Source organism: Cupressus sempervirens, chromosome 1, assembly GCF_028749045.1.
Source record: "Cupressus sempervirens isolate cs-2001-9-10 chromosome 1, ASM2874904v1, whole genome shotgun sequence".
Classification (NCBI taxonomy): Eukaryota; Viridiplantae; Streptophyta; class Pinopsida; order Cupressales; family Cupressaceae; genus Cupressus; species Cupressus sempervirens.
In genome coordinates this window covers 104,737,597-104,809,685 of record NC_143118.1, presented here as the reverse complement: position 1 = coordinate 104,809,685, position 72,089 = coordinate 104,737,597, and the positions used below count along the sequence as shown (strand labels likewise).

General features: G+C 33.1%; 2 long non-coding RNA genes across 2 annotated transcripts; both read left to right on the top strand.

Moving 5' to 3' along the window:
• The first annotated feature begins 25,271 nt into the window (after positions 1 to 25,271).
• On the top strand, positions 25,272 to 26,137 carry LOC149576435 (uncharacterized). The gene is made up of 2 exons (XR_016360260.1): positions 25,272 to 25,605; positions 25,762 to 26,137. It is a non-coding gene; the product is annotated as an uncharacterized LOC149576435 (long non-coding RNA).
• Positions 26,138 to 35,538: 9,401 nt separating this feature from the next.
• On the top strand, positions 35,539 to 67,936 carry LOC149576434 (uncharacterized). Its single transcript, XR_016354291.1, has 3 exons — positions 35,539 to 35,911; positions 36,339 to 36,368; positions 67,856 to 67,936. It is a non-coding gene; the product is annotated as an uncharacterized LOC149576434 (long non-coding RNA).
• The last annotated feature ends 4,153 nt before the right edge of the window (positions 67,937 to 72,089 follow it).

Genomic DNA, 72,089 nt, shown 5'->3' with positions numbered 1-72,089 from the left:
CCCATTTTACCAATTTGGCAACTCTTGCTTAATCCAACATTAGATTTCTTCAAATTAGGAAGACCTCTTACTCTTCTAAGTTTGCTAATCTTGACCATATTATCAAAGTTTAAATGACATCATCTTTTGTGCTATAGCCAACTTTCTTCTACTTGAGCAATGAAACATGAGCAACCACCAAGATCAAGATAAAATAGGTTACCTTTTGTTTGCCTACCTGATCCAATTATATTTCCTTGGTTATCTAATAGTCATTCCTTGTCATTCATGAATTCTACCTTGAATCCAATATTGTTTAGCTAGGCCACACTCAACAACTTATGTTTTAGTCCTTCAACCCAATAAGCATTGTCACATACAAGCTCATTGGTTAATGAGATTCAACCTTTTTCTTTGTGCAACAAGGTTCATTATTTCCAAACCTTACACTAGCTCCATCATAGTGCTCAAAATGTTCAAACTTAGTTTTGTCTCCAGTCATATGGTGAGAACCTGCACCATTTATGGTCCATGTGTCATTCTTACTAACATGAGAGACAAGTGCCATCTTTTACAGCAATATATACTATTTCATCTTTACTGTTATCAGAATCTTTATCCATAGAACAAGTTTTCTTAGTTTTATCTTTGTAGGATTTGTGACCTTTGAATTCCTTCTTTCCTTTGTGGCTTTTCTTTTCTTCCTTTTTGTTGGTGTAAATAATTATTTACTATTTACACTTACTTAAGTTTACTTAGGTTAATGCATATTGAATTGAATACATCCATATTCTGATCATACTCTTTTTGGTCTATAGTTGTGCTTGTGTTTGAGTTCTTAGTTCTTGGGTGAATTTTTCCCTAAGGAAAATTCTTACATGGTATTAGAGCTATACCATATTCTTACATGGTATCAGAGCTCTACCAAATTCTTACATGGTATCAAAGCTCTTAAAAAATCTCTCTTCACAATGCCATTCGAGACCATCTTCTTGCTTTAGCACCTCGGCTTGAATCTAAAGTATTGTAGAAATTGGGAGTGTCTAGAGCCAGATCTGACCTCACCATTGCATCTAGAATGCTGATTCGGTGAAAATTGGTTATAAAGTTTCCTACCCTAAGCCAAAGTCGATTGTGAGGCAAATTTTTTTGTAAACCGGCACTCGAAGGACTAATTTGCAAAATTGGTATGATCATTTCAGATCTATACATTTAATTTCTAGATTTGCATTTGTTTCATCTATATCTTTGCTATTTTTTTTTCAAATTTGCATTATTTTTTGAAATTTTTTTGACCATTGGGCCATAGGTGAGAATTTTTGCATCACATTCAGAAGGTCAAAAAACCCCCAACTCAGATTTTGTTTAATCCAATTCGAACATCTATGGAAAAATCTAAAGCCATTTGATTTTTAGAGGCATGACAACAGTGATTCAGAAAAAATAATAGTAGCAACGATTTTCAAATAGCAATATCTCCCTCATTCTGACTCCTTTTTGCAAGCAATTTTTTTTATTTTGGGGTAGAATTTCATGATCTACACATTGGTGCAGGTGGTTTGAGATCTTTATTCCTTAATTTTTTTGCAACTCGCAAATCCTAATTTTTTTTACTTAAAATGCTTAGTATGGGATCATTTGGACTCCAAATCAAGTTCCATCTTTTTTGAAAGTGCATTTTTTTTTGTCTACTTTCCATATTTGTAATCATATTATATGTTCTATGGACAAAAATACTGCTTTCAAAAATAGGCCCTAAATTGGCAAGTGGCTACCAAGTGCCTAAATCATTCATTGGGGGTAGGGGGGGATGGGAGGGGGGTTCCTTGATTGTTTGGGGGTTCATTGATTGATATCATGGAGTCTTGTCAGATTTTTTAGTCTAGTATTAGACCATAGTTGAGAACAAGGAACTATCACAAATGGAGTGCTTTGATACTTGATCATCTAAGAGACCATCAAGAATTGCTTCCTTATCTCTATTCATTGCCACCACATTTTAATTGGATATATCTTTTCCAACTTTGCTGCTTTTTGTATAACAGTATGGGTAAGGAATCTTTTGCTCCTCTTAGAATGGCAAGAATGACAAGTTTTCCTCATGATCTTTGGATGGCTCTTTGGGAAGCATATGGAGATCCATGTGTTCCTCCATTTCTAGAGGAAATTCTACATCCAATCACTCCAGTTATGGTACCATCAACTTCAAATGAGATCACACCTCCAGATGCTCCTATTGCTCCTACTAATCTTGTTCTAGCCATAGATACTTCATATTCAGTGCAGTAGGACCCATTATGTCTTCCTACTTTACATTCATACAATGACTTCCTTCTCACCCTTGCATGCCTATTTTTGGAGTCTCACATTGAAGATGTAGGAGACACTATTGATGATATTCATCTTCTCTTTGAGGTGAATAATTCATCCATTGCTGCAGTGATAGATTCATGTACTCTAGCATAGTAGGGTACACTTTGTTTTCCAGTTCCAACCTCAGGTGGTGACTCCTTGACTGCCACTTTAGGTTTGTTCATGAAGTCACACACAATAGATTTGGAGGACTTATTTGATGATATTTAGCTTCTCTTTGCTAAGGATGATCCTTCTACAATTTTTGTGAGGGCCCACTCTTACCCTCATGTCCATTCTCTATATTATCAATCTTTATAGGTTGGTGTGATTGTGGATACTTATGTACAACAATTATCGAAGGTCTCTTTGTCATTTTAATAGACTATTGTTCTTTGAGACAAGATCTACATGGATCCTTGCTTAATGTCCGCATGTTCTTTTCCATAGTCTTGGAGGGAGCAACCATAGACATTGACTTAGGGACATTTGCATAGGATTTAGAGATACCTTACATCATCAAGATTCTTTCTACACAAAGGGGTAGCATCTCAGTAGTAACTCTGCTATTATTTCTTCCAAAGGGGAGGAACATCATTCAACAGTCATTGATCAACTTCTACATTGGAGCATTTCTCACTGGTTGGCACCTTAAATTTGGGGGGGGGGGAGTACCTTGTATCCTTCTTCTTCACCTTTATGGGGGGGACTTTTTCCTCTTAGGGGTTTTTTTCCTTCTCTAATTTATCTCTTGTATATACTTGATGCATGTCATAGTAAGGGGGTCTTAATTACTCCATCCGTCCATGCATCTTGCTTTTCATCTCTCTTTTTGGGGGAGGATTTTTCCCACAAGGTTTTCCCTCTTTCTCCACTTTATGAGAGATTACATTTCATTACTTAAATGGGTACCTAACATGGCCTCATAGTCAGGACCCATTCTGCATTTCATCCTAGTTTTCGTGAGCTTAATTGCATTCCCCTAAGTTTCAATTAAGGGGGGGGTGTTGGTGTAAATAATTATTTACTATTTACACTTACTTAGGTTAATGCATATTGAATCGAATACATTGATATTCTGTCATATTCTTTCTAGTCTACAATTGTGCTTGTGTTTGAGTTCTTAGTTCTTGGGTGAATTTTTCCCTCAGGAAAATTCTTACACTTGTCTTATTTTTTTGGACACCTAGCAGTAATATGAAAAATTTCTTCACAAGAAAAACATATTAGAGGGATTTTACTTTTGAAGTTTCCTCTGCTCCTAGAATATTTCTTTGTAAGTAGAGCTTCAACAATTTCAAGATCACTATCAAAATTTTCTTTAGATTCTTCCTTACTTTTTGATTGATTATCTTTTATTTTCTTGCCTTTTTCTTTGAGTGAAAGTTTAGCTTCAAATGCCGACTCAATATTCTTGGAAGCAAGAAAATAGTTGTCAAAGTTGTCTAGTTCAAAAGCTATCAATCTTCCTGCTAGAGCATCCAAACTTAACTTTTTATTTGGATCACATCTCTTTTCTTGAATAGTAGACACTCTAATTGCATATATAGGAAGAAAAGTTCTAAGAACTTTACTTACAATAGTTTCTTTTTTTATTTCTCCTCCAGATACTCTGATTGCACTAACACTAGCCTTGATCCTTTCCACGTATTTTGCAACATTTTCATCTTCTCTCATCCACATTTGATCAAACTGTCCTCTAAGGATATATGCTTTGGCTCTTCTTAAATTTTCATCACCTCCATGGATTTATTTCAACTTGTTCCACATATCAAAAGTAGTTTTATAGTCTTTGATCTCATCAAATGTAGCATAACTGAGAGCTAATGCAATGTCAATCAACATGATGTTATGGTTCTTCTGAATAATATCATGAACTGATAATGTTCTAGTGGGAGTTTTATATTCTTCATCAAGATATTTGCATCCTAAATCACTGATGGTAGCTACATGAAGCCTCATAAGTCCTTTCCATGCTGCAAAGTTGTCTCTGTTCATCTTTGTAATCTCTCTCTTATAAGACACCTTGATCTTTAGCTTAAGTCCTTGAAACCTTCTCTGCAAGCACCAAAGTCTCTAATACCAATTGTTGAAAATATAAGAGGAGTAACTAAGAGTGGGGGCTGAATTAGTTACCACTAAAATAAATCCCAAATCCCTTAGATGTCAACTATAAAATTTAGACTTGATAAAAACTTATCACTGTTGATATTTGGTAAACACACTAAAATTGTTGTAACTTGGTACATGCATAGTGTGAATTACTTTAGTAAATCTTAAGATGTTATTAGAAATTACTTGCATGCATGAAAGAAATAACATGAACACATGACACACTAGAATATAACATGGAAACCCAATTTGGGAAAAACCACCAATGTAATTAGTTACTATTTTTCACTCTTTTGAAGTGAGCCTTGTTAGGAGCCAACCATGTTAAAGGTTACAAAACACACTATTAGGTGTGACATTGTTAGAGGATTTAATAACCCTATTAGGAGTGGCCTTGCAAAAGGTCTTAAGACAATTCAATGGAATTTCCACCTTGTTAGAGCATTTACAAATGGTTGTTAAACCAACTATGTTAAGAGATTTTAGATCACTGCTACAATGGTTCATACTTGATCCTTCTTGATTGAATGATTCTTTTTTGCTCCACAAGGATATCTGCTTATCCTTCAAGTTTTCTTCCTCTCTTATCTTTTTCAATTCATTCAACTTACATCTTACACAACCCCCCCCCCCCCCCGCCCCCCCTCTCTCAAAGTTATATCAGTGGACTATAAATTCTAATAAAACCCTTTTAAGGGTTACAATGCACATAATTAAATATAACCTAGTTAAAGGATTTCAATCACCCTATTAGGAGTGAGCCTTATGTTGGTTAACAATCTATCCCTCTTGCTAAGTTGTCTTTACCTTGACTCTAGATGCCCAAAATGTGAGGATACAAAAGGATGTCACCAAAAAATGGGTCAGTGTATGTTATATCACTGCCCTCTAAATTATAGGGTACAACTCCCTTATATGAAAGTTATGCAATGAATTTTGTTTTTAATAGATCATTGGGATGAGGTATGCTCTTAACCTAAGAGTATAAGAGGATAAATCATGATTCTCATAACTAAAAACACCCTAGGTAGAAAGAGACTTGAGCAACCTATAACACCCAGTAGAGTGGATATCATAACCTACATTGAAGTCCTTCTAAAACTACTACTCTAATCTAAATGTAGAATAGTTCTTTTGAAATGTAATCTAGGGAGAGAGTAGAGATGCAAATGTAATATGAAATGGAATCTTCCTTATCTGATAACCCTTTACCCAAATAGAATCTAACAAAAAACTAATAGTTCCAAATGCATTTGTCCTACAATCCCATAGAAACTATTCTAAGATGCAAGGTTTTCTCAGTTGAAGAAGACAATGAAAGGAACCCATGCATGTTATTCCTAAATGGAATTAGGGTATCCCATTACCTAACTAAAAACATCATACAAATCCTTCATTCCATCTAACTCTTCGATTCTCACTCAACATCTGGAAATCCAGGGGGAAAAGTTGGATAGAATTGTTGAAGCTTTCTATTAACTTAGAAAATTGCATATCTAGTCCTCCTTTTAGGTTTCTTGGTAAATTACATTAATAGGGTACTTGAATCACTTAGAAATCCAATAAACATAGATTAAAATTCAATACATTAGAGAAAGAAAGAAAAAATGGTTAGAAACCCTCAAAATGGTTCATATTCCTCTCTGATCTATAATAGTCGCCTTGGCACCAAATCCATGAAATTTGTATCCCAATGGTCACAATACTTTTGAATTCTGGTTGTTGATTGTAAACCAATGATTGCAAATAAAACATAACAATTCCCTTTATGAATTTCTTCATGGGTCCACCTGTGTATACATGTCAAATCATCATTGTGTTGGTATGATTATTTTTCTTGGTTCCTTTGGAAGTGACATAATGACAAGCATTGATCTTCTCAAGATCTGACAGTTGTAGAAAAGATCTCATCTCTCTTGTTTCGTTTGTAGTGTGGGTCCACCTTCTAGCTATGTACATCGGGGCTAATAGGTGGAACTATTTAATTGCCTGGAGAATCTGACAACTAAAGAATGTGATGGGCCCGTTGAGACACATATTTCTCTATTGCTATGTCACCATAATTAATAATTGAGAAACTTTTCATGGTGACATAATGAAAGCCATAGATCAGTCTTGAGATCAATGATCCTCATTGTATTTCTTAATTATTGTGTATGAGTGAAAGCAGGTCCCACATCAATTGGGTCCTATGGACACATGTTACCTTGTCACTATCTTGCTATGACTATTTCTCATGTAACTTTGGAAAGTGACATAATGACAATCGTGGATCTGCTTTTGTTCTAATGGTTAGAAAGATACATCTCTAAGGTTCATTATAATTCCATCTTAAAATACTATTTGTCAATTTGGTCTTCATTTGATGATTTGGACTTAATCTCGTAGCCATTTGACTTGTCAACTTTGCAACATAGACACATGGATTAAATATAAGCCATCAATTAGATATCAAAAATATTAATTCCACCTTTGGCTAGGTTCTTTCACCATTTTTAAGGGTTTATTTACTTCTCTTGCATTTGATCCAATTTCTCTTATTTTCATGACATTATTATTATCTACATATCATCTTTTAGCCTCAGTCCTAGTATTCTTTGTTGCCATTTTCTTTGAATATGCCTGTGATCTCTCCATTCTACATGTATTATACCTCCAATGGAACACTTGATCATAGAATTAAGGTTTCTTATGAATAGAATTGACTCTCTCTCTCTCTCTCTCTCTCTCTCTCTCTCTCTCTCTCTCTCTCTCTCTCTCTCTCTCTCTCTCTCTCTCTCTCTCTCTCTCTCTCTCTCGCTCTCTCTCTCTCTCTCTCTCTCTCTCTCTCTCTCTCACACACACACACACACACACACACACACACACACACATCTATGGTATGCATAAATTACCCTCCCAAATCCTAGTCACCTAGCCTTATTGAATCCATTACATTATTCTTGTATTCCCACATAGGAAACTTAGAGAGAAATATGAGAGAGGAAATCCTAATAGAAACCTAGACCAAATACACACACAAAACATTGACACAACCTTAATCCTAGAAGTTTGAAAAATATAGGAGAGTGAAATCATTACAATAGATGGCTCTAACTGGGGAACTAGGCATTTTGGTGCCTAGGTAGGAACCTAGAAATCTATGGTTTCACAAAAAGCTTGGCCAAAAAAAATACACACAACAACAGACTACCTACTTCCTTTATTATAAAAAATACCAAATAGAAAAGATTAGTTCCTAGTCCATTGGGTTATAGAGTCTAAATTATCACAGGGAGATGCTATGTATTTGGGTAGTGGGGAAACATGGTAGCCAAAACAAAGGGAAAGAAACCACACAAAAATAAGGAAAGGAAAGAAGAATGATTAAACTAAACACACACCTAACCTAACATATTTATAGAGGCGAGATGAATCTCACCTTATGAAACCAACAACAAAAGATACTCAAGTGAATCCACTTACTAATTGACTGAAGTAGGACCCCTTCCTCCACAATTGAATTTTCTCTTTAAGTAGGATTCCTACTTGTAATAGTAGTAAGATCATGACAAATCCACATAATTCTTTGATTATATACACTAGTTGGCTATATATGCATTCAGGTCCAAACAATTGTGCCTGGTCATAGATTACGTTTTCCTCCTCAAGTCCTCTTATGGTCTCCTTTTGATAATCTTCTAGGAGAAGAAGATGGTCAAACACCTCCTTATTAGGAGTAAGATGATTAGCACTTGAGCCTTTAGTTACACCCTCACATAACTAAGCTTCATCAACCAGTGTAGAGAACAACTTATCCTACACAAGTTTTGTTATTGGATGGGTATCAACTTCATTGCATTCAAGAATCAAATCTCCCTCAACTATGTAGTAATATCCATTCTCCCTATCATCTAATGCATCTTTATTATCTTCAAGACTAAAAATAGAAATAATAAACACAAGAGAAAGGGGAGAGATCTCAACCATTAATGGCCCTTCTTCAACTTGATTTGGATTTTTACTTGGGCCATCAAGTGATTATTTTTCTTTTAGGCATGACAAGGATGAACAGACAATCTCCTCTTTCTCACTATCAGAAAAAGTTGTATCTACCAATGGAATTTATTCTTCTACAAACTGATAGTTGATCTTAGGACTCTTTTCTTCATTCACATCTTTATCAAGGATAAGATTCTTATCAGTGGATTTGTAAAGTTCCTCCTCGAGCTAATATAACCATTCTTTTGGCTGAACTTCATTGCTTCTTTCTTCAACTGGAGTTAGAGTTTTATCTATTGGAAAATAACAAGCGGAATGCTCTAGTGTAGGTAGATGATCATCAAAAGATTCTTCTTTAGAGGAATCTGATGGAGTTTTTTCAACTTGATATATAACATTAGGAATAGCCTCTTTTCTACCAAAGACTGCAATAATACGAGAACTAGAATCAGGTTACATCACCATGGGGGATTCATGATTAGGTGTAGATGCTATCTTCAACTTTAGCTCCTTTTTCTTGTCCTTTTGTTGATCCTTGAACTTGAGGAATTGGTTGCAAAGGTGGCCCCATATCTTCCTTGCTCTAGGGCCATCTCCTCTATTAAGGCTCTCTACAAGATTCAACAAGATCTTCTGAAAGACCTTGTCCTTAGTTGTATGGATTTCTTCAAGAGTAGGAATGAGCCTCAACCTCAGTTTCTTCAACCTCAACTCCTCTCTTTGCACGTCTTTCAGCTTGTAGAATTTGGAGCATACACATTTCCGTAGGGATGCAGAAACATGATCATCTTCAATGTTGATATTATTTTGGATGGCATGAGAGATGATTTCTTTACATAGAAGCAAAAGCTCTTGTAGCAACTTGTTAGTAATCTCATTGAGTTTCTGGAGAGTAGCCTTAGGTCTTGGCCTTCTCCCAATCTTTGAATTTGGCATGGCCATTGAGTTACACTAGACCTTCTTAGTCTAAAGGAAACAAGTCCTTCATATAGAGTCAGTAGTCTTCATCTTAGGGAAGATACCTTTAGATTTTTGAGAGTGAGGACCAAGCACTAGTCTTTGATTCAAATTCCCCAGTAGAGTCACCAAAAATAGTTGGTTAACAATTTTTCTCACTTGCTAACTTGGCTTTACCTTGACTCTAGATGCCTAGAATGTGAGGAAATAAAAGAATGTCACCAAAAAATGGGTTAGTGTATGTGTTATATCACTTCCCTCTAAATTATAAGGAAAAACTCCCTTATATGCAAGATATGCAATGATTTGTGTTTTTAATATACCATTGGGATGGGCATATGCTATTAACCTAAGAGTAGAAGAGGATAAGCTAGGATGCTCATAACTATAAACACCCCAGGTAGAAATATATTTTGGCAACATATAACACCCAGTGGAATGGATATCACAAGCTACCTTGAAGTCCTTCTAAAACAACTCCTACTCTAATCTAAATGCAGATTAGTCCTACTAAAATGTAATCTAGGCAGAGATAAGAGATACACATGTAAGATGAAATGGAATCCACCTTAACTGGTAACCCTTTACCAAAATGGAATATGACAAGGAATTAACAGCTCCAAATAGATCTATCCTACAATTTGATAGAAACCCTTCTAATATACAAGGTTAGCCCAACCGAAGGAGAAAATGAAAGGAACCTAGGCATGCTATTCCTAGATGGAATCAAAACATCACATTACCTAACTACAAACATCATACAAATCCTTCATTCTATCTAACTCTTTCATTCTCACTCAATATCTGGAAATGTAGGGAGAAAAGTTGGACAGAATTATCGATGCCTTCTATTAACTTAGAAAATTACATATATAGGCCCCCTTTTAGGGTTCTTGGCTAGTTACATTAACAGGGTACTTGAATCACTCGAAAATCTAGTATTCATCAATTACAATTCAATATATTAGAGAAAGAAAGTAGAAATGTTTAGAAACCCTCAAAATGGTTCATATTCTTCTCTGGTCTATAATAGTTGCCTTGGTGCTAAATCCATAAAATTTGTATCCTAGCAGTCTCAACAAGTTTGAATTCTTGTTGTCCATCATAAACAAATGATTGTGATTAAAACCTAGCAATTTTCTTTATGACTTTCTCTGTGGGTCCACCTGTATATATGTGTTAAATCATCATTATGTCACTATGATTATTTTTCATGCATCTTTTGGAAGTCACATAATGAAAAGCGTTGATCTTCTCAAGATTTAACAGTTGCAAAGAAGATCTCTACTCTCTTATTTGGTTTGCAATGTGGGTCTACCTTCTAGCTAAGTGCATCATGGAAAATAGGTGGCACTATTTCATTACCTAGATAATCTAATGATTATAGAATGTGATGGGCCCATCAAGATACATGTTGCTCTATCACTATGTCACCATAATTAAAAATTGAGAAACTTCACATGGAGACATAATGATAGTCCTAGGCTTTTCTTGAGATCAATGATCCTCATTATATTTCTTAGTTATTTCCCATGACTCAAAGAAGGTCCCACCTTAATTGGGTACCATGGGAAGGTTTTATCTTTTCATTATTTTTCCATGACTATTCCTCGTGTAACTTTGGAAAGAGACATAATGTCAATTGTGGATCTTCTTTTGTTCTGACAATTAGAAAGATACATCTCTAAGGTCAATTGTAATTCCATTTTAAAATACTATCTGGTGATCTAGTCTTCATCTGATGATTTGGACTTAATATTTGAGGCATTTGACTTTTCAACTTTGCAATGTAGATACATGAATTAAATATAAGCCATTGATTTGATTTCAAAAAGAGGCCTACCACCTTTGATTGAGTTCTCTCACCATTTCTAAGGGTTTATCTTCTTCTCTTGCATTTGATTTGATTTCTCTAGTTTCCATGATGTTTGTGATATGCATATCATCTTTTAGCCTTGATCCTTATATTCTTTGCTACCATTTTCTTTGTATATGCTTATGATCTTTGCATTCTACCTATATTATGCCTCTAATTGAACACTTGATCATATAGTTAAGTTTTCTTATGAATGGAATTAATTCTCTCTCTAATCTAGGGTATGCAAAACCTTACCCTCCCAAATGATAGTCACCTAGCCTTATTTAATCCATTACATTGTTCTTGTATTTCCACCTAGGAAACTCAAAGAGAAAGATGAAAGAGGAAATCCTAATGGCAACCTAGACTAGACACAAACACAAAACATTAACACAACCCTAATCCAAGAAGTTTGAAAAATATAGGAGATTGAAATCATGGGAACACCTTTTTAGAGGCATTTAGAACATTTCATTAGAATGTCACCCTATTAAAGGATTTAGTAATGATTTTTAGGTCAACTTTAGTCCAAAGGATTTATCCACATTGATACAATTGTTAGAGAGTAACATTAGGACTTGATTTGATAACAAAAAAAACTCACTTACAAATTATAGATCAATTATTCAGTCCTCCATTCTTCTTGGAATTTATCATCTTTGTCTCTTATAGCTTGTTCAAGAAATCATCCTCTTGAGATTTCTTTCTTTGTATGCCTATTGCAAACTCTTTCATTCAACCACCATATGAGGAAACACCCTAGAATTCTTGTCTTTCCTAGGTTCTCTCACATGATCTTGATTGCTTCTAGCTTGCTATCTCCTTATATAGAGAATTTAGGTCTTTTTCTACTTAATCATAATTTTCCATTCTAGATTTAGGTTAGATTCATTGAATCTTTCCATTTTATTCCCTTTTAGAAACTTCCTTTACAATCCTCTTTGAATTTTTCTCAATATAGAGAATTTAGGTCTTTTTCTACTTAATCATAATTGTCCATTCTAGGGTTAGGTCAGATTCATTGAATCTTTCCATTTTATCCCCTTTTAGAAACTTCCTTTACAATCCTCTTTGAATTTTTCTCAAAATGGTTTATCTTGAATTTTGTGCCACCATCTCATCATAGTTATCTTCAACATGCTTCACACAATTCAAGAAATTAACTTTGTCGGCTCATATTCATCAAATCTTTGATCAAACACATTTTACTATCACTCAACAATAATACTCTATTTGCTCAAAAAATATTGTCTTCTAATTCTTGAAGAACACTAGGTTTCTCAGCATACACTAAGTCTTTACTTGTGCTCATCACTTTCTTCACTCTGCACCAACTAGATTTCTCTTTGCTCCCCACATACTGAACTTTCTACTTGGCTTCCACTAACTTTATGCTCGGCCTACACTAACTTTTCTTGGATTCCACTATTTTCTTGAGTAGGCTTGGCAAACACATTTCTTCTCTTAGTTTTCTTCTAGTATTATCTCAAGTATTCTTTCATTATAGCCTTAAGTAGATAAACAATACACTATATCATCAATGTCTTGTTTGGTCATAGTGCTCCTTTTATACACCATATAACTCAATCTTTGTTTAGGTTCTCTTGTTATCCTTTCTTTTCAAACCTCTTTATCATTTAATCAAATGATAGCATTTAGACTAGAGTAAGAAATTTTCTCACCAACAAGTAGCAGATTTGACATCATTGACAAAATAATGATTGTTCCATGATAGGTTTCATCAATCTTCTTCACTACAACAATCTTCGTTCAACAAAATTTCTTACAATAAATGTACTAATTTCTTTCACAATATTATCAAAATTTATACAAAAAAACCTTCCATTCCAAAACCAACCATTATGAACTTTATTAACCACACATGTCATCTCTGTAAGGTTTCGCTGAAAAACATTATGTTTGAATCTTATAGCAGTGCCAATCATCTTACCTTTATAATCCTTGATAATGCACATCTTTTCTATGAACTGTAACTCGTGTCCTTATCAACCAACTATCCAAAACTCAAAAGGTTATGTTTTAATCCATCAAAAAAAAAAAAAATCATCTTTGTTAGCTTTCCCATCAAGAGTAATAGATCTCATTCCCTTGATATAAAAACCCACATTCTTACAAACTCTAATAACTCCTCCATCATGGCTATTGAACTTAAAAAAATTATTCATAACACCATTCATATGATATGAACAAGCATTGTCTATGATCCAATCAACTTTCTTCTCAACATATGAATCTAGGGCTTTCTCTTTTTTGACTTCTTGTTTAGGACTTTCTTCTTTTATAGTTACAAATCCTAACTCATCATCACTCTCACTCTTTTCCATAGATTTATCATCATCATTTGCATACAAAAATTCTCTAGGCCTTCTAGAATTTAATTTTTTTCTCATATTCTTTACTCTCTTAGGAAATTTAGAAGAAAAATGATCAAACTCATTACAAGTCAAATATTTAAACATTTTCTTTGCATCTAGTTCTCTCTTCACAAGCAAGGAAATTCCTTCTTCAATTTTTTGTCTTCCTTAGATCTTGATCTATTGCTACTAGCATAATCTGAACTCATACTTACACTCCTTGATAAGAATGGGTTCTCATTTTGTATGCTAAAAATAATTATAGTCTAGGAAACTCAATATTCTATTCTATACATAATTCTAATAACACACCAAAGAACTACATCTTTTGAATATCAAAATTAACTCCATCAAACTTAGTAGTTTCTATTCTAAAATGACCCACCATTGATATCCTTAAGTTGTTAAACTTTTAATTCAAGCACCTAATGCTCCGATACTAATTGTTAGAAAGTAAAATCTCCTAAGATAACTAAGAGGGGTGAAGGAGGGCAAGGGTGAGTCAATTATCTAATCAATACAACTTTTATCAACGTTATTAAAATTCAAACATGTGATCATTATAAACAACAACCATAAGAAAATACACATACACAATAACACCATACATGCTAACTAGGGAAGCCCTTGATTAGAGGGAAAATCTTAGTGGGGATGGTACCTACAAAATGATGTACTAATATAAATATTCCTCGTAAGACGATAGACTCTATTAGGAGCCAATGAAATATGTTTAGTACATATTAGTTGCTAATAGGAGACTCTGAATCCCTGTGAAGATATTCTAACCCTATTAGGAGTTGTGAAAACCTTGTAAGGAATTGTAGAAAAGGTAGAAGGAACCACTGTTCAAATACCTTTAGTGGAAAGACAACCAAGCTCGCTATCCAACTGGTCTTTATATTATTCCTTTTAGAATAATATAAATGCATCTAATCTCAACAACTCAATACTTTCTTTATTGTCTTACTATACTTTTACCATACTAAAACACTTTGCAGATCTCAATACCAGATGTGCAAACTTACATCAAGATTATTCCTTTGATCATTTAATCATATTTACCAATCTTCAAAAATATAATACAATTCTCTTACATCCATTTACAATTCATAACAAGGAAAATATATTTCCTTTAAATATCAATTCCTCATAATAATTCATTGAGTCAGCCTTGATGCTTTCTCAAGTAATCATAATAGGACTTCATTAAGGTAACACACCACAATACATCTTTTTCATAATCATAAAATACTGCAGTCTCATACTCTTCACAACCTTTCATAAATGTGACCTCAAACTTTATGCACTCATTGACATCATCATTAATCTATCTTGTGTCTCTATCTAACTTCACTCAATTAGATTCTATTTATGTTAGGAGATATAATCCAATTACAAAAAACCATTTCTCAAGAACTCTTTTTGCAAATTGTCTTTGCAAAAACATAAATAATTAATACCAGTCTTCAAATTTCTACACACACTCTTAGCCATGTCATCAAGACACATTGTTAAACATGTCCAAAACTATGATTGGCCTCATCTTTAGTACTCCATCTACCACACAACATCATCTTCTTCCTTCTTTCCACCATATAGCTTCTTATAGATTCATCTTCCATCATGTTAGCATCTTGAAATGCACATATCCAATTTTGCATTCGTACTCTTTTTGTATGTGTATCACCTTAAAAAATAGGTTTTAATGCTTTCCAAATCTTATGAGACATTTGTAGTAATTTTACCTGATTGTATTCATTCTCTAGAAGAGTGTATAGTAAAGCTTCTCTATCTCTCATGTTGCACATAAATAGATCTCTCTTTTCTTCACTACATTCATTAAGTTTATCTTCTTTGACAATTGTGTTTTTACTTTTTGTCCAGAGCCAATAACCTAGACCCATACACAAAAAATGAGTCTTCATCTTCTCCTTCCAACTATCATAGTTTTCACCATCAAATCTAGGACTATCCTTTCTAAAAAGATTTTCCATCGATCTTGCAAAGTTGTTAAGCTTATCCTTCAAGGACCAAAAGCTCTAATATTAACTGATAGAATATATAGTCCACCAATATAATTGAGAGGGGAGGTGAATTAGTTATACAAATAATATCACAATTTATATCAACCTTATTAAACTTTAACCATATGAGCAATAAAATCAAAAAATGCAACAATATACTCATGCACAATAACACTAGATACATGTTAACTAGGGAAACCCTTGACCAGAGGGAAACCCCTAGTGGGGATGGTACCCACAATATGATGTATTAATATAAATATTCCTTGTTAGAGGATGGACCCTATTAGTAGTCTATAGCTACATTTAGTACATATTAGTCCCTGTTAGGAGACTTTGAATCCCTATTAGGAGATTCCAACCCTGTTAGGAGTTGTGGATGCTAGCTGGATCCACTACCTAAATAGCTTCAAGGGAAAGATCAATGAACCCATTGTCCAAATGATATCTATATTATTCCTTTCAGAATAATAGAAATGAATTGCACTTCCTTCCTCTGTCCTATCAACCAAACTTCTTCTCCTTCTAATCTTGTAACCAGATCACAAAACTCACATCTAATAATCCCTTGGATCACTTACTCTCATTTAGTAAACACTCTCCTCCTTTTTTCACTTTGCACTCAATAAAATACTTGATACACTATTACAAAAAAAGAAAACATCTTTCATTTATACCCTATCTTCAAAATAATTCCTTGAGTTGGCCTTAAGGCTTTCCAATAATTACATTAAGATAACTAATTGATTATGATTAAAATAACACTATCAACTCACAGTATATACAAACCTTCACACATGTGACTTTAGGAACTACACACTTGCTGACATCACCATCAAACTATCCTCTACCATTGGCTAATTGCACATCACTAGATTATATTGCTGTCAAAAAATATAATGCAAAGATCAAAAATGGATTCTCAGGTATATTGTCTCTGTAAATTAGGTACAACTTCCATACATATTTGACTTACATGTTTCATATTGAACCTCATCATCATGACACTATATAGAACATATCCATGAACACAGGCATCACCAGACACTCAAAACCTTATCCATACAACTAAGATCTATGTATGCTACTCTGTTAGTCTTCACAAACTTACTGCTATATTGACATCAATGACAAACATAGTCATGAATGCAACATGTCAATACTCTTCAATTCTTAGAATACTCCCCTATTGTAGTATCATTAGCATTCATGCTAACACATAGTTTATGTTGAGCATAAGCCTTCAAATAATACATGCCAAGTAATATGATAGCTAGTGTCAAGCAAACATAGTGTGTTGAGTCACTCAATTGTCAAGAAAATAGGAGGAGTCAAGCTTGAATAATGCGTGTCAAGTGATTTATGTTTCGAGCAAGAGTTAGTGCCAAGCCATTCAGAAGCTGGGTATTAGTATAAAGAGCATAGAAGGTTGAGCATCAGACTCGATTGATATTGAGTTACCAATCTTTAACATGGATTTTTTTATGGCACAAACTTCTATGTAAACTATTTTTGGCCGACGTGAACATGAATTTTTGATATTAAGAAGTAAAGATCCACTCATATTACGAATCCCTATGCCAATACATATAGCCAATCAGATAAAGGGATGAATTAGGCAATAATTTTTTATATTAAGAAATAAGGATCCACTCATATTATGAATCCCTATGCCAATATATGTAGTTAATTAGATAAAAGGAAGAATTAGGTGACAATAAGGATCAACCATAGTCGTTGATTATGACTTAGCCTATCTCCATAATGCCTACTTAAAGAGGTAAACCCTAAGAGGGAATTATCATGATGTAAAGAGGAGTATTAGATGCAGAAGGAGAGGAATTATAATAGCAGAAAGATAATTTCATGGTGGAAATGATGGCTAAGTTAAGGAACTACAATGTAGAATCAATTTGAGAAGAACATAGACAAGTAGTGAAAGGATAGAGAAGATAGATCCAATCAGGAGGATCAAGAGATAACTAGTAAAGATGAGATCTAACATCAAGTATTAAGGTGCTAATTGAAGGATCTGGTGTTGAATCATTTTGATAGGTGATACATAGTAAATCTCTTAATAGAGTAGTCCTAATAGACTTTTGTAAATCTCCTAACATAGTGCTTACTTGGTTGCGAGTTTATATCCTTTAGTCAAGGTGAGACCTAACAATCGTGTAAGCCTTTAACATGGTAGACCTTTCATAGGGTAGATCATAGATTATGATCAAAACTATGTAGTCATAATTGACCACACTTTACAACTATAGTAGTGAAGATTTTTAGGTGTCATCCCCACCCCAATTTTACCTTCTCATTGGAGGGTTTTGGGGTAACCAAAATATTACATGTTATGTGTTGATTTGCATTATGCTTTGGATGTGATGCATGGTTACTTATTTCAGCTTACATGTTGAGTTATGAGATGGATGAATGGTTAATTTATTTCATGGTAAAAGTTTTAAGTGTTGATTCACCCCTACCCCTCTCACAACTTACTTTCCCATCATTATTTCAAATAGATCGTAACTCTCTACAAGTTATAGGTACAATCCTTAGATATGTGACCCTATAACTAAATCAACTTAGTGTTCTACACAATCCAATCTTCACAAAGATGAACCTCAAGCTCTGATACCACCTGGTGCAAGGAGAGAGGGAGAGCTAGGGCAAAAAAGACACCCAACTATCCAACCACCTCATTGAGTAAATATAATAGAAGAAAAACATAGAGAACAACATCAAGGAGAGAGAGAACAAATACTTTTATTGATTTATCAAATGTTCAACATACATGCCTAGCTGTAAGGCCTTCTGGGTTATAGCTAGATACAAAATATATATCACTAATTTCTATATTCAACTTCAAACACTCAACATCTTCTCTAACTTCTCTATCATCTATGTTCTCCCTAAAACTAAACCAAATACCTCTACTTATAATTGTCAAAATGACTTACAAAAGATTTTAGTGTATTAAATCAAAGAAAGGATGACCTCAAAATGGTCAACACTCATCCCTAGACAAGATCCTATAATTAAATTCATGATCTAAATTAAATATGAGAGTCAGCTCCAACTAAGGACCAAAAACATAGACAACTTGGTCAAAGAAGGACCCAAGCATCAACAAAATAGGTTTATTCGGTGAACAAAGAAATGCTCAGTCAACATAGGAACAAATTGGTTCACATTAAAGGAACTCAATCACCAGAGGAACAACTTAGTTCACACTGAAGATCTTGACTAAAATGAATAAAAGTGGAGGATAAAAGGAAACCCAAGTTTCTCCTACACCATCTTGTGACAAACTTGAATTATTTGCAAGTCAAATCACAACCTACCACCTTGCATGACCAACTAGGAATAAAACATAACTCTAGGAACACAAATCTCCAATACACACAAACTCTCTATGATAATACCTCAAAAAGCTCATCCTTCTATCTTTGCATTCCTCAATCCATCTGCAAGTCCTCTATAATTGTAATTCAAAAGCACGATCTACCACCTCACAACCAATATATCTAGGACTCCAAAAAGAATAATCCACCACAAGATCAAGGTTCTTTAAGATCAACTTCTCCCACCTCAAGATCCTGGTGCAAATTGCCTCTAATTTGATGATTTTTCTAGACACTTAGGAATAATTTTTTTCTCTAATACCAGCTGATGCAATGAGAATCTAAGGGTATCCCTACTAGCGGTAATCTAGATCCCTGCAAATAACCACACAGTGGAAACACAACAAAAGAAGGAGAAGGAGAAGGATAAAAGGAAGGAAGGAGAAGGGGAGGAGGAGGAGGAGGAAGATGAATAAGAAAAGAGTAATATGAAGAGGAAGAAGAAGAAGGTGAAGGTGAGGAAGAGTAAGTAGAAGTTGAAGAGGAAGAGGAAGGAGGAGAGGAAGAGGAAGAGGACGAGGAGAAGAATAAGAGGAGGGAGGAGGGAGGAGGAAGAGGAGGAGGAAGAGACTTTTCACACTTATGCAAAAGGAAACTATAGAAAGTACTAGAATTATAATGGGAATTTTAAATAAATAAAATATATCAACTATGATTTCATCGTTTTGTGTAAATAAATGGAATATATCAACTATGATTTCATCCTTTTGTGTCTTTAGGATTCTTTATCTTGATTTTTTTTTTTGTTCTTTTCTTGACATTGGCATTTCCATTCTTTTTATTGTTAAGTAGATTATGATTTAAGATTATTTATATATAGTTATCTTTGTATTTTTTTGTCTATGTCTTATGCTTAAATAGTTAAATTATAGTGGTCTGACCCTCCTATTTATGATCTAAATATTTTCCTTGATATTTAATTTTCTAAAGTATCCCATGCATTTTAAAGTGTTCCAAAATCTTGGCATTTTACCTTATTCAAGCAAGTGATGCTTTGCTTCTCTCTTCTCTTCTACAATATGAAGAGTCAACTTCTAAAATCTTAGAGGTTGCTCAACAAGAATGCATAGGTCCCATATCTTTTAATCTTCCCATGAGGTTGTTCACCTAGGAACAATTATTGGAATCCAAAGGTACATGAACATATGAATCAAGATGAGAAAGCCTTAAACACATGCCCTCTAAAAAATCTCCAAACATGAAGTTAGTCTTGAGGTTTTGCCTCAGAAAACCAACTTATTAATGTCATCAGCTCTCATTGTCATCACCTCTCATTATTTTGACCACAAATTTGTAATTCCTCATTTAACACTAGAAAAACTTATCTACATAGTCTTGCACATCTTTAATATCATTAGTTTGACCATCTAAATTTACCATCTGCTTTCTTGAAAACATCAAATTGGTTAGCTAGAGAAATCAACAAGCATAGGTCCTATCAAGTTGTCCATAAAAAACATGATTATGATGAAGGTAATCCTAACCAAGAGGTAGAGATAACGTAGACATTCCTAACACATCTTTGAAACTTTAGAAATAATTCACATACTATTAGACATATTTTATGCTAAAAAAATAAAGGAAATTGTAGATACACAAAGCAATATATCAATAGTCAACCCAAACTACATCTTCTAGATGAACACTCCCCATGTGTATCCACACACACCAAGGTAGGACTCCAAAATAAATAATTATCTTGTGCATCTCTTGGGGTTCAATTATGTACAATCATAGTTACCTTTAGAGAGAAAATTATTGTTGAATAATGTTATCAATGCACTTGTTGAGGTATTTTTGCCCATATAAGTCAATGTTCATTTTCAATTGCTTAAAATAGTGAAGTATTTTCCTATGTATTAAAAAGTAGAACACATATTGAAAAATATTTTTTATGAATAATTTAATAAATCTAAAGAACTCTATAGCTTTTAAGAGCAAACTACAATTGTGAAAATGTTGTTTGGACATTTAATTTCATTCAATTTCAACATTGTAATGCTATTTTTTGTTTTTTTTTGTTTTGATGAATAGACCTTTCATATTAATTAAATATTAAAGATACATATCCACAAAAAAAAGGGGTCAGGGGATACAAGATCACCCCGCGAGTTCACTCAGCACACTGTTGGAAAAGACAACTATTCATTTCACTACCATTTGGTTGTTATTTCAAGTCTTATTTGTTCCTCTAATACTCTTAATGCTTCTCCTCAATCATTAGAGGATGACACATTAAGATCTATTAGTAGTTTAAATAATGGTTGCATTCATCTTGATCTCATGGAGGTTGTTGTTTATATGCATTTTTTCATGGCTTATGTAGTATATGCATTTTTTGTTGTTTAATCTTATCATTGCTGCCTATACTGCCTTGTACCAATATAAAAACTATGTATAAGCTATTTCAACTCACATATATAAGATATTTATTATTTATTTGTCTTGTATTAGTTATTTTTTTAGCTTAGATATATCCAAAAATATGTAATTCTATTTCCTTGCAACAATCAAATATTTCATTACTTAACTAATATATACAATCTATTCAAACAAAAGAATAATCACTAAAGCAATCCAAAATCTTGATGTGCATGTACATTAATTTCAATCATATTTTTGATATGAAATCTATCCCACTTTAAACAATTCTAAATAAAATAAACATAAATTTTTTTTAAAAAAAAAGGGTTAATGATAGCAAACTCTCAAAAATAATTTAAATTTTATAGAAAAATATTTCAACTTTATATATTAAAATATACCAAACTTAATAGAGAATTTGTACTCATTGATGAAATTAAATGACTCCCACAAACACATATACTTTTAAAGCTCTTTAATAAAAAAAAAATATAATTTTTATATTGAACAAAGCTATAAAATCACAACAAAACAAGTGTCACATAGTGGCTTAGTGCTTGCCTTTAATAGTATTCATTTTAATTATATATGTAAATTTAGTATATTATATAAGTAGAATAATATTTTTTCACAAGATCACTAATTAATAAAAATTGAATTGAATAACACTCAACTAAGAATTAGACTAAATATTTAAAATCTTTAAAAAGAAAATTTCAATGTGTTTGTTTATAATTCAAGAAAAACTTTTATAATGGTTAAAAGTATGAAAATCAAATTATTTATTATATTATTATAGTGTATAAATTTTTATCTTGAAATTGATATACAATAATTAAAGTTTTAAAATATAAATTTAATGTACATAGATTACAAATGTGTTAAAATATGAACAATTAGAGATAAATTCAAATATTTTTGAACTTACAAATCTCCATATAAGACTCTAATTCATTCGTCCAATCAAAAGTTAAAAAATTATTATATATAAATTATACAGTTCAAAAAATTGACATGTATATTTCACAAACATAATATTTATAAAAAATATCAAATGAAATAAATTTTAATTGGTAGAGTAGTAATTTATTTAATGACTAGTTAACGTGAGTGATCCAAAAATGGCATAATAGTACTAATACTAATAATAAACAAAAGAATAACAATCATGATAAAAGATTACACCAAAACAAGAAAAACAAAAAAACATATCTTCCTAAAAATCACATGATCAAAATATAGCTATGTTTTCATAAGCTGAAAAAAAAACACTTAAACCTTTTGACCAAATCAAATTTAATTGTTCTTAATCTATACTCGGAATGCTAAAAATGAAAAAAACAATCCCATATTGAATACATGACTAATTCCATGCGAAGAAATTTTCCTCTATCTATAAAGGAAAAAACCAGTAGGCTAAATTTGTTTAAGCGGGTAACGTGGTCTCTAAGAGAGGAGGATAACGGTTCCGAGAGAAGGTTCGTTGTAATAGAGTATCTTTTAATCGGAATTACTTGACATTTACTTTTGTCGGCTAAACATAGGTTGCCACTCAGAATATTCTAGAAAATAAGGTTAACTTGTTCTCGAAATTGGATTTTCATATATCTCAGTTTTGTTAAATATTTTTTCCTCCCACATTAATACCTACTCATTGCCTTCATTTGCAACTTTCTATGCTATAATGCATGGGGACTAAAGAAGCGTCCATTTCAAGCACTTGATGTTGTGTTCAAACACTATCTAGGACTTTATTTTTATTATTTTATAACGGAAGAAAATTATTACATAAGGGAAAAAAAAAGGATTTCATTAGTCTTAAATAAGGCACAAGCACACAAAACATCTATTTCATATATCTTGGTACTAAAATTCTTTTTTTGTATATTGCAGTAGAGTTAATTTGGTTTAATCTTTATAATAAATACAAAAAATAAAATAAAAAATTATTATATCTATTTGTAATTTTCAAGGGATCTCACTTTTGTATACTACAATAGAATTAATTTGGTTTAATATTCATCGTAAGTATCTAATGTAAAAAATATAATGAAAATAACCATAGCTAACAAGGCTAGCCCAAAAAGATGTAAATATAAAAGTACAAATAAATTAAAATTAATAAATAATAAATTTTGGTTAACATATTTAATATTAAATGTGAAGGAAGATATGGTTATGACATCAAAACTAAGAACATCTTTTCTTTGGTTTTATTGAAATATATAATCAAATAACTCTTGAGGAAAAAAAAGATGTACTTTGACCAACAATAAGAACCAATTGTGGACACTCAAGATCTAATCACAAGTATATCTTTGTTTTGACTACTCCAAAATGTACAAAGTCAAGTTTTTCACCTATCAACTTGATCTACTTTCTTTAATGTTTCACCAACTCATCTCTATTACTTCCACACTCTCTAATATATAGACGCATGCTATTCAACAATTCTATTTGAGGATTATTGTGAGGAGAAGGAATTCTACTTGATCAACCCTTAAATTAAAATAACTTGGAAAATAATCATAGATAACTTATGCTTAGATGTTCTTGTGTTCCTAGAATTCTCATCTAGATGTATATTCTTTCTACAAAACCAATTAAATTATTGTAATGCAAATGATATGTTATAAAGATAAACAATAAAAACCAATCCCATTTCAAACATTTCAATCCTTTTCAAATGTATCAATGATTAAATTGTTCAAAAGTCATGATGGATCTCAATCTCATTGAGTATGTTATTCTATTAGTGATAGTTAGTCATTTAGTATGTTGGTAGGTGCACAATTTTTTCAAAACTTTCTTTAAATAACAAGTGTTGTTAGGAAACTTACAATAAATAATAATTTCCTCATGTATCAAACATGTAGCAACACTAGTCATACTTACTATATTTAGTAAGTTATCTTCAATTAGGACTCTACAAATGCTACTCGAAGACATGTTTTCAAGAACATTTTGGAGATTGTCATAACTATGAAAAATCCCGAGAAATAATATAGGAAACATATTTCCTCGTAATTTTTCTCTTTGTATAATTTTGTCAAGTTTTACCATAGAAATATATGTGTTATGTATTGTTATTGATATGAGTGATTTTTTGAACTTATAATTTTATAACAATAACAAAACCTTATTAATAAATTTTCCCTTCATATGCCAAAAAATTAAGTGGTATGAGGCCTCCAAGAACCAACTCTTATTAAGTGTAAGACCACATCATCATAAGAAATGAATTTGAGACCATATCTTACAAGAATTTGATAAAACGACCTTGACCCCAAAGAAATTTACCCCTTTACTCCTTTATTAAATAACTAACAGTTTTATATATATATATATATATATATATATATATATATATATATATATATATATATATATATATATATATATATATATATATATAAAATTCACCATTCAAAATAGAACAATCTAAAGCTCATTACAAAGTCAATATCTTCTTAAAAGAATACCATGTATATTTTTATTTAAAAGTCAATCTTTACCTAACACCATCCTTTCAATCAATTCAAGAAAAGCCCAACAAACATTGGAAAAAAGAGTTATACGTCCCTTCAACAAGCTGGTTCCAACAAATATGTATCTATATTTCGCTTTTAAATTCTATACATTATTACTTTCTATTAAAACAAATGGTGCCAACCACGTTGTCTTGGCATGATTCCCACTGTTCGTTTGGTGGGACAGCAGCTGTTGCTTTCTTTGACCTTTTAAACTACGCGTTTGGCAGCCTTAATGGATGACCACAAGCAGACATGTGGACTATTCGCAACCATAATTGCAATGCAAGAAACCCTAGAAAAACTAGTTTTAAAATGGATGTGACAACTTCCTAGCTTAGAATTATTCCAATGTTGACCGAGCAAAAACCATGCCAATCTGATCGCATTATGAAAACGCTTCACCACAAACAACATTTGCAGAGCATTTGGAGTGAATTCCCTTCAAAATCAGAGAGAAGATTTGTTGATTTTGGTGAAGTGAAGAGAAAATTGTAGGGCAAAATGTGTCCAATGAGAATACTTCTGATTTTCTTCTCCGCAATTCTGGCTGGCTTCTTGGCATGGAAGACAATGTCATCATCTAAAGATGCAGAAGAATTTCAAGATGAAGACAAGGCAAAGGAAGAAATCTCCATTATCACATATGGTGGATTCAATATGAAAATGGTATGCATGTTTTTTCTTAATCTTCTTACTCTATTTGTTCGTTGATTCTTATTTTATTGATTTACTCATGATGGCTTTGCATCTTTGTTCTAAATCTTCTCACTCTATTTGTTCATTGATTCTTATTTACTGATTTGCTCGTGGCTTGTCATGCAGGCCCGTGAGAAAGTTGGAAGCCTCTGTTGGATAATGTTGGATATGGCAAGTGGAAAGTATCTATGGAGAAATCTGGTGGACAAGAGAAAGAGCCCAACATGACTCAAAACTACTTTGTAACATGGGTGACTTTTAGATCCTCGTAGAGGGAGACAATATTGCACTTTGGTAGAGCGTTTCTCATCTATGAAGTCATACTAACTATCCAAACATGGGCCATGATATTTCATTTTGATGATATGGGCAGCTCTATTCCTTTTGTACTTTTTTCATAGAATGATTGTATCTTGTAATAATTTTGATGTATGGACGTAAGGTATTGGTAGGCGTTTGTAATGAAGTTTAAACGGTTGCACGCCTTTTTAACATTTTTTTATATGCTTTCTCTCAAAATTTGAGATTGTTTAAAAATGAGGTGCAACTTCGAAACAAAATGTACAAAATAATCTTGAAAGCACTTCTTCTGTGATTACCGGTCTTGTGGCAAATTATGATTGCTTCTGCAATTCCTAATTAGATTTGATTGTGATAGAAGCACTAAAATCTGATTGAATAAAGTCTTATTAAGAATTATTGATTCCTATGCTAAAAGTGTTAAATAGTCAAAGTTGATTTACTTTTTTAAAGCCTAATTTTTTGCTTAGTGTATGATGTTTAAGGCTGACCACTTTATAGGCTGAAAGTGTTAAATAATTGAAGTTGACTTATTTTTCCAAGCTTAATTTTTCCATTAGTGTGTGATGTTTAAGAAGAGTAATCATCGATATGTTATCAAAGGTAAGGATGCATGTGTTAACTTTTTAGCCATTTCCTTCACTAATCTCCACATGACTAAAATCTAAATTTTCATACATGTGTTTGTAAAATTCTTGCAAATAGAAATGATAATTTTTGACACCATTGTTAGTGGCCTATAAGCCTGGAATAAGATTTTCTTTGTGTATTCCCTTCTTCCTCAATTTGTCGAGATATATTATGATATTCACTAGAGGTTTGTTGCTCCTTAAACAAGAGGATTTACTTACTCACATACTACCAACTCGCACAAAACATACCAACATAGTACCGCCAACTCGCGTGATATCCCCATTCCCACTAGTTGTTTACATATGAAGAACCATCCACATCAAGCAACTTTGCATTATTTATTGCATTGCATTCACGACACACATGTGATAATTATTTGTACTTTATTCATTTCCCACAATGCTCCTACTCACATTGCATTAATACTATCATTCACCACCCACATATGATAATACTTTCACTTTATTCATCTCGAAATATTCATAGCACCGCAGTTCCTTCTAAAACACTTCCTTCTAAAACACTAGTTATTGCATTGCATTCACGACACACATGTGATAATTATTTGTACTTTATTCATTTCCCACAATGCTCCTACTCACATTGCATTAATACTATCATTCACCACCCACATATGATAATACTTTCACTTTATTCATCTCGAAATATTCATAGCACCGCAGTTCCTTCTAAAACACTTCCTTCTAAAACACTAGCTCCATCTTCATAATCATTTCCATAATCGCCTATCGAGGAGTGGATGCCTCAAAAGTAAAACCATAACAAATTTGGGATGTTCAAAATAAAAGAAAATTGCAAAACAATATTACATGTTAAAGAGCATTTTTTCCATGTACAAAAACATTTTAACTATCTAAACAGGGGCCATAATATTTCATTTTGATGATAAGGGTAGCTATATTAGTTTTCTAATTTAGTCAAAGAACGATTCTATCTTGTAAGAATTTTAGTCTAAGCGGGTAAGATGTTAGTGGGTGATTTTAATGGAAGTTTACAAGGATACAAGCCTTTTTCCTTTAGTATCTTTTGACCTTTTTTTATAATGCTTTCTTTCAAAATTTGTGATGGTTTAAAAATAAGGAGATGTAAATTTGAAATAATATTTATAAAATATTTGTTAAATCACTTCTTTTAAATTAGAAGTCTTGAAGAAAATTATGATTGCTTGTAAAATTACTTAATTTTATTGTTACTAAAGAACTAAAATGTTTAAACTATAGTAAAAGAGACTCTTCTTTAGAATTATTAATGTCAGTCATAATGTTCTTAGTCCTAACCATCAAGGTGCTACCAAATGTTGGGATGTACTTATTGAATTTTTAGCCATTTTCTTCACTTAAGTCTACATGGATGATTCTCATACATGCATTTGCAATGATTTGGGAAATAGAGTTGAAAAAATATGGCACTATTTTTGGTGGCCTAAAGGCCTCTAGGAAAATTTTATTTAAGGTGTATTCCCTTCCTTGACTTACCTAGGAATTTCATGATTTATTTGAGACGTTTGTTTCTCCTTAAACTAGATGAGACACTTAGTCATATACTACTAACTAGCACAAAAAGTATCAGCATAGTACCACCTAGCATAAATAATGCCAACTCACCTGCTATCTATGTATTCACTAGTTGTTTGCATATGAGAAATCATCCATATCAAGTCACACTTTGCATTGAAATTGTATTTTATTCACCACCCACATATAGTAATTAATTATTACTATATTCATATCCCATAATGGTCATACACCCATTGTATTAGTACCAACATTCACCACCCACACATGATAATACTTTCACTTTATTCATCTAAAATCTTAATAACACCACAAAATCTTTCTAAAATACTAGCTACCATCTTCATAACTCACCTATCACATCATCTATTAAGGAGTAACTAACCAAGAGGCAAACCCAAAATGAAATTTTTAATTTTAAAGGAAAAAAGTTTGGCAAATTTTCCAACCTAGCTAGATTAAAACCCTTGCTTGAGTACCCCTATGTCTCACCATCTTGAACATTCTTAATGAATAAATCCTACCGTAATCCATGAAACTCCTTATGAAGACCTATCTCTATAGAAAATCTCTTCAAATCAGTACTAGAACATTCATCATTATTCTTGATCATCAACTGCATTCGCTTTTATTTTGATAGAATTTAGAAGAATAATTATAATTCCTTTCTATCACCTTTTCCTATAAAATCATTTTTTAAGAAATATATTTGTTAATATTGAATAATTTAAATTATAAATGACCAAAAGTGAATCACCATTAAAACCAGTTTACATCAACACTCTTGTCAAATCTTGTATCAAACTATGGACTAGAGTCAAGATAATCATGTTATTTATTTCCATACCTAGTCAATTCAAAAGATTAAAAGATATTTCCCTTCATAATAGAAAAAAATTCCCTCTTAGTTTCCACAAGTTCAATTTAGTTACCTTATGAGTGTTTAATGTAGTTGATGCAAAAAATAAATTAACCTTGTATTTCTAGTTTCATTTGGATATATTTTATATGTGTTCATTATTTCATCTTATATTGATTTTTTATTCTTGTGGGAGACTTAATCCCATTTCCTCGCTTAATGAATTTCATCTTTCTTCATTTTTAATCCCTATATAAAGTGCTAGGCCTAAAAATTTGAGGTAGCAGGGTTTGTACATATGTCATGTATTAGTAGTTAGTGTTGTCATTGGTGTCGATCTTCTATTTGTTGGCAATTAGAAGATCATTGGCAATATTATAAAATCCACTTGTTTTATCTTAATATATTTTTATCACATGCATGCATCATGCGATCTAAAATCTTTTAATAATTTTAATATCTTTTCCACTTTTAAATTTATTTTCAAAATTTAATTGATAAAATATTTACTAACTTAAATAATAATATTATTTAGCATTTATTTAAAAATGAACTCTAAATATGTCGTTATTAAATTAAATAAGTATTATCACGTTCCAAATTTAAACTTATAACTTTTATCTTCAAATTTAATTATTTTTATTTAATTAATTTCTCAATTAATTAAATAAAAATAAATATTAAAATATCATATTAATTTTCCATTTAATTACATAATTAATTAAATCTTTTAATTAGACTTAATTAATAGAAAATACACCAAGAAAGAGTTCGGCAATAATAGCAGAATGCAAACTAGGGTAGGCACTACATCCACCCCCCCAGAATTAGGCTTACTCCTGGAAGCCTACATGAATGATAATACTGAAGGAGGCCTTTATATAGAGGTTCTCCTAGTGTATATGGACATCCTCATATGCTTCTACAAGCACTCCTAGTAGTTGGGGGTCGGTTCGGTTCTTGGAGGAGCTGCAAATGTTGGAGGGGAAAAAGAGGGATCGGCTGAAGGTAGATTTAGAATATCTCATTGCTCTAGGGATACACTCAGTCGGTGCACAAGCCATTCATAACTTAACGCCCCACCAAGGGATCCAAAAGAATTAACCTAAATTTTTACTAAGTTTGCCAAATAATTTTTTTCTTTTTAAACATGAAAGTTAAACCACTCACAACATACACATAGTAGCGGAAGCAATAACAACATTCAACTAAAAGTATAAATAAACATACATAACATGTTACATTCCTTAAGGATCCCTTAACATTAAATCACGTTTAAATTAACTAATATTGATTCCATCTAATACCAAATCCATATGAAAGAATAATGAAAAGTCCAATGTCCATAATATACATTTGTTCCAAATGCCTCTTGGCAATTAAATTTGGAATGCTCAATCATCCACAGTACATGTCACAGGGTATGAAAAACTAAAAAGAATATACATATGTAAAAATAAAGATACATCATCCTCATCGAATCCATGATACTAGTGCAATAAAGTAAATGAAACCATTAACATACATGATACATCCATCCATCAATAAAGATATAACAACCATCGTAAAAGATAACCATCCATCACAAACACAATTATCTAAGTACGCGATTCCTCCCAACCGTTAATAGTTAGACCATTGTGGGCCCTAGCCATCCCTCTACGTGTAAAATCCCAAGTCACCAAAGAGATCATCGACATTACCATAGTAGGGATGTCACTCCTAAAACATACTACATCATATGCAAAAAGGAATATAACATGCTACAACATATACATAATAAATCTAACCATGCAAAATAAAGCATAGGATGATTCTATAAGTAAATAGCATCATCTATCACATGCTAATCATCAAATTAAAGAATCGTGTTAGCAAATAACATCCAACCTAATGATCCAAGAATAGAAGGAAGGTAAAGAAAACCAACAAAGAATGCACTGGAGGAGATAGGCTCAAGTCAAAATCCACATGTCAAGAGTACATCAACCAAAAATCACCAATCATCATCAATGAAAGTGAATAACCACAATAAAGACATCCAACAATAAGTACCCCACCAGAGGTACACACAAACTCTATAGAGGAGACTCAGGCTACATTCTAGGGAGTGTCATCACATGGCTGCTTGAGTTACCCTAGACTAGTCTCTCAATAGACCCCAGACCCTCAAGCGATGAGTTACCCTAGACTGGTTACTCTGAACCCCGGACCCTCAACGTGGCACATGTGGAACTAAAAAGCCCTCTCATGAAGACAAGGCAATCATCCCATTCCCATCCTTAGTCTATACAAGCACTTAAGGCATGGGTGGGTCAAATATCTCTAAATTATCTTTTTAGTGTGTTTCCCCAAAACTATTAATTACTAGATTATCACTTATTGCATAACTTGCAATAGGTTACCCTAGTACTGACCACTTTGGGCCCCGGACCCCTACTGCAAGCCGCTCCCAAAGACATGTACCTAGACAACCTCTTTTAAGAACATAAAACACAGTTGTGTCCCATACCACAACATTCACAATAATCAAACTCAGTTATTTAATAGGCAACTTGAAAATAAGTTGGTACTTCCACCCAAGTACACATAAATGCTCCACAAAGTAAACCTCATAAATATAATATCCAATTTGAATCATAGGACATATCATGAAATCCAGCCACATAAATAGTATAAAGGATATCTCACAAAACCTCAAGTGTATACCCTAGTTTGGCCAAGTTTCATGAAAATCACAAATCAAAGAGCCATATGAAATCATCTCAGTTCTAAACAAATGACTAGAAAACATCAAGAGATAATCCACAATATTCACATCAGCTCTCCACGATTAACTAAAATGCAACAAAAGACAATCATAATACTCACAATAGTTCTTTACATGCAACTGAAAGGCATTAAATGATAATCTATAATATTCATTGGTTCTCCACGAGCAACCAAAAACTATCTCAGAATAATACTGATCGAAGACTCCAAAATGGTCAAGTCAAACATGTCACAACATGACATCATCAAGATAAAAAAACAAACACTTTAGTCCCATCAAGGTGATCGAAAAGTAATCCAAGTACAACTAATTGATGACTCAAAAATGGTTAAGTCATGTATCTCAAATACATACACCTTAGCTTCACACAAGAAGACTAGAAAGCAATAACAATCAGTAAATACAAACATCTCATAGAGCACACCATCACATTACCATGGTTGGGTTTAGAAAGATCGAGATCAAATAACATCAACATGCCATCGCAAACACATAACCCCCGAGCCTTTGGTAACATCCTAATACTGGTCAACAATCCAGTCTACCCCAAAATCCCAAAACAAAAACAATATACATACCACAATGTAAGTTTCATGTTTGTGTTTAGCTCTGAACACACAATGTCAATTTATAGTAAAGTTCCAATTTTCACTTTAGTGTGAGCTTTCAAATTTAAAGAGGTACATCTTACTCGATATGGTTTAACTCATTCCATTGCTCAAATATAATACAAAATTACCCCATTCAATTTCTAAAGATAATCAAGATGCAAATACATGGTTATGCCAAGTAAGAGGTTTCAATTTTCATTTCAAAGTATATTCTAGGTAAAAGTATTCTTCATTCACCCCAATAATTAAACTCATCCGGATATTCAAATAACAAACATCATAGAGGAACAAACACATGTTTTAGTTTTCTTTTGCAATCACATGGTTAAGCCAAACATGAGGTTTTCATATTTTATTTCAAGTATATTTCAAGTGTATAAGATTCTCTGTTTAATCTCTAAGTCAACCCATTTATCTTTTCAAATAAAACATAAAATTATCCCTCCATTATTTTAAACAATTGTCTAAAATAGTCAAAAGATAATTATTTACATATTTAAATCATTAAACTAATTCCCATTGACTTTTAATAAAATCATTGCATTATTTTTCTAAAATCAATGTTACTAATAATTAAATGAAACTCCCTTAATTCCAAGAGCATCTCCCATTATTCAAATCTCTAGAATAATACTTATCTTCTTTTAAATAGTTAATTTGCAAATTCCTTAAAACACTCCAAGGCAATCATTTATTTAAAATAATCTTCATTGATTTCAAGTAAAATCAATCTCATTAATAATTCAATTATTTAATTCCACAAAACATTTATTAATATCTCTTTTCTATTACTTTGCCCTCATTTAAAAATCTATTTATTTAAATTGACTAATAATTAATTACACTTCTTCTACTATTAACTAATCTTAATTAAATTAAATTAAATTAGATTAGTTAATAAATCATATAAAACTAATGCATAATAATAAGATTCTATTTTAATTCAAACCCAAACCCGAATCAATTTCCAAATCTTGATTCTACTAGGGGAGATTGCAACAATATTTTTAATTCCTATAACTGGATGAAACAATATGCATGCCCAAATTCCAAATTACAAAATTAAAGATTCATTCATAGAGAATTATTCAGACACACATAATAGACACGATGAAGATAGGAAGAGAAAGAGCATAGTAAAATATGTGAAATAATCATGAGTGCCTACCTGGACATTGATGCTAATTCACTATGTCTTAGAAAATTGTAGAGAAGCTCCTCCTCTTAGAACCTTGTCCTTTCTAAAAATTCCTTCCTTCTCCAACATTCACAATTCCTCCAGGAACCAAAACCTCCCCCCCCAAGTGACTAGGAGTGCTTGTAGAAGCATATGAGGATGTAGAAGCATACTAGGAGATCCTCTATATAAAGGCCTCTAAGATGCATCTAGAATATTTTTAGAAAGAACTAGGAGATAAGCATGACAACTAAGAACATATCTTCCACAATAAGAAGATAAACATGATGAGGTGTTTAGAATGTTATAGACACCATGTGCTCAAATAATATGCTAACTCCTAAGTGTAGACAACACGTGCATAATTAGAGTGCAGACTCTTGTGTTGTCTACATGACAACTCTCGAGAGTTTGCATACTCCTATGTGAATAAATATTAAAATAATGCACATAAATTTATTTAATAATCACTTTACTCTTTTTAATTTAATTTATTAATTCTAAATTTCATGCACTTATCATGTGGTCATGAAATTTAAAAGTTCAATTTCTTTTCCACCTTAAACTTTATTTTTGAAACTTAAATAAAATATTTATTAACTTAAATAATAATATTATTTAGCATTTATTTAAAAATAAACTCTAAATATATTATTATTAAATTAAATAAATATTATCACATTCCATCTTTAAACTTATAACTTTTATCTCCAAATTTAATTCTTTTATTTAATTAATTTCTCAATTAATTAAATAAAATAAAATATTAAATTATCTTATTAATTTTCCATTAAATTAAATTATTAATTAATTTTTTTAATTAGACTTAATTAATAGAAAATACACCAAGAAAGAGTTCGGCAACAAATAGAAAAATGCAACCTAGGGCAAGCACTACAACAATTAGGAGATCATTGGCAATATGTCTTGTGTTGCTATTGCTGATGTCAAAGAATGTGATCATGATGTTAATCTTCCACTTTCTGTTATTGTTAATATCCATTTTTGAATGTGGAGAGCTTATTGAAGGTGGGATATGATGATGTCTTGGTAAGCTATTGAATATAGGATGTAGAAGTTTGTATGGATAGTTAATAGTCGGTGATATTCTTTTTTTTTTTATGGATGGTCATCTACTTGGTGTCCATGTTTTTACTCATGTGTGTTGAGATGATAGTAAATATGTTATGTTTGGCAATGTGACTTTGGTGTGATATGACATCATCTCTTCAACAATATTTCTATATATGTAGGTTGTTGACGTGTTGTGAGGTTGAATGTAAACTCTAATTAGTGTTGATAATGATATATTGTAGATCAAAGAAGGAGATGAGAGGTGGACAAGAGATTCATGATTGGTAGCACAACTTATTGATTGTTAGAAGAGATGATATCATGATGATGCAACAATAACAATAGAAAAACTTCATTAGTCAATTGACCCTTCATATGCTAGTGAGTTGAATAGTTCTATATGAGGCCACAAGAACCAAGTCTTGTTGAAGACAAAGTCACATTATCATAAGGGATGAGCTTGAGATCGTGAATTAAGATAATTCAATAAGATAGATATCCCCAATTACTTAACTCTTAGCCAAAAATATTTCAACCTTAAGACTTGTACTTCATTTTAAAACACCTAAAAGTCATTTATTTCTAGTATAGAATAGCCATTTCAAATAAAACAAATTCTAACTTCATTACAATGTCAAATTTTATTTATTTTATTTTAAAGTCAATTTCAACCTAATAACATACTTTCAATCAATAAAATAAAAGCGCACCAAGCATTGAAGAAGAGTGTTCTAGTTCTCTACAACAAGCCAGTTATCAAATTTTTATATATATTTCACTTTCAAATCCTATACATTATTACTTTCTAAAAAGGGTCCCATCGCGTTATTTTTGAATGATTCCCACTGTCGTTTGGTGTGGCACACGCCTATTTTCTTTGACCTTTTAAGCTATGCGTTTGTCGGCCTTAATGGATAACCATAAGCAGACGGGTGGGCTATTCGCAACCATAATTGCAATGCAAGAAACCCTAGAAAAACTAGTTTTAAAATGAATATGACAACTTCCTTGCTCGGAATTATTGCAGTGGCAATTATCTCATTGCTTCACCACAAACAACATTTCCAGAGCAATTGGAGTGAATTTCCTTCTAAATCAGAGGAAAAATTTGTTGATTTCGGTGAAGTGAAGATAAAATGGTAGGGAAAAATGTGTCCAATGAGAATACTTCTGATTTTCTTCTCCGCAGTTCTTGCTGGCTTCTTGGCATAGAAGACAATGACATCATCTAAAGATGCAGAAGAATTTCAAGATGAAGACAAGACAAAGGAAGAAATCTCCCCTATCAAATATGGTGGATTCAATATGAAAATGGTATGCATCTTTTTTCTTAATCTTCTCACTCTATTTGCTCGTTGATTCTTATTTATTGTTGATTTAGTCGTGGCTTTTCATGGAGTATCTTGCAAGAATTTTGATGTATGGGTGGGTAAGGTGTTAGAGGGTGTTTGTAATGGAAGTTTAAACAACTGCAAGACTTATGTCTTTAGTGTCTTTGTGACATTTTTTTTAATATGCTTTCTCTCAAATTTTGTGATGATTGAAAAACAAGAAGATGCAAATTTCCAGCAATGTAAAAAATAATCTTGAAAGCACTTCTTTTGTTATTAGCTTGAGTCTTTTGGCAAATTATGTTTTCTTCTGCAATTCCTAGATTTGACTATGATAGAAGTATTAAAGCTTTTCAATTTGAGTAAATAATGTCTTATTTAGAAAAAAAAAAAAATCACTTTTGATGCAGGTAAGCTTAACTATCAAGGTGTTACCAAAGGTAAGGAGGCAGTACAAATTTGAAAAAATGTATAAAATAATTTTGAAATCACTTCTTATACATGATAAGTAGTCTTGAAACAAATTATGATTTCTTTTTCAATTCGTAAATTTTAGTGTGATAGATGTACTAAAGTGTTGAAATCTAAGTAAATAAATTCTCAATCAAGATTAGTAATTTCACCCTTTATGCACTTAGGGATAACCATCAAGATGTTACCAAAGATAAGAATGTACTTGTTGACTTTTTAGAAATTTGCTTTATTAAAGTTCATAAAGCTAATATCTAATTTCTCATAAAAGAACTTTTTAAATTAAACTGTTGGTAGATAGAGCTGATAAATACCAACATAGTACTGCCTAGCATAAAAATACAAACAACTCACCTCCTAGCCCGCCTTCGACATGGGATGGGTTGAACTAAATTTCATTGGCTCTTCTACTAGAAACCTTGGTCGTGCTAGGGAGGGTGGTCTCATAAGCAATTCTAGAAGTGGAGTGTTGATCATTTATGTTGTCAACATGGGAGTCCAGACGACCTATATGGAAGAGATTTTCTCTTTTTTGGAGGGTAATGTTAGCGTTAAAATATATAGTCCACCAATATAACTGAGAGAAGGGGGGAGCAACGGTGAATTAGTTATCAAACTTATAAATCCTTAACCATATGAGCAATATAATCAACAACCATAACAAGATACTCATACACAATAACACCAGATATGTTAACTAGGGAAACCTTTGATCAAAGGGCAAACATGGTGGGGATGATATCCACAAGATGATGTACTAATATAAATATTCCTTGTTAGAGGATGGACCTTGTTAGGAGTCTATGAAATACATTTAGTACATATCAGTCCATGTTAGGAGACTTTGAATCCCTGTAAGGAGATTCCAACCTTATTAGGAGTTGTGGAAGGTAGATGGACCCACTGTCCAAACAGTTTTTGGGGCAAGACCAATGAACCCACTATCCAAATGATCTTTGTCTTGTTCCTTGTAGACTAATAAAAATGAATTGTACTTTTCCTTCTTTTTCTATCTTGTCAACAAGGATTCTTCTCCTTCTGATCTTGTTACACACACTTTACCACAAGTAAAATATCCTTCCTTTATATCTTCTCCTTAAATAAATTCCTTGAGTTGGTCTTGAGGCTTTCCCAATAAATTATAATAGGACCACATTAAGATAATTTTTTATTTTGCAATCACATAATGTTGTCAACTCATAGTCTTTACAACTCCTCACACGTGTGACTCTAGACCTTGCATGCTTGTTGCCATCATCATTATACTTTCCTCTATCACTATATAATTTCACACATCACTATTCTATGTTTGTTAGGATCTATACAATCCAATCATTAAAAAATGCTTATCAAGTTCCTTGTCTCTGTAATGTTTTCTATAAAACAAACCCATCTTCTGTATGTCTGCGACTTACTTTATACACACTTAGCCTTGACATCAAGACACAATATTGAACATTTCCTTAACCACGCTTCACTTGAACATCAAACCTCTATTTGTATGACCTTGATCTTTGTCTTCTACTCTCATAGTCTTCTCAGAAACCATAGTATGTTGTCATCAATGACAAACACGATCATGTTACTTTCTCTCCAACGCTTTAGGATACTCCCCCAAGGAATAACAATCAAAATTTATTGAAGGTGTATGAGCAAACCAAAATTTAGAAGGAGTCTTATTCATACCTTTTTTCATATGTACTTTGTTCATAGTGTATACTACTATACTGATTGCCTCTCTTCAAACTGATATGTTTCTCCTTTCTGCTATCACATTCTTCTTAGGGGTCTTGGGTGATGATAATTGTCTCTTAATATAATTTTCTTCACAAAACATGTTGAACTCTTTGGAAGTAAACTCTCCACCTCTATCTAATCTTAAACATTTAATCTTAACACCAAATTCATTCTCAACTCTATTCTTAAATATCTTAAATTTTTCAAATGCTTCACATTTTTCTATAAAAAATGCTACCCAAATCATTTTAGTGCAATCATCAACAAAAAATCATAAAGTACCTTTGTACATAGAATCCTCTTGTTCTGGTAGGGCCACTCAAATATATATAAAAAATCTATAGCTTCTCTGTAGTAGTAAACTTATTGCTGGGAAATGATATCCTATTATGCTTAGCCATGATGCACTCTTTGTAAAGAATATTAGTAGACTCCATTATCTTAGGCAAATCCCTAACTGAAAATGTACTACTTGCCTTCACAATTATCAAAGTTTATATGACAGAACCTTCTATGTCATAACCAACTATTATCCACTTTTACAACAAAACATGTCATCTTAGTAGGATTTAATTGAAACATGTTACCTCTAGATCTTGAACCTATTCCAAATAGCTTACCATCCTTATTTTTGATGATGCAAGTCTTCTCCATAAACTGCAATTGATAAACTTTATCAACCAACTGTCCAACACTCAACAAGTTATTCTTTAAACCATAAAAAAAGTAAACATCATTAGTGTTAGCCTTTCCATCAAGAGTAATAGATCCTATCCCTATGATGTGATGGGACACATTGTTACCAACTCCAACGATACCTCCATCATGATTTATGAATTCAAAAAACTTGTTCATATCACCAATCATATGATATGAACAACCACTATCTATAATCCACTCAGAATTTTTTTCATTTTGGGAAACTATAGCCTTTTCTTCTCTAATGTCTTTATCAAGATCCTCTTCCATTATGGCTACAAATCCTAACTCATCATCACTTTCTCTTTGAGCTCTTTCTTCAGATTCATCATCTTCATTAGGATACAAACAATCTCTAGGGCTTCTAGGCTTAAAATTTCTTTTATACTTTTTCTCTTTTTTAGGATATTTAGATGCATAATGACCAAATTCATTACAAGTCCAAAATATAAAGATTTTCTTAGCATCTCGATCTCTTCTTCGAGAAGGTTTATACCTTCTTCAATCTTTTTGTCTTCTTCAAATTTGGTTCTACTGTTGTTAGTGAAATCTCCACGGGTGCTTGCACTTCTAGATAAGCATGGACAAACACTTAAGGGACTAAAAGTTGTCTCCACTCTTGAAAATTGTCCAGATTGTCTCAAACTTCCTTCTGTTGCTTCCAATCTTCCAAGAAAAGTTTTCCTAGTAAACTTTTTCATATAGGGTATCAATTGTTCAATCATTTGTGCTACTTTCTAGAATGGTGGTGTCAAAGTTTTTTAAATCTTCCATACAATCTCATCTTCTTCCTTGGATCCACCATATGCTTTTCTTCCTACAACAATTTCAGATATCCTACCAACATAGCTTCTCATAGATTCATCTTCCAACATTTTATCATCTTGAAACAAGCATATCCAATCCTGTAATCTTACTATTTTTGTATGCTTATCTCCCTCAAAAGTAGATTCCAATGCTTTCCAAATCTTGTGAGATGTTTCTAATGGTTTTATCTGATTGTATTCATTCTTAGGAAGAGATTTCAATAGAGCTTCTCTAGCTCACATATTGTACATAAACAAATCTCTCTCTCTCTCTCTCTCTCTCTCTCTCTCTCTCTCTCTCTCTCTCTCTCTCTCTCTCTCTCTCTCTCTCTCTCTCTCTTTGCTTCACTATGTTCTTCAAGATTACGCTCTTCCACAATCTTTTTGTTGTCCATCAAAATCCAATATCTTGGATCCATACATAGAAGATGAGTCTTCATCTTTTGTTTCAACTTTTCATAGTTAACCCCATCAAATTTAGAACTATCTTTTCTGAAGTGACTCGCCATTGATCTCCCAAAGTTGTTAAACTTTCTTTTCAAGGACCTGAAGCTCTGATACCAATTGTTAGAATATATAGTCCACCAATATAACTAGGCTGGGGAGTGGGGAGGGAGGTGGGGTGGGCATGGGTGTGAATCAGTTATACAACTATTACAACAACTATCAACCTTATAAATCCCTAACCATATGATCAATATTATCAACAACAATAATAAGATACCCATACACAATAACACTAGATATGTTAACTAGGGAAAACCTTGATCAGACAGAAAACCTAGTGGGGATGATACCCACAAGATGATGTACTAATATAAATATTCCTTGTTAGAAGATGGACTCTATTAGGAGTCTATGAAATATATTTAGTACATATCAGTCCCTATTAGGAGACTTTAAATCCCTATAAGGAGATTCCAATCATGTTAGGAGTTGTGGAAGATAGATGGACCCACTATCCAAACAACTTCAAGGGAAAGACCAATGAACCCATTGTCCAAATGATCTATAATAGAAATGAAGTATACTTTTCCTTCTTCTTTTGTCTTGTCAACATGACTTCTTTGATCCTTTTAATCTCGATACTAGATCACCAACTTCACATCCAATAATCCCTTGGATCACTTACTTGTATTTACCAAATACTCTATTCTTGTTCACACTCCTTATTTGCAATTCACATCCAACACATGCATGCTTTACCAAAAGGAAAATATCCTTCCTTTATATCTTGTCATCAAAAAAATTCCTTGAGTTAGCCTTGGGGCTTTCCCAATTAATTATAATAGGACCACATTAAGATAATTAATTATTTAGCAATCACATAACATTATTGGCTCACCGTCTTTACAACTTCTTACATGTGTAATGCTAGACCTTGTGCACTCACTGACATCATTGCTAGATTATCCTCTATCGTTATATAACTTCACACATCACTATTCTATCTCTATTAGTCTAGATGCAAGACAATCATAATAAAATGCTTATTAGGTACTCTATCTTTGTATTGCTCTCTATAAATCAAACACATATCTCGTATGTCTTTGACTTACTTTACGTGCACTTAGCCTTGACATCAAGACAACGTAGAACATGTCCTTAATCATGCTTCACCTAAACATCAAACCTCTATCTGTACGACCTCGATCTCTACCTACTACTCTTTGAGACTTCATGGAAACCATACTATATTGTCATAAATGAAAAACATAATCGTGAATGCAACATGTCAATCATGTTACATGCTTTCCAATGCTTTAGGATACTCCCCCAAGGAATACCATAAGCATTCATGCTAAAAGTTAGCTCATTCAAAGGGTTATAATAAAATTGTAGTTAAAGATGATGCTCTAATGTTATTAACTTTCTAGGATGGTAGGGAAGCCATGTTATCAACAAAATGTTGAGTCTTCTAGACATGATGGATGAAGTATTTTTTCAACACATATTAAGTGAAGGTAATAAAGTTGTAGACAATTTGGTGGCACAAGGCAAGTACATTTTTTTTTTTAAAGATCTGGGAAGATTTTGAATCTATCCCTATGGAGGCTCATGTGGAGATCTCTTAGGATTTCCTACAATGAATAATGATGGTGAAGTAATGAATTTTATATTAATGGGTATAAATAATTCAAATGTGAGTTGGAATTGGGTCATAATTCTATTTTTCTTTCTTTTATAGATGTTTCTTCTTTGAGTCTCTACAGGTGGCTTTTCTTTTACATAGAATGTTTGTGTGTGCATTGCTATGTTATTTTTATTTTTAATTGGATTTTTTTTTGGGGTTTGAAGGCTGGCATGAGTTGGTAGAGAAGATACATTATAAATAAAATGTTGAGCCTACTTGAAATGATAGATGAAGAGATTTTCCAATAAATATTACATAAAGGTAATAAATTGATGGATAGGTTAGCGGCACAAGTCAAATACATTAAAAAAAAAAATTTGAAATATTTTTAATCGATCCTTGTAGAGGCTCATGCCATAATCTCTTAGGATTTTCCACAATGAACATTCATGTTGAAGTAATAAATGTCATTAACAAGTTTAATTGATTTAAACATGAGTGGGGAGTATTAGGATGAATGTTGATGGTATTCCTATGGGGAAGTATATTAACATTTTTGGAGAAATAATTTAGAGTTTATGTGATGCATTCATGACTATGTTTTTCATTGATGTCAACATACCTATTATTCTATGAAGACTGGTAGAGTTACATAAGTAGAAGCATTTGGCATGGTTCAAGGATTAAAGATCAGCTTATGCTCACTTAAGGTTATGTTCTATGGTATGTCTAGATGCTACAGTTCAGAGAGCATATGAAAATATGAAGATTGCACAAAGTTATGAGGATTTTAGTGAAGGCATCTTTCTAACAATATTTCTGGAGAGCAAGTATTGATTCTATCTCATCAGAGAAATGGAATTGTCTCTAGTAGAATAAGAGAAAGGTTGAAGACATGTTCAAGATGCCTTGGTTAAGAGGGCATAATCAAAAGATCATAGAATGGAAAGTTATGAATACTGTGACTCGATAGTTTTCTTGTAATCTTGGATAAAGTGTAAAATTATAATGTAACATATATTGTAATATCTTAAGATGGTCCTATATTATTATTTTTAATTGGGAAAGCCTCAAGGCCAACTCAATAACTATTTTTAGGACTTGATATAAAGGAAAGATGTTTTCCTTGGATATAAGAGTGTAGTATGCAGTCAAGTCTTTATAATGTGTGTTGTGCAAGCTTGATATGTGAACTTGTGAAGATCAAAGAATATATTAGTGTGGTTGATGCATGATTCAAGCTTAAAAGGAACTAATTTGGAAAGATAAATTATTGGTTAAACAACTTTATTATTTTATACTTATAGAATTTAGAAGGAATAATACTAAGGCTATTTAGACAGTGGGTTCAATTATCCTCCTATCAACTTCTAACAATGTTGGAATCACCTAACAAGGATTCAAAGTCTCCTAAAAGGGACTCATATGCACTAATTTTATTTCATTGACTCTTAAAATTGTCTATCCTCTCACAAGGAACTTTTATATTAATACATAATTTTGTGGGTACCATACCACTTGGGGTTTTCCCTCTAATCAAGGGCTTCCCTAGATAATATATCTGGTATTGTTGTGTATGGTTGTCTTTCTATGGTTGTTACATCTAATGTTTACATGTTTTAGAATAAATAAAGATATTAATTTTTATTTTAGGTGTATAACTAACTCATCCCTCCCTAGTTATCCTAGTGGACTTTACTTTTTGATAGGGAGTTGGGTCATCTTTCCATTTTCCTTCATTTTCTAGAGGTTTCTTTTCTAGGTCTCTACAAGTGGCTTCTCCTTTGCAAATAAAATTTGTACATGCTTTCTCTATTATTTTTTGTAAATGTTGGGTTTCTAGTCTTAGGTATAGGATTTACAAGGGTGGGGTTTGGCTCAAGCTACAAATATGGGAGGGGAGATGAACCAAATTGAACCAGAGGGTATGTGCAGGATCATGGTGTACCAAACTATGGCCTAAGTGGCAGTGAAAAACCAGAAAATCAGGGTTATGTAAACTTGACACATAATTTTAGAGTGGTTCTAGACTTTATATCAAAAAGTTGTAAGAATATAATCTGTAGGAAATTGAATCTAGTTTCTAAAATTCAAGGCCTTATCTAGAGAAAACATTATTTGATTGGTCAAAAGTTTGGATTTTAATGCAGTACTACAAAAATTTTAGGGAGAAAATAAAAAGTAGGTGTACGTCTGACCACCTTAATCATAATCAAATGATAATATTTTTAAATATAATTTTAGATATAAAAATTAAACTCATGTCTGGATGTGACGCATATTTTTGGGAATTTTTATTCTAAATAAATAATTAATTATGAATTTTCTACTATACTATTTTTAGAATTAAAAAACTCCCGTGTCTAACCACCTTAACTAGTTCAAAAAAAATCAAAATTAAGTTTTTTGTTTTTTTTTCTCATACTAGACGAAGCATAGAATGTGACGCATCTCTTGGATTTTACAAATCTTATACGGTTTGAAAGTTATAGTATTTTTCAACCAGTATGTCAATCAGCACTTTGTAACTAACTCCATTAGAAAATAAGTAATAATTACTTACTGAACTCATAATTTGACAAACCTTACATTTATGAAAAGCTATGAACATTCTTAAGAAACCCTTTTAATTACATCAAATTTTGGTTAAAAAAAAGTCCTCAGCTACATGCTTGAAGTAAAAAACACATAAAAACATGCGAAAAACACATTTTCGGGATGTTTTAAAGATGACCATATAAGGTTGGTATCGAAAGATATAGTAGGAATTATAAAGGTATTAATTTTTTCATTTAGTATCAGGATGGGTGGTAAAAAAGTTGGAATAGATTTTGAAATTCTTTGAGGCATTTCAGAACTACATATTTTTCAGATCGCCACTTTTTGGCACACCATGATCCTGCACATACCCCTGATAAGTGTGATGAATTTAAGAATAATAGTAGGGTTTGGTAGATCATTTTAGATGATCACATGGTGAATTACTTTGAGGGTATGAAACAATTCAACCTAGAGATTCCTTAGAAATTTATTGAATCTTGGCATAATAGAAAAGTTACTAGTGCTAGTGTTTCATTTGTGGTTAGGTTGGAAACCATTGTGGTTATTATCGAGATGACCATGGAGGGGACTAAAATCCCTCGAAAGCCAAAGCTTCTTACAGAGAGGACTTTTGGATATTCGTGGACCATGGAGAAAGAATTTTGAAGCTTTAAAGAGGGTTTAATAATGATCATCTCCCAAGTGAATGGAAAATCATGTCAAAGATTCTCATCTACTTCAAGGTATGTGTAGGATCATAGTGGGCCAAACTATGGCCTTAAGTGGCAATAAAAAATAGGACATCAATGTTGGTTTACTTGATGTGAAATTTTGAACTAGTTATGAACCTTATCTCAAAAAATGTAACAATATAGAATCTATAGTAAATTGAATATAGTTTCTAAAATACTTTCCTTTTCTAATAAAAAAAATATTATTTAAATGGTCAAAATTTAGAATTTCAATGCAGAAGTACAAAAAAATAGAAAAAAAAGGAGTAGGTGTATGTCTAACCACCTTTGTCACAATCAAATGATAATATTTTTTAATTAAGATTCTAAATATAAGAATTACAATCATACCCGAATGTGATGCATATGGTTTTGTAGTTGTATTCCAAGGAAATAATTAATTTTGAATTTTTCACTACAACATTTTTTGGGATAAAAAAGCTCTCGTGTCTGATCACCTTAACTCATTCAAAACTACGCAAAATTTAATTAAGTTTTTGTTTTCCTCATAGTAGGAAAAGCATAAAATGTGATGCATCTTTTGGATTTTGAGAAGGCTATACCATTTTAAAGTTATAATTTTTTCAATCAGTGCGTAAATCAACACTTTATAAGTAACTCCATTAGAAAAAAAGTTATAATTAGTTACTAAACACACACTTTGATAGGAATTATATTGATGGGAAGATGATATTTTCCTTAAGAAACCCTTTTCATTTCATCAAATTCAGATGAAAAGTGAATTTTTTTCATAACACTACTTTTTGGCCCATCGTGATCATACACGTACCCTTCATGACCCTTGACAGAAGGTACATCATTTTTATTCTCACCTCTTCCCTATGTCAAATCATTTCAAAAGGAATGTTAAGTTTTTTTTAACTTTTTGGATAGTTTCCACTCTAATGTTTTTTATTGAAAAATCCAAATTCAAAGGTGGATCCCCTCTTCAAAGGATCTTGATTTTTTGGCTCTATGAGTTTCACCACATTCTCAACCCTGAGGTTGGGTCTTACCCTACCTTTTCTATTGAACTTAATAACTTCGTGTTCACCCCTTTTTCCATTTTTGTCTAAACCCCTACCAATTCCTCAAAATGTTTCCACAATTTATGGCACAAGGCCGTTTATCCCTTCTCAAAAGGCCAAATTTAAAAATGCTTCTCCATAAGAGGAGACTATAGAGGTTTTGGATGACTCAACTTTGGCTTCTCCTTGGTCTACTGAATCTTCTTGGAGACTTGATAATTGTACACTGAACCCTAATCCTAACATTACCTCAACCACCTTCTTCTCACCCTCCCCTAAAACTCAACTCAACTACTTAAAAGACCCTTAAATCTCTAGGTCTTCCTCCACTACCCTGCTTTCTATGTTTGAACACTGTATCTACCCAGAGAAACTTGCTAACAAAGATGATGAATTGTGCATCAACCACAATAAACTCATATATGTTTCTTAGTGGCTCCTCTTCCACCTTCAAATTGATTGAAGGAAGATCAATAAGCTAGAATCCCTGACCAAGGCTAATCTAGTAACATTCTAAAAGAAATGTATTGCAAATTTTGTGGTGTTTTAGCCATTAGTCTAAATAGATTGAATCCTTGTAAATATCTAAACAATAAATCCAAAACAATGTTGGAAAGAGGGCTACTTGAAATCAACTTGAAAATGAACACACTTTGAAAAAAATTCCTTGTACACAAATATTTCTAAGTACATGCTGTAATCACCTAAAAATGGTCATCTAGACTATTAGCCCCCTTCTCAGCATTTTGGCTAAATTAATTTAATCATTTACCTAGACCAAATTGCTAATAATCAATTTATTTGATTATAACCTATAGTTTGACTATGCTATCCTAAGTTCATTATTTGATTAAAAGAACATGTCCCCTTTTAATTAAATAAAAGACCCCATTCTTCTAACCCACTTAAAGTGCACACATAAAGTCTTTTTTCTATTTTGCAATTAAAAGAAAAGGCTTTGTGACTTTTGTCTTATATGACAAGTCAACTTATATTCTATTGGTTGATTTGTGTGTGCACATGGATCACTCCTCTTTTCAAATTCCACCGTTGATCATCCACCATCTTCATCTTGATCTCTACCGTCCATACATCTTTAAAAGGGAGAGAGCTTTCCCCCTCAATCCATCCATATTTTTGAATATTGTTATGCTGCAGGTTTTCTAACAGGTTTCTTTGGAGCTTTGTGGAGAACTTCTATTTCTTGTCTACATTCTCTCATCCATGGCATCATGGAATTTTAGCTTAGCTTAGCTTTCATTTTTACATGTAGCTTAATCTCACATAGCTTAATAATGGTATTGTAACACTCTCATACATGTTTTAGCATAGCTGCATTTTGTATTATCATTCTAGTTTAATCTTTAGTTGCATTGCATTCTTGAGGAACTCCTTGGGACATTTGCATTCTTGCATCTTGTCTTTGGAATCTCCCATTGCATGGTTTACTAGCAAGAAGAGTATCTCTAAGGCTCATCTGAGAGCCCTTGAACTTGAAATACACTCTCTTGCACTCCGTGGATAGGGAGCTCTAAGCCGGCATTCAAGCATTCCAAACTCATGGAATCATTTGGATAGAAGGGTTTAGAGTGTGACACTTTCGAGTGTACACATGCAATACTTCTCTTTGGGAAAGTTATTGTTTATACTTTTCTAACATTATCTTTATAAGATACACAAGGCATAATGAAAGGTTACACCTTAACTATCATATCTTCTTTATGTAGTGGAGTATTTTTATTTTATATTTTCACAATAATTTTAATCAATATATTTCACATTACTTCTTTCCCTTACCAAGTTATGATTTTCATAAGCTTGTTAGCTAATCTTTCGTGCATCATCCCAAGTGGTATATATCTTTCTCGGAGAGCTCAATATTTAATGATTATCATACATCAATATTACCTTTTTCTCTACTCATAAATCATCTCAAACTATTTTAATCCCCCATGAACTTCATTTTGTACTAGTTCACAATGGTTCATATCAGTTCACCTTCTTCTTTCTTGATGAATCACACACTTGCATATTTTTTCACTAAAGGGAATATGCATGATTGATCAACCACAAAAGATTCTCAAAATAAAGTGAACTAGGTTGAACCCAATTGAACTTTACAAAACTTGGTTCAAAGTGGTTCACTTAGACATGAGGTGTTTTACCTTTCCCCTTCATTTGACTCCAGTTGTAAATCATTGTGGTTTCATTTGACTCCTTTGGTGGGGTCCACCTCTAAATTGATCTAAGAGCTTCCTTGAACCTCTCCAAACTCTTTTAAACCTATATGAATTGAGTTCAAAGTGGTTCAAAGAAGTTCATAATTGTTCATAGGCACAATATAATTTAGTTTTTTTAAGATAAAAATGCTTATGTACATGGTGTAAAGACATACATATATTGGATGTGACCAACCCAAAAAATCTACATGAAATTTGAAAAGGATTAAACATATTTCATTTGAGAACCTAAAAGATGAATTTTCATAGATAAACTAAAAATTCTCAAAATGAGAAACATGACAACTCTAAAAATAAAGACTAATAGTTTTTCACTTTGAGGGTGCTCCTGCACCATGATGCTATTAATTATCATGGGAGATGAGTTATTATGAACCAATATTCATAGAACATAGTTCTATCTCAAAAAAAAAATGGTTGAATCCTAATAGAAATATGACAATTTGACTTTGTGGAAAACATTTTTTACTTATCAATTGATAAACTTGTTGAGCAGTTGTTTTGCACGGTGTGAATGGTAGATATTCTAGTGAATATCTCTCTTGAAAAGATAAATTTAATCAACTCCAAGGTTTCAAATAGTTTTTATTCAACCACCTAGGTAGCTCAGTTGAAGATAAATGTGAATGTTCAAAAGGAGGCCTTTATTGGCAATTTAATCAACAAAACTTCTGAAAGATTACAATCCACAAACCAATGATTTTTTTTGTATTTACTAATTTTTATGATGAATAAAATTTTATAATAGTGCAATGATATGAATACCTATTCTAACCACATGTTCAAAAGAAAATAACAGAAATATGGTAAAAATAAATTAAAGGAAATTACTAAAAATGAAATTTCTAATAGACATTAGTCAAAGTAACAATGCTTTTACAACTTAAATTTTTGAAAGCTTAGAGTAAGAAAATAATAAAATTAGGAGAAACACATCCTTAACTCCACCAATGAAATCATCAAAGAAAAAATTGAAAAATGTAGAATGTTTCACAATTCATCAAATCATATAGCCACGAAAAAAGTGCACTTATATAAGATAAATTGCTATGCAAGAACATGAAGGTGATGCTTTCTCTAATTTGTCATAATAGAGGAATTTTTTAGGAAATAAAAAATACTAGAACTAATTGATAACACAAGAATTAACATACAATAAAACCATTGGCTCCATCGCTATTCATGAACATAAATTTGAAAAGGAAACACACATTCCAACAAGAAACATTACACATTATTGCCAAACTTTTAGTCTATACCTTTTAAGGTTCTAGCTTGGTGAGATTTTAATGAAAAATGTGTTTGAATCCTTGTCTATATAGCTCCTAGGTGGCTCTCTTCTCATTATACATGCTTAAGGCTTCCCTTTTCTTTTCTTTTTTCTGGGTTTTCCCTACTCAGCCTCCCCCTAAACCTAAATGTAGGATTCTTGCCAATTCATTGCATCATGGTCTTAGGTGATCTAGGTTTGGGCGGGTTTCTATTTGAGCATCTTCCTGGTGAGAAGAAAGTCATGGTTTTCTTCTTCAACAAGTTCCTATCGCTAGCCAGTGTACCTTCTAGATTTTGACCCTTTCTATTGGATTTATGCCGCTTGCATGCTTCATCAAAGTAGATCCTAAAGATTAGAGTAATGATGGAATCTATAGTTATAGTATCACTTGGTTTATGGTGAGATGATGAAAAGAGCATGAATTCAAGGCTATGGAACTCCTAGCTCAAAGATCTGAACTCAAAATGCCATACTTTGAAATAGAGTTCTCTATTTCTGTATGCTCCAATTTTGGAAGAAAAAGTCTTCAGATGTATTTCTCAAGTAGAGGAAAGCATAAAGTTGTTGGCCTTAGAATGGTTTTGACATTTGAGTGTCAACACACTTAACCACTTTTTACATTGAAGTCGAGTACACTATCTATGCCGAGTCATAGTGTGTGCCGAGCCAGAACTCCAACAGGTGTCGAGTGACTTCAAGTGCTAAGCATTATATAAGTGCCGAGTGATATATAGGTGCCGAGTCATAGTTGATGCCGAGCAAGTCAGAATGCTTCATATGTTGAGTAAGCTAGATTCATACATGTGTTGAGCAAGACAAGATGCAATAGGTGTTGAGAAAACCAGGAGATTATATGTGCCAAGCACTTGTAGTTTAGTATTGCTGAGTAACACATAATCAACATATGAGTTTGTGCCCTCACAAAATTAGATGTAAACCATTTTTTTAGCCAACATAGAAGGATTTCAAAGGATGATAAGGATAAGATCGAATCTTTTGCATTTCCTATGCAATCAACATGCAACTAATTACAAAAATGGAGAAGGCATGCAACTAATGAGAAAAATGCAAGGAATGAGCAGGAATTCAAGATTCAATATGGATCGTAGATCCATACCTAACCCTAAGTCTTCAAAATATTTAAAAGGAGGATGAAAACCCATTGTGTATGTGGAAGAGAATAGTGTATGGGTAAACTATAGTGAAATTTAGAGTGAAGTGTGAAAGACTTAGAGGAACAGAGAAACAATTATATATCTAGTTGATCAGAAAAAAGCAAGGGATACAAACAGACATTAGATCAAGCAAGGATCACATCAGAGTGAGCATATCAAGTGCTTAAAATCAACAATTAAAGATTTCATATTATCAGATTCATTGTTCTAATACTTTCTTGCCATTGTATTAGATGTTGGAAATCCTATATTGATAGGTTAGCTTAACAGCTAGGAGGGAGAACCTTTGGAGAAGGTGATTGAAAATCCTATTGAATTAGGTGGGTTTAACATCCTATTGAAAATCTTTTAACAGGGTGACACTTCATGTAAAGTGTTTGTGAATCCTCTAACTAGGTCACTATTGACACAGTGTAAAGCCTTTAATAGGACAAACCTTTCATAGGGAAAACCATTAGAAGTGGTCAAACAATTATTGTTGTAGTGATTTTGTGGGTATCATCCCCAGCCCAATTTTACCATCTTATTCCTAGAGGGTTTCTGGGTTACCAAATCTAGTGTTATGTGTGTTGATGCATGTGTGTATTTTATGTTCATTTAATATGTTTACATGCATGCAAATTTCTTTCAATTATTTTCTTTAAAAGATTTGAAAAGGTTAAAAGTGTGTTACTTTTGATTCACACCCCCCCCCCCCCCCCCCCCTCAGAAGTACTCTTCCCATTTTGAACTTTCCAACAATTGGTATCAAAGTAATGTTCTCACAAGGAGAAGCCTAACAACTTAGAGAAAAGGTCTGAGGATGGAAGTCTTCAAACTTGGGAAGATCATAGACAATTAGGTGATTGATGCGCATCTCGCTCTACATAAATTGGAGGAAGCCAAAGAAGAATTGAGAAAGTCCTTGAAAAGAAGGAAGGATATAGCCATAGCTGAAAATGACATACACTACAAGGATATTGATAACACACAAGTATTTTCCAATGGAGATTCCAAGGAATTTGATGTAGCAATAGCTAAATTGATGGAGAAAAATAGAGCACAAGCTGGAGAAATCAGATTACTCAAGCTTGAACAAGAGTCACAAGCCATAATGCTTTGTGAAGTGACTGAAAAAAAGAAGAGAGCCATTGAGGATAAGGTCACGACAAGAGAAATCTTACCAATAGACTAGAGGAAAAGACAATTGAGTTTGAAAGAATCTCAATCATGTAGCTGGACACCTTAAGTCAGATGATGAATGCTCATCATGAACTAAACATGAAGGACATTGAGATCGCTACATTGAAGATACATAATGATCAACAACAAAATGAATTAAAAATAGAGAAGGAGCCAATGAGGCTATGAAGTATTTTGAGCAATTACTGAGATTACCAAGGGCTAGCAATGATACTTCAGGACTTGTTTACACTAGCACTGAGCAAGGAGAATCATACAAGACTACAGAAGAAAGGAGTTACAAAGGTAAGAATACTAAACCTACTTGTAATTTATGTGGGAAAAAGGGACATACCTCTAATGTGTGTAGTAGGAAGAATGATCATTAGCATGATAAGCCTAAAAGTGCAAGCTTTTGTCACAAGTGCAAAAAGAAAGGACATCAAGCATATGAATGTAGAACCAAGACCATGAGAACACCAAGATTTGAAGGTCACTACTACAACTAAAAGAGATATGGACATAGAGCATTTGAATGTAGATCAAAGCCTATGTGGACACCTAATCATCCTGTAAAGGGAAACAACCATGGTCATCACCACAACTAGGATTACAACACTAGATATAGCTATCACTATTGTCAAGAATATGGACACATTCCTAAAAATTGCATAAGGACACATTTTAGAGGGAATTACAAAAGATGGTTAATTCAAACCACATGTTTTAGTTGCTCAAAAATTGGTCATATCAGCAAGAATTGCCCAACAAAGTCAAAAGCACCCAAGAGAAAAATCAACAAAGGAAAAGAGAAGGTTGATGTTGAACAAATAAGAAGGAAAATGAACAAAAATTGGAAGAAGAAAGATGAATGCAGCACATCAAATGGAGAGATCACTTCACCCAAGAGGTTAGGTGATCACATCTCATCCAACTAAGCAAGAATAGGTGTATGTGACTGACATACAAAGTTATATCATACATCAGTTCCAAAACAAAGAAGTACTACAAGGAAGAAATTTGCATGAGCAAAGATGCCATGTCAAAATTTGAAGTTTTTGCCAATACTGTCGAATTTTCCTTAGATGTTGAGTAAAGCTCCAATGGATGTTGAGTTTCTAATAATGATCAAGTTGATAGTTGAAGCTGAGTGAAGTTGAAATCTAGTGGAGGTCGAATAAATAAAATACAATGGGAGCCGAGTCATGTTGAATCCTTCAAGTGCTGAGTTTACAGCTGTATGCACAAAGCGTTTAATACTAGGTTTTTATAGGTATAAGGCCAAATTTTGATTATTTTCATGCCATTCAAATGCAAAACAAAGACAAGAAAGGAGTAGGAGCAATCATACAACAACCTTGAAGCCATTTGCATTGATCTCAACAATGATTCAACATACATTTCAATGATCTAGGGTATTTATCAAGTGTCGAGCTATGCAGAGTTAAAGTTTCTAATACATTTAAACCCTAGTTCAATATAATGGATTCTAGTTCAAGAAACCCCAAAGGAAAGGAAGGTCACGAGGTTCAGTTAGTTAGTAATGAGATTAAACAACCTGAGTTTAGGGAAATCCCTAAAGTTGCCTACAGAATCGATCCAACTAGCCCATTATCCATTATCCAACCTAAAGTTGTTATGGTGCAAGACATGAGAGAGTGTTATAACTACAAGATAGGTGTAGTAGGTGATCTAGAGATATTCTAAGCCCATGACAAACTATGTGAAAATAAAATTCTGAAGAGCGAATTCCAAATTGTTGAGAAAAAGGGTTTGACCAATGCCCTAGTTTACCCTACTGGTTTCAAAATAGAATGGATACAGATTGTCTTGAGCATAATATAAAATGGATGTTTTTGGTTGGAAACTAGACCAATAAAGATTACAAAAAGGATAGTACATAGGGTTACAGGTTTCCCAACCCTAGATAAGCCTAAGACCTTGCATAATGATTCCAAAGAGATCATTGAAAGGAATACATGAGCCAAATGGAATAAGAGGGGTATGACTATTAACACTATAACTGATCCTCTTCTAGATTTTACTATAAGAGTGATTTCACAAAAATTATACCAATCAAGTAGACTGAATAGTGTGCCATGTACAACTGTTGATGTAGCCTACAAACTAGTAAAGAAAGATCACACATATGATCTGTCAGAACTAATGTTGCAGTAAATAAATGAAAACATAGGAGCAATAAGGAGATCAAAAGGTGCTCAATCCAAATTTGGTTCAGTCCTTATGTGTATATTCTTTTATATTATGGAAGAGTTTCCTTCTATTGGAAAGGTGAATTGAAACCCAAACAAAAATCCAATCACACAAATCAATGAGTTCATTGATCAGATGGGTGACAATTTTGAGGCCCAAATGACAAGATATTTTGAGGATTTTAAGAAATCCATGAACCAAAGGGTGAGAATACCAGTTTCCCTAGTTGAAAAACACATCAATGACATATTCTTTTTAGTTGACATTGATTATACCTACATCTAGGTAGCAATACCAAGAGTAAGATGGCTAAGGCCATTGGGATACGAGATTGATATAGATGAAGCCTTAGTAGCAATCACAACATTGCTTGTAGAAGAAATAGATAAGGAAACTCCTCACTTTGGCACATATGATGTTGTCAAATAAAAGGTTGAAACTAAATTAAAGATAGCTTCTGTTATCAAGAAAAAAGATAAATTAGTAAAGAAGATAAAGAAGAAACTTGGGGCAAATATTGAAGGAGAAGTAGGCGGTGAAGAAGAAGAAGAAGAATTAGAAGGAGAAAGTGAATAAGAAGAAGAGCAAGGGAAAAACCCAATGGAACTAACACAAGGCTTAGGAGAAGACAAGGAGGAAGATGCTAAGGAAGAAGAAGCCAAGGAAGCACCTACACTAGCCAAGAAAAAGAAAAGAAAGGCTAAAACTTAGCCTCCAGCTTAGCCCAAGCTTAAGAAGGTCACTAAGCCTGCAAAAGCTAAGCTAGCACCAGAAACCAGAGCTACTACAAGGGCATCCACAGAAAAGGCCAAAGAGGAAACAAAAGAGAAGAAGAAGGCTAGTGAATAGACTAATGAAGTGCTAAAGAAGAGAAGAAAATATGTGGCATAGCCTGACATAGATGATGAGAAGAGAACAAAGTCAAAGGACCACAATCAATTCAAAGTGGTAAGTCATCCTCCAAAATATGCCTTAGACAAAATTTGTGAAAAGCTTAGGAATGTTGATTTAAATGATTTAAAGACTCTTGATTTTAATAAGCTCAATAAAGATGAGAAAAATAAAGTAGAAGAATCAATATATGCCATAATGGCTAAATTCGAAAACACACCTCTAGAGCTAGAGACTACCATGCCTAGAGAACTATATGAGATAATTGAGAATAAATGGAATTATTATCTAAAAATGGAAAGGGAGATCAAAGAATATACCTTAGCTCAAGTAAATCCTAACATGACAAAAGGACAAATAACAAAAGCTAATAAGAAACATCGTGGAAAATTTGCATCTAAGTATAGAGCCTTCAACATCCTTCAAAACAAGATTGAGAATGTAGTAAATAAATCCACACAATTGTGAAAAAAAATTTACAAAATAGTTGATGAGAAGGAAGAGGAAGAAAATAAGGTAGAAGCTAGCACCAAGGGAAAGAAAGAAAAAGAGAAGAAAGTAGAGGAAGAGAAGCAAGAGGAAGAGAAGGAAGAAACAACAAGAGCTGATGAAGAAAAGAAGAAAGAGGAGGAAGATAAAAAAGTTGAGGAGGAAAAAGGAAAATGTGAGGAGGAAGGAACACAAAAGGAAGAAACTATGGCAATAGTTGAACAACAGCAAGAAGAGGAACATAGTGTGTAGGACACACAATTGCCACCTCCTAGCCCTCCTCATATTACCATCACACCTATAGAATCAATAACTATTAAAGATGTTCCTGATAATTTAGCTCAAAACATTAATCCCCTAACTATAGAGGATCTCTCTAAGATCCTTCACCAATCCACTCTTTAGGCATAGTTATGTACAAGCCCTATATTGGTGAGTGTAGATGAATTATAGAAGGCAGTAGCAGAACCACAAAGAGAAAAGGTGAAACCAAAGGAACCACCTTTCACCATAAAACTAGTAGCACTAAAATTTTGATGCTTCCACCGTCTCTAGTAGTAGGTGATACATTACAAAAGCCAAGTGCAGAGGAAGAAAAATCTGATGAGGAGGATACATCAAAGGAAAAGGAGCAGGCCACCATACAAACATTGGTAGAACTACCAAAGACTGGAACTCCCACAAAGACCCTTCAAAGGCCAAGCACTGAAGGCACTCCTTTGCAAATCCCAACTCTAGGATCAAGCTCAACTAGAGTGGCTAGGGTACTTCATTATGGAGACCCTAAGCTAGATGAAGATATTGTTATACCTACCTATGACTCTAAGACCATCACCATGGCTTAGATCATAGAAATGCAAGATGCTTTAGACAAAAGGAATAGGCAGGAGATACTTAGAAAAGAGTATAAACACAAATAAGCATTGAATGACATTAAGGACATCTTTATGGATGCATTTAGCTTGCAGTCACTAGATGAAGCAAAGCCCATAATAAAACAACTATTTGATATAGTTGACTAGGTGACTAGTGAAGACCAGGACACCAATGTTAAACTTATGGAATGGTCTGAGAGAAAATTGTAGGGGAAAGTAAATGAGAATATATCAAGTGGTATACCACTTGAATAGGTTAAACTAGCCAAGAAAATTGACAAGGTCAAAGTTATACTTGAGAACATTTTCTCATTATACAAAAAGTTGAGTGATTTTTCCAACTTCACACAAGAAACAAAACAAAGGATATTGAGCTTGGAAAGAAATTTGAAGATTTCTAGCATGCAACTGCCAAGAGATCCAACTCAAAGTGAGAAGCATTTTTCCTAATTGCTTCACACTCAAAGAGAGCTAGCTACATTACCAAGTGAAGAGGCCAATATAAAGGGAAAATTAATGCAAATTCAATCATCCATAACCCCACACTTGGAGGTCCTCCACAAGGAGCAAGTATATGTAGAAATAGTTTTAAAGAAAGATCCATATCTTTCTACACTTGATGGACTTGTACACCTTGCTGTAGAGACTGCCATCCAGCACAAGTCACTTAACATTGCTTTGGAGAATTGAGATGCAAATCTAAAAATAATAATAGAGGTAAATAGCACATTTTTGGTGAAATATGGTATTACTCCTTAAAACCCTTTGACATTAGTGTCAAAAAGGGGGAGATATATGTTTTAAGGGAGATATAATATTTTGATGAAGATATAACTAAGGCGGAGAATACAATAAATTTTGATAGCCAAAAGGGGGAGATAAGTAATAAGACAAAGTGAGGGGGAGATAAATTTTTTTGGCAATCATAAGGAAGATAGCTCTATTCCATATAAGATCTGATACAAAATGTAGGAATTCCATAGCTCTGATAGATCATATATAGAACAAAGGTACAAAATACAGGAAAAGGGCAAAAGAAAAAGAGTATCAAGCACATAATTTTGGTTGTAAGAATGAATAAGACACAATCAGCCCAGGGGGAGTTATAAGGTATATTGTTCCTTACAAAATTTTGAACAAATTTTGAAATTTTGCATATATGCCGAGCAGAATGAAAAAAATGTACTCATAAGGTCAGTTCAATAATGCATAGTTAAGTGTTTTTGAAACTCATGTCAAAGGTGAAGATTGTTGGCCTTAGAATGGTTTTGAAATTTGAGTGTCAACACACTTAACCACTTTTTACATTGAAGCTGAGTACACTATGTATGCCGAGTCATAGTGTGTGCCAAGCCAGAACTCCAATAGGTGTTGAGTGACTTCAGGTGTTGAGCATTATATAAGTACCGAGTGATATATAGGTGCCAAGTCACAATTGATGCCACGCAAGTCAAAATGCTTCATATGCCGAGTAAGCCAAAGTCATACATGTGCTGAGAAAGACAAGATGCAATAGGGTACATTTTTTCCAATTAGCATATGAGTTTGTATGACTTTGACTATGTATGACTTTGAGTAAGCCAAAGTCATACATAGTCAAATACATAGCCAAAGTCATATGCTAATTCATATGTGTTATCCTAAGAAGGGTACATTTTTTCCAATTGTTACTATGGCACATGATTTTGTTTTTGTAATGAAAGGGTGGAAGCATTTGAATTTGTTCTTAGATAGATATAACATGGCAGAATCTCATGCTAGGTTTATTGATCCTAAAGGATTCTAGGACCTCTTAAGAGAGAGAATAAAAGCTTCCCACATAGTGCAACAAGTTTACTATCTAGAGGATGTGATTAGAAATGTTTTTACTTTGCAAGAACAAGAATTGAAAAAGGAGAAATGGATACTATTTAGCAAAACCCTAGAATTCATTAATGCTTTTGACCTCCATTATGATGCATTGAAAGAAAAGAAATATTGGGGAGCCAAGATGTAGGCATTCATGAATAATTTTTCTATGCTAATACAAGTCATGAATGAGAAGAATGATGCATATGCCAAGGCTTATCTAGACAAGGCTGCAGAGGTGCAAAGGAGAATAAATAGTAGAAATGTGGTGTCTCCAGGTTAGTACACTTTGCAAAAAAGGGCAAGATATGTAATGATCTAGAATGTGCAACAAGTTCCTCCTCAGTAGAGATCAAGGCCAGAAAGCCCACCTACAACCAGTGCTCCAAAAAGACAAAAGTTGGAGCAAGGGTCTTCTTCTCAAATGGAGTAGTATTCCCCAAGCCAGTCTCCAATCAGAATTGATGATGAAACATCTCTAATAAAAAAACTTAGACAAATTGGTGGAGAGGGAGATGTAATTGTTACCTCCATAGATTTGGAGATTGGCAAGCCATGAGAACCACCTACACCTTCATTGGATTTAACTGTTGCTGATTACCAAGGTAAGGAAATTGATCCAATAGTTAGCCAAGCCTCTAAGAGGTTTATTAATGATGATAATTTTGTGAAATCTAGGGCATTTGCTCAATTTTTATGGAGGCTAAATATAGGAAATTTTGAGAAGACTTGTGAAAAGATAAAGGTAGAACAACCTAATAAATTGGATTCTACTATTAAGGAGGAGGTAAAGTCTAAATTTTTGAATGATTTTTCTCAATTTACCCTTGAGGTTGGTAGGCAAGTAGTTAGACAGTCAGAAGTCGTTATTTTACCTGAATGGGATATAGTGAATGCCATAGTTTCTGATATAGTAAGGAAACAAAAGGACATCTAGTTTAAGACTGAGGAAGAGATATTACAGGCTCATAGGGGAGTCAAGTTTAGTGATGACCACCAATCCCTTGTTATTTGGTCAATTGAAAAAAGAGACAAGACCATAATGTAGGAAATCTCTACTACACAACATACTGGTGCATTGACAGTTTTTAGGGTTGGTGAGGTAGGCAGTAAGTAGATAATAGGAATGGCCTCAAAAATGTTAAAATTTGGTAGTGTTGTATCTAGTCAGAAAGAAGATAGATTTGCCCAACTCAATGCCAGGTTTGAAGAAGTTTTGAAAGCATATGAGGAAAGGGCTATGCAGATACAATCATTAGAAAACAAAGTATCTCAAATGGAGAAACAACTAGGGAAAAGAAAAGTAGAAGAATCTAGCAGATCCAGGATTGTATAACCCCCCTAGACCACCTATTGAACCTTTCAAGTCCACTCCAATTGTTGAGGTACCAAATACCCCTAAAAGGCCACAGTTCTACACTGCAGAGGAATTTGAAGAAGAAAAGAATAAGTTGTATGCATTGCATGTAGAACTAAATAATCAGTTTGAGGAGAAAATAAAGTAGGATATAATGCATTTAGTAGATAAGATTGAGTGACCATCATTTTTTGATTTGTTATCAAGGATTGCAACCATCAAGGATGAATTGAAGCTACATATAGACCCCTTATGTAGAAATGGATAGAAAGAAATAAAGATATCACTATTATGTGTATATCCATCATTCAAATACCATGTCATCAAATAGATTAGATCTTTGGTTTGCTTAATAAATTGCAAGGTTTTGATGACAAACAAGATTCTTTTCAAAAAAGATTAATTGTTTGTTTTTCCCAGTATATTGCAGAGAAGTTTGATTTATTCCCTTGTGCTTTAAAGACCATTGATACAGTGAAGGAAAAGGAAGAATGGAAGAAAGAGCTAGATGAGATCTTTTGTGAAAGGATGAATAAAGTCATTAATAAAATTGGTCATTATTTATGGGCCCGGACAAATGAGGAGCTGGTAAAAGTATAGTTATTTTATAAAGATGTTAGGAAAAACCTTGTTGATATAGAGGCGGTGTTAGATTGTGGTGACTGATCAGGAAAGTACTGTACATACTTCATAAATAGTGGGGTTCCCAAAATTTTTTTTTTTGGGAAGTAGCTGACATGGTAGCCGACATATGGCCGACATGTTATAACCCTAAAGCAGTTTAATACTTGTATAAAAAGGGCTTAGGGTTGGGTATTTTTATAGGTGGTGATATGAAATTGGTTCTTGCGGAGGTATTGAGCTGTAAGGGATTACGGATTGTAATCAAGTTGTAATCACTGGATTGTAATAAGATCGGACTTGCTGTTTGGTGGACGTAGCCCAGGGATTGGGTGAACCACATTAAATCTTGGTGCCTTGTGTTCATTTCTGTGTGTTCTATTATTTTTTGTTATTGGTTATATTTGCATGTAGTTTTTATTTCTGTCCGTGGTTTATCCTAACAGGTAGTTGCAAATTCTTTAATAACTTTACAAAGCGAGGTTCTAAATTTTGATTGGCCAGATGACACTGCTTATAATGAGTGGAAAGATAAATTCATGTCTATAGAGAAGATGTTAGAAGATGACGAGGTAGAAGATGATGCAAGTGTAACTGTTACTTTAATAGTTGATGTTGAAGACAGAGAAAATCCCCAAGTTTAAGTAAACCTGTAGGTAACTGAAGAGGAAACCTCACTTTCAAGCCTCATGGTCACTTATTCTGAGGAATTAGATTGATCGAAGCATCAAATCATTGTACTTTTCCGATTCCAAGGGATGTAATAGAAAGGGGGCCACGAAAGGAATGTTTGATGTATAAGTCTTTATGTTACTCACATTTTGTAATTTTGTGATAGGTGTATGTGAATATCTCTTGTAAAGGACACCTGTCAATTTCTCTTAGCTTGAAGCTTGTTACATCTCACACTATATAAGTGAGATTCTAGGGCTGGAGAAAGGGCCAATTTTCTAATGCTTAGGTGATATAGTTAGTTTTCTTTCAGTCCAATGTTTGAGCAAGTTTTATGATGTATCATCTTTGTTAGTTCCTAAGAATGCATTAATATAGAATGATCTCTGTATTTTTCCTAGGGTCATTCCGAGTTACTACAAATGTATACAATTTTCAAAGAAAATGAATACAAATTATGAGCTATCCCCATATCAGTTCTTTCTAAATTTTGTCTCCTTTTAGTTACTTAGTTATCTTGATATTGTATGAGTAAAGGGTTGTGCAATTGAATGCAATCCATTTAGGTTGTATATCTGTTCACCACTACTCTTAGTTCAATGGATTAAGTAAAAGCTTTGATGAACTAGATAAGGTTGCTATAGTATTAAGAAGGATGTTTTGAATGATGAATTTTGATAAGAATTGTTGATAATATTTGTTGTAAGGCAACAAATTAGATCTAAGGATTTGTAGTAGACTCTGAACCCTAATGGATTAGGCACTGGTCAAAATTGATTCAATTGACAGAGAAGTGTGTCATGAATGGGTCTCAAATGCAAAATTATAATCAATTTTACTTTTATTTTTTTAAGATCTTCAAATTTAGCCGATACTTGTTTGCATGGAATGTTTTAGCTTCAGTTAGCCACTATTGCTGAGAATACGTGCAGATCTATAGAAGAATTTTGGCTAGATTTGTTATATGGGATGTGTTTATCAAATTGTCAAGAATTATGCATGTATTTGAGGATTTGAGATGAGAATCAGAATGAAACTAAAATAATTCTCATATAGTGTTTCCTAGTCTTGAATCATCCCTGGGTATACCCACCCTAGTTTTTTAGAGCCTAAAGAGTAGAAAACCACCCTTGGTTTTGTTGAAGTTGGGTCCAAATGGTTTGCACATATAATTATTAATAGGAATTGGATAATCCTTAGATTGTGTGAGTGATATCATTTTGGTATTGAGCATTTTGTTGATTCAATAGTTTTAAAACACCAACGCAACCAATCAAAACAATGAAGCAGGCATGCAACCAATGAGAAAAATGCAAGGAATGAGTGGGAATTCAAGATTCAATATGGATCGTAGATCCATACCTAACCCTAAGTATTCAGAATCTTTAAAAGGAGGATGAAAACCCATTGTGTATATGGAAGAGAACATTGTATGGGTAAACTATAGAAAAATTCAGAGTGAAGTGTGAAAGACTTAGAGGAATAGAGCAGCAATTACATATCCAGTTGATCAGAACAAAGCAAGGGATACCAACAGATATTAGATCAAGCAAGGATCACATTAGAGTGAGCAGATCAAATGCCTAAAATCAGCAATTAAAGGTTACATACTATCAAACTCATTGTTCTAATACTTTCTTGCCATTGTATTAGATGTTGGAAATCCTATATTGATAGGTTAGCTTAACAACTAGGAGGGAGAACCTTTGGAGAAGGTGATTGAAAATCCTATGAATTAGGTGGGTTTAACAACCTATTGTAAATCCTTTAACAGGGTAACACTTCATGTAAAGTGTTTGTAAATCCTCTAACTAGGTCATTATTGACACAATGTAAAGCCTTTAATAGGGCAGGCCTTTCATAGGGCAAACCATTAGTAGTGGTCAAACAATTATTGCTGCAGTGATTTTGTGGGTATCAGCCCCACCCCAATTTTACTTTCTTATTCCTAGAGGGTTTCTTGGTTACCAAATATGGTGTTATTGGTGTTGATGCATGAAATTTGGTTTTAGTTATTTGCTTTAAAGGATTTGAAAAGGTTAAAAGTGTGTTACTTCTAATTCACAAGCGCCCCCCCCCCCCCCCCCCCCCCTACAACTCTCAGAACTACTCTTCCCATTTTGAACATTCCAAGAAAAGTCATATTTGGTTTGATGGCCCCCATTTTCTTGTTGATGAATGTTTGTGGATAAATCTAAGCCATTGATTTGAAGTTATTAAGTCTGGATCTAAAGTCAGTAATTCATCCGAAGATTAAAGGGGAAAGTTACTGGAAATCAATGGAAAATGATTTCTCTAGAAAATATGTGTCTCGGTGGTGCTTTTCTATCTAAAGAGGTATCTATGAGGTTTCTATACTGGAGGACATAAAATTTGAAAGGTCTCAAAGCTAAATGAGAGGATATTCTATGGAGATGCTAGATTGATGTTTTTGATGGAGTGAGTCACTAAGTTCATGACCTAAATATAGGAAATAATCATTCAAGTGCTTGACGTGGAAAATATAATTCACCACTTCTCCAGATTATGTGATAAAGTAAAGAAGAAAAGCCTCATATGGAAAAGTAAGCTATAAAATATCCAAGGCACTAAAGGAATAGTCTATGTGATGCAATCCTTAACCAAAAAAACTTGAAGGTAAAGGAAAGCTTATAGATAAATAAGGTGATGCCGCCTTCTCCATGCTTAACAAGTTTTAGTGCACACCCTTCTGTATTTCAAAGCTAAAGAGGTAACTTCCATTAAGCTTATGTCAAAGGAGATTTGGAAAAGAAATAATCTCGGTATTATAGGAGGTTAAAGTAAATTTTATTGTTTGGATTTGTGGGCTATCATGTGGGTAGAAATAATTTAATTTAAATATTCATTGATCTACCTAATGTTTTGAAAATCCAACCATTATGGCCATAAGTTATTTTGTTCATGTGGTTCCAATGTTCAAAATCTCGAATCTATATGATCAGATTTCAACCAAATAAAGTTCATCTTTTCTTAATGGCTATTTTATGCATACTTGTTAAGTCTTTGATCTTCCTATGTGGAATATAAGAAAATGGAAGTCATGTCAGTTGGGTATCATCATTTGATTGGACTAGAAATTGAACTTAAGGACTACACTAATACATCTCTCAAGTTCTTTGATCTTGGGGAATTACATAAAATATTGAATGCCAAACCCATCCATTTGATAACACAGAAGCTAAAGGAGATAGGATTCATTGAATCTTTCAAGTTTCCCACGGTTGTGCAAGTGTCATAATTGGTAAAGGAATACATTGAGAGGTTTAATCTAGAGCTCAAGTAGATTTTATTGCTTGATCAATCTATCTTGTTCTTAGTAAATAAATAATTATTGTAAGTTTCCTTCAAAATTATAATGAAGGAAAAATATTGTGATATTGATTTTGGCTTGTCTCCATCAATCTTTAATGAGAAGAAAACTTAAAGAAGAGGAGATATGAAAAGTACATGGTTCCAGACCCCTTGAAGTAAGAAGAGAAAAATACCAAGAACTATCTATGAAACTAATCTAAAAAGGGAAATTATGGATATCTTGGCTCTAATTCCATGATTAAAAAGAAAGGAGTAGGTCCTAGAATTCATAAAGCACCACTTCTACTTGGTTCACACCATTTGTGTTCATGAATTACAAATTGACTAGGCCCAAATAATCTTTGATGAGCTTGGCTCTTAGATAAATTCAATAAGGGAATTTAAAGAATTCTATATGTCTTCCTATCAGATATATGCCTTAGCCACACATCACCTATGGCCTAGTTTACCTAGTATTGAAGATTTTGATGAGAACACTAAGGTTTATTAATTGTATGCTTATATGTAACTAGAAAAGAATTTTGAAGAATATGTCAAGGTAAACGATTCCCTTACCATGAGGCTATGCCAAGAATTATAAGGATTCTTTGAGCAGAGGTTTTTACTCGAAGCCATATCTATGGTAAGCTAGTTTACATGTTTTTTTTTTTCAATTTCTATCTTTCTCCTACATTAGGATTGGCACATTCGATGGATTTCAAAAGAGTCTCCATAGGTATCCTAAGGAGAAGGTAGTACTTTTTGAATTATGCAGACAAATATTAGAGATTAACACCTTATGCTCTATTATGAAGAAGATAGCTATCATTTCTTTCTCAATTATAGTAAGACCCTATTCTTTTTCCTCTAGGTTTGATGCCCAAAATTGAGTCAAGACCTTTGAGAATAGAATTAATTTGATATATTATAAAGTTATCAAACCTCAATATGATCCTACTAGCTTTGTGAAAGACCATCTCAAGCTTGGTTATGCACATAGGCATGTCATAGATATAGAAGACTATTGGGCTTGATGTTAGAATGAATATCAAACCAAAGATAAATATTGGTCTAGATTGAAAATTACTAAAATTAAGTTATATAATGATACTTATGATGTTAGTGATATCAAAGATGATGGTTCCTACATGAGACCTACTACCTATGGAAAAATCAAGGATATTGCCTAATGGTCCTATGATTGATACAATAGATGTCCTAATGGATATAAACATTAAGATGGTATAAAAATGTGTAGAATGGACTAGAGAAAGGAAAAATAGGATTGGAGCCACAAGTTTAGCTAATGGAGTAGCATTTGGGGAATCTTAGTCCCCATTAGCTACCACTTCCATTACTACAACAACATCAACATCAACTAGACTAACACAATCTATTGGTGGAGAAGGATACCAAACTCTTGACAAGAATATTCAAGTCCTTCCAACCTGTAGAGGAGGATCTCTTCCAGCTACTAAAAAAGTCATAGATGAAGTTGTAGAGAAAGATAAACATGAGAAGGAGAAATCAATAGTTAGGACTACCTCCCTAGTGCCAACCATCAATCTAGTAAAAAAATCCTCTAGATGGTCAAGAGAAAAGCACATATGAACAAGGTAACACACTAGCTTTATCTATTTCTAAAGTATCCACCCTTCCATTTTCTAGTAGGAGCAAGGTAACACCCCTAGTTCCAAGGAAGCTTTTTTATCTGTCAGCCCTATAATTAGCACTCAATGTCTTTTCAACTAAATCTTGGTTGGAAGAAACTATTGATAGAAAGAAGAGGAGATGTGAGGAAAGTGCTCCATCTAAAGATCTACTTATATAGGAAACTTAGCCCTAGCCAGTGTCAAAGAAGGAAAAGAAGCAAAAGACCCTAGAAATGTTGGCAACTAGACACCTTCTCATGGAGATTGCAAAAACTCAGAATGAGGGAAGGTTTCACAAGTTAACTCCAAATGATTTCTAAATTAGAATTGTTGATATGGGCATTCTAGTACATAATTCTATGGTCAACATCTTTAAATCAACAGATGCAAAGATTGAAAATAGATTGAAATTAAGATTAGAAAAAGAGGTGTTGAAGGCCTCAAATAAAGAACTAATGGATTACATTAGACCAACACATGGAAATAAATTTGCAAGTACATTTGATCCAAGTGTAGAGGAGAGTAAGAATCTATTGATTAAGCTACAACAAGATAGGAAATTTGATTAGGTTGGCTGTGCCTGGATAGAAGAATTAAAGACCAAAGGTCCCCCTCTTATTGAGAACAATATAAATGTTGGAAATATTATGATAAGCTAAGTTACCGAGAGAGGAGGGGTGAATCAGTAGCCAAAAAAACTTAATCCTTAATTAGCAATTAATCCTTCATGAGTATTCTCATCTAATTGCATGCATGAGAAACTAAAAACATTAAAGAATTCATAACACTTTTGATACACAATTTGGTGACCTAGAAACCTTCCAAATAGAAAGTAAAACTGGGGTGGGGATGGTACCCACAAGCTATAGTACTGTAGTATAAAGTTGGCCTGTTAAGGCTTACAATGGTCACTTTTGATGATCTACCCTATTAAGAGCAATAAGGACTACTAGGTCTACCTTGCAAGAGGATTTACAAAAATAAAATGAAGTATGCACTTAGTAAAGAGATTTACATAAGACTATTAAGTATACCTTGTGAAAGGATTTGACTAATCCACTTATTAGGATGAAATAGTAGTTGATCTTTGATCTATAACTTGGTTTGTTGAATGAGATTCCTTTGAATGTAGTAATCACCTTGTTGTGATAGATAAATTTTTGCTGCTCCTTATACTGATGTAGCCTTTGTAATTTTCTCTTCTTATCTTCTCTACTTATTACATTACTTCCATCCCATATATTGGATGTGATACAATACATTACATATATACCAATCCAATTACAAATTACAAAGTCAGGCACAATACAAGTTTACAAAAAATCGCAAAGTTAGCTAAAGTGTAGAAAATTAGGTAATGAAGACAACCTTAGTGAGGTTTTGATACTTGGCATCCATTGTAAATGATCGACATCATAATGCACTCGATAAACATAGAAGCTCAATCCATACTAATCACTTCAAAGTAGTCTTGAACTCGGGCTACACTAGTAACTTGGTGAATACTATGAAAATCGACATATAAATTGAATCACTTGATTCACACTACATAGCTCAATCAATGCTATTACTATGAGCTCATTATAAATTGAGTCACTTGGTTAACATTGAGTTGCTTGGTTAGCACTTGACTCACATCACATCAACTACAAACTCGGTAAGCGTTGCATAACTTGATTTGCATTGATAAAATCAACATATACTGAGATGCTTGATTTACACTACTAATTATCACCATGGTAGTAACTACTCTATGCAAACTAAATATTGTCCCTTGGACTCGTTAGTAGTTGTAGACCTTGATAGATACTAAAATGCATGGTTAACATTGTTAACTATTCAATATGCTTGGTAGATACTTACAATCTTAATAAGTGTGTCACTAATTAAAAACATGATTGAAATGACAATAGGAAATGTGTTACTTGATATAGATAGATTTAGAGAAGTAGTATCAAATTACCAGATCTCAATGAACAAGCAATCAAAAACTTAATAGAGAAATTGGTCCAATTACAAGAAGTAATTGACATGAAACTTAATGTTGTTGTGATCCACAGAGTACTACAATCAAGCCAAGAACCATTTCTTCATCGAAAACAAGTTTTGGAGTCCAAAATCAAAAGTTTAGTAAAGTGTGAGCAAGAATTAAATTGTGTATATGATTTAGTGAAGAAATCTATAGACAAAATATTTGAATATTTGAAGGTTCTACAAAGTGAATCATATGTCACCAAAAATAATCAGTTGGTAGATATTGAATGAATGAAGATTAAGTTTCTCCCATTTATTGAAGAAGCTACAAATCCAATGAACATCCAAGTGGCAAGGATTTTGGGCCTCACAATAGTAGATTGCATTCTGAAGTGAGTAGTGGAGAAGCTCCAATCATAGATCTCTAGAGTAGAAAAACTGAAAAAAAATGCATGACTATTGGAAGGTCAAAGCTAATAATATTATTATCCCAAGTATCACTAAACTAAATAATGTTATTGATGCAATGAAGACACACAGAGCTAGAACCTTTAGTCCAAACAAGAAATAATGTGCAGTCATAGGTGTTACATTTCCATTGTAGGATGTGACAAGTGTCACCCCCTCTTTCTCTCTATCCCTTTATAATATTGTAGCTATATTTGGCATTCCCCTCATAGGCTAAAATTTTGTAATGGATGATTTCTTAGTGCATCTTATTTTTAGATATATTTCCTCAAAGATGATCAGTATTTTAATCATTAAATGTAAATGACCAACTCTAATAGACCTATAAATGTAACTTTTGAAGAAGTAAATAAGGATCAAAAAATTGTGGTGTGAACAAACCCCTATAGCTTTGACTACTGAGTGAGACTCTATGCTTGTACTATTTCTCGTTGTTCATTACATTGCATGTTATCATTAGTTTTGTAGTGCTTGGAAGTGATCTTTTTGGTCAATGAAAGTTATAGGTCTGTGGATAAAATTTGTGTTATTGATTTCTTATAGTGGTTATATGATATAAGACTATTATTTACATTTTAATTTCATTTTCTTAGTTCTATGTAAAGTAGTTTTTCATTTGCATTCTCATCTCTCTATAAGGATTTTGAGTGTAGTTGATGAAAGTTGCTAAGTTGAAAACAAGCTTTGTATTATGAGATTCATGATAACTTGGGCAATTCATATGTTGTCTAGTTAGTTGTATTCTCTTCTCTTTGTAGTATGCATCCATAGATTATCCATATATTGTTTCATATTGTATTCAGTAAGTAGAACCATTGTATCTTAGGAGGTAGAAAATTTTAAGTCTACTTAGGTTTCTTGTAACTATGAGCCTCTTGGTTTACCTTTACTCCCTTCTAGTAAAGAGCATGACCCTAGGAAAATAATTGATCTCTTAAAAACAATCATTGAAAATCTTTCCACATAAGGTAGTTGTACCTTTCAATTCAAGGGTCCTTGATAAAATACCTACATTAGCCCATTTTGTTGGTTTTAGCCTAGTCTTCCACTACACTGGGAACTGTATGAGTCATGGTATAAAACAAATTCAAGGAAGAGAAATTGTTAACCAACACACATAGAATGAGATCACCAATATCATATTTTATTGCATCGAAATATCATCCTTGAGTACTGTTGACATGAAAGTTTGCACTGTTGCCTAAAGTTTTGACCTAAAGGAAACCTTGTGTAACATGGAAACAATCTCAAAAGTGTGGAACTTTGCAATTAGAGATTGAATATCTAGAGAAGGTCAAGTTCCTAACTATCAAGGTGCACCTAACTATTTCTTGAGAGGAAAAGGGAGAAGGAGATTCATAGAAATCAAACTACCTATCCTAACCTAGAGAGGGTGATACACCAAATAGTATTTTGATCTACTTCTTCCTGATAACTACACTAAAAGCCAATAGACTTTACAAGATATACCATTATCTACATTGCTTCAATCTTAAACCATAGAAAAGTTTAAAAAAACATAACCATGCAATGAATACAATATATTCACTTAACATATTAGTTAATTGATATGCACATAATCATATGGTATTATAATTGCTAGAATACATTAGGGAAAATAATGCATGATAGATTACACAAACTTAACTAGTTGAGAATGGATATGACAACACTAATTTGTATCAAATAAGAGGTAAGAATAATTATAGAGAATATCTATAGAAGAATTAAAAAGAGAGATGGATGGATTACCAAGGTCATGGAGTATAAAATTGAAATTAAGATCACCAAGCTTGTAAGAGGAAAGGGAGTGTGTGAACAAATTGCCTAATTTTCTGAGACACCTGAAGAGGCTCCCCTCTTAATACAAGGTGAACAACCAATATAGAATGAAGATCAAAATGATTGGTTGCATGGCATGACTACCTTCTTGGTAGAAGGAGAAGATAGTATAGATTGAAATCTATTCCTTATGTCTTGGTGGATGGAATATTGTTTAGGAAGGATTTTGATGGAGTCCTATTGAGTTGTATTAAAATTGATCAGATCAACAAGTTATTAACAGAGTTCCATGATGGCTCTATTGGTGCCCATTTCTCATCCAGAATTACAACAATGAAGATAATGATGGATAATTACTATTGGCCAACCTTATTCAATGATCCTCATGAGTGGGTGAGGAAATGTGAGAAATGTGCATTCTTCTTAGGGAAACAAAGATTGGTTGCCCTTCTTCTTCATCCTATTCAAGTAGATCAACCCTTTGCCCAATGGGGTCTAAATTTCATTGGTCCAATAAATCACCCTCTAGTTCTGGTCACAAATGGATCTTTGTAGCCATAGATTATTTCACAAGATGGACAAAAGTATTAGTTTTGAGAGATGTAACAAAGACTTTAGTAGTTGAGTTCCTTGATGGAATAGTGACTAGATTTGGTGTTCCTTCAACTATCATATCAAATAACACCAAGTATTTTCTTAGGACTCATATATGCTCTTGGGCTCTTGAATATGGAATATATTTAAGAACTTCCTAAAATTATTATCCCCAAGGGAATTGTTTGGAAAAATCCTCCAAAAAGAACCTCATTAGAATAATGAAGATAATAATTGAAGATAATCAAAGGTGTTGAATGCTAAATTGAAGACTGCCCTTTGGGCTAATAGAATTACACCCAAGAGAGAATTTGGGAACTCACCCTTTATGCTAGTATATGGACAAGAAGCAAGGTTTCCTATTTTACTTGAGTTCCCCTCTCTTGAATTGACTCATTAGTTGGAGCTAACTGAGAATGATGCTATGATAGTCAAACTGGTAGAATTGATTAAATTAGAAGAAAAGACACAACAAGCTATGCATACACTTGAGGCATATCAACAACAAGTCAAAAGAAGTTTTGACAAGAAGGCTACAACTAGAATCTTCAAAGAAGGAGACATTGTTCCCAACTAGGATGTAGACAGGGATAAACCAACCAGCCACTCCAAGTTTGATGCTACGTGGAGTGGTCCATATGTTATCACCAGCTATAAAGAGGCCAATGCTTTTCAGCTATGTAAACCTAATGGTGATATTTTGAAAATTGTAGTTAATGGAATTTACCTTAAGCCTTGCTTCTAGAGAAGGTTAAAGTTTTATGTACATAATAGAGTAGTTTTCTATCCTCCATGAAGTGCACAAGCATAAGCTATTTCTCTATGAGATAGCAAATTTTTGACATTTTGCAATTGTAGAGGTTGCAAGGGTTCTAGTTTTGTTGTAGAACAAGGTTTATTTTGTGACTCTAGCCCCATGGATTTCTCATGGCCACTGGTCCATGCTTAGAAGGCAAGCATCCCCTCTAAGTTGCCAAAAATGTTAACTATTTTAGCCCCCCTTTCTAAAATGTGAATGATGCTAGTCTTCATGAACACTCAAGGTGATAGCCAAGCATATTTTCATTAGATTATTCATTAATTGTCATGTAAGTATATTAAGGATACGTACAACTTTGACTCTTCCTTATAACCCTAAGTTGTGTGTCACTTTACATCAAAAGAAATATTTTGCATTGCAAAAATACAATTTTCTTTCGTCGCTCTATCACTCCAGTTCATGACTTAACTATCATAGGGATCACAAAGGTGTGATACAATCATTTTCATAATTAGCATGGCTTCATAGTTATTAGTGCTAACATTCATATTCAAGTTGTGAAGGAGTGGCTAGCTATAGATTGCATGATCACATGAAGCTTTAGGTTTAAGTGGATTCAACTTGCGATAGTGCGAGTTTACTAACAACAATCTATCTCTTTATTTTTGCATTATTGAAAGTGGTCAAGGATTACCAAGGTTAGGGTAGCGAGGATG